This window comes from Pimephales promelas, chromosome 13 (genome assembly GCF_988280905.1).
Source record: "Pimephales promelas chromosome 13, fPimPro1.hap1.1, whole genome shotgun sequence".
NCBI classification, from domain to species: Eukaryota; Metazoa; Chordata; class Actinopteri; order Cypriniformes; family Leuciscidae; genus Pimephales; species Pimephales promelas.
Window position 1 is genome coordinate 35,334,372 of NC_142781.1, and position 72,089 is coordinate 35,406,460.

The 72,089-nt window shown below is 36.2% G+C and overlaps 2 protein-coding genes across 7 annotated transcripts in view; both read left to right on the plus strand.

Annotated features, from left to right (window-relative positions):
- The window catches only part of bub1ba (BUB1 mitotic checkpoint serine/threonine kinase Ba), a 16,665-nt gene extending 4,966 nt beyond the window's left edge, over positions 1 to 11,699 (plus strand). For 2 of the 3 annotated variants that reach the window (XM_039690069.2, XM_089118974.1), the window contains 12 exons: positions 81 to 118; positions 212 to 293; positions 517 to 604; positions 2,137 to 2,351; positions 3,957 to 4,087; positions 5,644 to 5,781; positions 5,856 to 5,935; positions 6,881 to 7,039; positions 8,324 to 8,460; positions 8,547 to 8,682; positions 9,792 to 9,907; positions 11,471 to 11,699. In XM_039690069.2, coding sequence (XP_039546003.2) covers positions 81 to 118; positions 212 to 293; positions 517 to 604; positions 2,137 to 2,351; positions 3,957 to 4,087; positions 5,644 to 5,781; positions 5,856 to 5,935; positions 6,881 to 7,039; positions 8,324 to 8,460; positions 8,547 to 8,682; positions 9,792 to 9,907; positions 11,471 to 11,585 — 1,435 coding nt within the window. In that variant the 3' untranslated portion in view covers positions 11,586 to 11,699. The remainder of the gene's footprint in view (positions 1 to 80; positions 119 to 211; positions 294 to 516; positions 605 to 2,136; positions 2,352 to 3,956; positions 4,088 to 5,643; positions 5,782 to 5,855; positions 5,936 to 6,880; positions 7,040 to 8,323; positions 8,461 to 8,546; positions 8,683 to 9,791; positions 9,908 to 11,470) is intronic. The other variant, XM_039690070.2, reaches the window with a different exon arrangement.
- Positions 11,700 to 16,613: 4,914 nt separating this feature from the next.
- On the plus strand, positions 16,614 to 45,816 carry pak6b (p21 protein (Cdc42/Rac)-activated kinase 6b). Of its 4 annotated transcripts, none has more exons than XM_089118976.1 (11): positions 16,614 to 16,870; positions 18,652 to 18,718; positions 26,026 to 26,085; positions 30,523 to 30,741; positions 33,155 to 33,724; positions 38,238 to 38,666; positions 39,759 to 39,892; positions 40,412 to 40,538; positions 41,597 to 41,722; positions 43,052 to 43,186; positions 44,557 to 45,816. In XM_089118976.1, the coding sequence occupies exons 4-11, from the start codon at positions 30,532 to 30,534 to the stop codon at positions 44,722 to 44,724; spliced, it is 1,899 nt and encodes a 632-aa protein (XP_088975102.1). In that variant the 5' UTR covers positions 16,614 to 16,870; positions 18,652 to 18,718; positions 26,026 to 26,085; positions 30,523 to 30,531; the 3' UTR covers positions 44,725 to 45,816. The 4 variants fall into 4 exon arrangements, with proteins under 4 accessions (XP_088975102.1, XP_088975103.1, XP_088975105.1 ...); XM_089118977.1 differs by having other exon boundaries at positions 18,652 to 18,713; XM_089118979.1 differs by lacking the exon at positions 16,614 to 16,870 and adding an exon at positions 17,354 to 17,404 and having other exon boundaries at positions 18,652 to 18,713.
- The last annotated feature ends 26,273 nt before the right edge of the window (positions 45,817 to 72,089 follow it).

Genomic DNA, 72,089 nt, shown 5'->3' on the forward strand with positions numbered 1-72,089 from the left:
CTCAGGCTGGGGTCAAGCAGAATGATTGGCTTGTACATGTTCCTCTGGTGTGTTGCTGACGGTGTTTTGTTGTGATGCAGGAAGAGTTCAGCGAGTCGAGAGGAGGACGTGAATCTGAGTGAGTGACTCCTGTCTCTGTGTGTGTGTGTGTTCAGGTAGAGTCCCAGTGCTAAACGTGTGTGTGTGTGTGTGTGTGTGTGTGTGTGTTCAGGTGGAAGTGACTCTCGCCAGCAGAAAACCGCCACAGTAAAACCCTTCAGTGCTTCTGATGAGAACAGACAGACAAACAAACCGTGAGGAAACCAGCTGTTCTATCTATCTATCTATCTATCTATCTATCTATCTATCTATCTATCTATCTATCTATCTATCTATCTATCTATCTATCTATCTATCTATCTATCTATCTATCTATCTATCTATCTATCTATCTATCTATCTATCTATCTATCTATCTATCTATCTATCTATCTATCTATTTAATCAATACTGTCCATGTTTTCTTTGCAATTTCAGATCATCTTCGGCCAACCGTGTGTCTCTGAAGCTGCCGACCTCGAGTCTGAAAGGGCCGAAGTCAAAAGCAGAGCTCTCCGCTGACAGAGTGAGATCAGCATCATTAGCCCCTGATTTACTCTCCCTCAAACCGTCCTAAGTGTGTGTGTGACCTTCTTCTTTCAGACGAATACAATCAGAGTTATATTAAACAAATCCTGCCTCTTCCAAGCTTTATAATGCAGTGGTTTGCAACCAACAGATCGAAGCTCAAAAACGTGCATCCATCGGTCATGAACGAACTTCACATGGCTCCCTCGAGTTAATAAAGGCCTTCTGAAGCACAACGAAGAGTTTGTGTAAGAAACATATTCATATGGCGTAGCGTAAATATCGCATAACTCGCATAAAAAAATGGTTTTCTTACTTGGTTATTTTTGTCTTGTTTCCTGTCCAAATATCAAAAAATTCTTAAAAATATTAATTTACGTGCATGTACCCACTGTGACAGAATGGACACATGAAACAGATAAACATATTTGAGAAGATGACTGCGGATTTGCACTTTAAATCTGACATTTTTCGACAGAAGTGGGCATTAATTAAAAGTTTGCTGGAAATAAATAGACTTGATAAATGTTAATTTATGAATAATGCAGATAGTGTACTGGTATGCGGTGTATTCTTTGAAGTGCTGTTTTTTTTAAAAGTTTTTAATGATTATTTTTATTTTCTTCTTTCTTTTTATTTTATTTTTTTCTCTGTATAAGAAAAGTTCAATTAAAAACATAGTTCAAAAAAATAAAATATTAATTTACTAGATGTGTAAAATGACATAAGATATTATGGGCTGTTTTCCGGGTGAAATAAATAAAAATGAAGTGAGTTTCTGCTTTTAAAAGCAAAATTATCTGCTAATGGGGTCAGAAAAATATTAATTCAAACTTCAAGCTTATTTTCCTGACCACACTGGCAGATAATTAAGCTTTTTTTAAGTAAAAACTCACTTTTTCCCCCCAGAAAACAAGACTTAATAAATTGTGTTATTTTACTACTTCAGTAAATGCATCTTGATTTAAGAAATGTTTGATATTTGGACTTGAAACAAGGCAAAAATACTAAGAAAGAACTTAATTTTTTTTTGTGATAAGTGGAATCCTTATTTTCCGGTTTTCGTTTGACCGTATTCTAATTATTTTATTTTATAAAGTTAAAAAATTAATATTTTTCTTACACAAACTCATCGTTTTGCTTCAGAAGTCCTTTATTAACCCGCTTTCCTGTAGCTCAACAGTAGGTACGAACGCCACGGTCATGGTTGGATTTCCAGGGAAAGTAAGAACTGATAAGAACGTAAAATGTCTGCCTTGAAATGCAATTTAAGTCGCTTTGGATAAAACTCTATCCATCGTGACAGATGCACGTTTTTGAGCTTCGATCTGTTGGTTGCAATCGGCTTGGAAGAGCCGGGATATTTTCTAATATAACTCTGATTGTATTCGTCTGAAAGAAGAAGGTCACACACACCTAGGACGGCTTGAGGATGAGTAAATCATGTGCTAATGTTCATGTGAAAGTGAATTGCTGTCAGTTTCTTCCCAGTGTTCCTGTCAGTGTCAGTACTCACGGTGCGTTCGTTAGCAGGACTCGTCCATCTCTCGCTGTGAGGAAGCCATCGTTAACGGCCACTGGAATAAGACTCTGTGCCGGAGTCCAGACGACACGTGTGAATTCGCCCGTGCCACTCATCTCGCTTCAACTCCCTTCAGTGGAGTCGAGAGGCAGAAACTCCCGGAGGATCCAGAGTCCACTAAAGCGCCGAGCTCTACCATGAGCCCTGAGGAGAAGAAGCTCAGGTACTCCAGGGTTTGCACAAGGGGTTTAAAGGGCTTGAATCAGCAGATTGCGGTAGAAATTAAGGTTTTTGATGAAAACATTCCAGGATTTTCTCCATATAATGGACTTCAATGGGGACCAAACAGTTCAAAGTCCAAATGAGAGTTTCAGTACAAACTGTTCAAATGTCTTTAAACGACACCAGACGATGAATAAGGGTCTTATCATGCGAAACGATCGCTTATTTCAAAAATGTAACTTTTCTAAGGACCAATGCTAGCCTTGCTCTATTCTGTGAGGCGCGTTTGTAACGTCACGTAATACGTAATTACGTTCAAAAGGTCACGGGCGACGTAGCCGGAAGTACAAAATCAAAATTGTCCGACATCGTTGTTTTACCTTTTAATTCCTTTTTTTGTAAACGCCGTTTGAGTTAGTTTGCACGTTCAACCTATGCGTTCAATTTGTAAACACCGACTCTGTACTTCCGGCTACGATTTGAACGTAATTACGTATTACGTGACGTTACAAACGCGCCTCACAGAATAGAGCAAGGCTAGCATTTGTCCTTAGAAAAGTTACATTTTTGGAATAAGTTTTGAAATAAGCGATTGTTTCGCATGATAAGACCCTTATTCATCGTCTGGTGTCGTTTAAAGACATTTGAACAGTTTGCACTGAAACTGTCTTTTGGACCTTGAACCGTTTGGTCCCCATTGAAGTCCATTATATGGAGAAAAATCCTGGAATGTTTTCATCAAAAACCTTCATTTCTTTTCGACTGAAGAAAAAAAGACATGGACATCTTGGATGACACGGGGGTGAGTAAATTATCAGAAAAAGTTTTTTTAAAAGTGAACTACTCCTTTAACGAGGAGCAGTGGGTCTGAAATTTTAGGATGAGATTTCTAAAATTTCTGAAATTAACATTTTTAGAAATTTTACAGTTTCTGTCAAACCCTGGCTACTCAAATATAACACATTACATCAGCGTGTTCGTTTACTGTGATAAAACTCTTGTGTTGAAAGAATTTCCACCAAAAATTACACAGAAACTTCAAGTAACACTGGAAAGACCAGAATAGTGTTTTCTCGTCATTCATACTCCAGTAATATATACACAGTTCCTATACTGTAATAAACATATTTTTGCATTCCAGAGGTGGATGAAGTTAAGAAATCCAATATAAGACAATACCATTTATAAAACACTGTAAGACAAGGGATTTTTTTTTTAAGTAAATAGTTATTTCACAATATGAGAAATTTGATTTCATGATAATGAGATGCTACAGCAATTGGATGATCATATGTAATTTGAATAATTAAATGCGGACAATATTTTCATGCTGTGATATAAACCATGTGGCACAATTTCTCATTTTTGTATAGTCACCACAATAAATATTAATTGTAAATATGTCTTACATTTATGCTTTTATCCTTGCATTGCATTGAAAGCACACATTTTTATCAGTTCATGAATTCTGCAAATCAGACCCGTGAGCTTGGTGTTGCTAATGCGCCACACGGTTACATTTGAGCTCATTTTTAATGGCTAATTATGACAAATCTTGATTAGAATCTCACTCAGACTTTGGTTTGTCCATGCTTTGTGTTTATAGTCCTATCCTAGAGATCAGCCAAGAGTTGGGCGGCACTTCCTTCCCTAACTTTTCCCAGGATCCCATGAAACGGTTGAATGACACGGAGATCAGCCGAGCTGTGGAGGGACTGGAGACTGTGCTGGAGAACGGTGGGAAATACAGAGTTTATATGGCCTCTTAGTGAAACTAGATCTGTTTTAGAGCAGGACAATTCATTAATAAAAGATCGCAATCGTAGTTAAATCACCTTTTAAATGTAACTTGACTGTTCAAAAGTGTGTTTGTAATTTAGTCATTCATTCAAGTGATTCATAAAAAGCACTGATTCATCCAGTAATGAAACAAGTGAAGTCTTTATGAGTGAGTCATTGAATCATTCATTCAAGAGATTTGTTTAAAAACACTGATTCATCGAGTAATGAAACAAGTGAAGTCTTAATGAGCGAGTCATTGAATCATTAATTCAAGGGATGCGTTTAAAAACACTGATTCATCCAGTAATGAAACAAGGAAAGTCTTTATGAGTGAGTCGTTAAATCATTCATTCAGGAGATTTGTTTAAAAACACTGATTCATCCAGTAATGAAACAAGTGAAGTCTTTATGAGTGAGTCGTTGAATCATTCATTCAAGTGATTCGTTTAAAAACACTGATTCATCCAGTAATGAAACAAGTGAAGTCTTTATGAGTGAGTCGTTGAATCATTCATTCAAGTGATTCGTTTAAAAACACTGATTCATCGAGTAATGAAACAAGTGAAGTCTTAATGAGCGAGTCATTGAATCATTAATTCAAGGGATGCGTTTAAAAACACTGATTCATCCAGTAATGAAACAAGGAAAGTCTTTATGAGTGAGTCGTTAAATCATTCATTCAGGAGATTCGTTTAAAACACTGATTCATCCAGTAATGAAACAAGTGAAGTCTTTATGAGTGAGTCATTGAACCATTCATTTAAGTGATTCGTTTAAAAACACTGATTCATCCAGTAATGAAACAAGGGAAGTCTTTATGAGTGAGTCATTGAATCATTCACTCAAACTGATTTTTACATTTTTTTCAAGTCAAATATACATTTTTAAGTAGACTGCAGCAAATAACATTAAGTCAGAACCCTTTAGTAGATTGCATGTTGTTTTGTTTAATTATCTGTTCAGAATCATGGGAGAATCGTGATCTCTGTTATTAACAAAAAATAAATAAATCATGATTCAATTTATCCAAAATCGTCCGTCTCTAATCTGTTGGGTTTTTCCTTTTTTTCTGCTTATATTTTATTTGTATGTTTTAAATATTTTAAACCTTATTTGTATATTTTAAACCTAAAATATACAAAAATATATTTTAGGTTTCTTTCGTGTGTGTGTGTGTGTGTACACAGCAGGGCTGCATCATTCTGGATAAATTGACAATAAATTAGTTAAAATGGAGATTACGATTCTCCCACAATTCTGAACAGAACAAAATAAAATAGAATTTAGCAAAAAGTTTCCAACAAAATTTTAATTTCTGCTGTCTGTTTTGAATAGTTTATTTGAAAAAAAAAAAAATCGGTTTGAGTGAATGACTCAATGACTCGTTCACTTGTTTCATTACTGGATCCCAGGCACACACATCTTACATTATCCGGCCATTTTCCCCCGCCCATATACAGTATGTTCTATGATCTTGCATGTTTTTAACGTGTTTGTGTTTGTGCACACAGCATCCGTCACTGAAGCAGAGGACGTGTGCAGTCCGGGCGTGAGGTCCAGGCTGTTCCAGCAAGCAGACGTGACCACGCTTTCCAACTTCCACCGTAAAGCTGAGCCTCTGCCTGACACCAGCGGGGACTTCAGTCTCGGTGTGTGGAGATCTCAGACCGTTGCAGGAATACTGACAAAATAATGTTTAATAGAATATTCCACACACTTCCAGATGGAGAGGCATTGGCTTACCACAGTTCGCTGAAAGACTTCACCGTTTACTCCTCCATCAGCGGGACTGTCCTTCTGAAGGTGCGACACACACAAGTATATTATTTTACTTTTATAGTAAATAATACAGTTTAATGATGGCAAATGAGATTTACAGAAATCTGCTAAACAATAAACAGACACTTATTTAATTATTATAATATATTTCAAGTGCATTTTTTGTATTATTTATATATTATTATAGTATTTGTTAAAGTCCCCCTGCAGTCAATAATTGTGTCCCTTAAAACTCATCTTTGATCATCAAATGTTTTTTTTTTTCCTTGAAAAAATATTTATGCCTTAAAATATCTTGAATGTAACTCAACACCCATGCCTCATTTAGTATGTGTGATTCTATGAATATGCAAATGAGCCCCGCCTCCACCGACTCAGCTCAGAGATCCACTCGTTGATGATAAATATATATATATATTAGGGCTGTGCAAAAGTTAATTGCGATTAATCGCATCCAAAATAAAAGTCTGTGTTTACATAATATATTTGTGTGTGCTGTATATAATTATTTTGTATATATAAATACCTATGCATGCATATATATATTTAAGAATTATTTGCGCTTAAATTCTGTATATATTTATAAATACATAATCTATATTATATAAATATAAATATTTTATATATGAATAACATATTTTCTTAAATATATACATGCATGTGTGTGTATTTATATATACAAAATAATTATATACTGCACACACAAATATATTATGTAAACACAGACTTTTATTTTGGATGCGATTAATCGCAATTAACTTTTGCACAGCCCTAAAATATATATATATATAATATAGATTTACACTCTTGTGTAAATAATTTGTTGATATATTATGATGTTCGTGATAATCTTTAACTTTTAGATATACACTATTCTCTCTATTTGTCATCATGTTTTTGTGATTTACCTCTGCTGTTTACATGTGTCCTCTTCCTGTACCGTACGCATCCCTGTGTTCCCTTGTTCAGCTGGACTCTTCCTCTGTGCCGTGGGATTTCTTCATCAGCTCGCAGCTCCGGGCTCGACTGTCACATGACCAGCAGGAGCGCCTCGCCCCGATCTCCTGCTACATGTTCCAGAACGGCTGCATGACTCTCTGGAGGACTCCTCATGGAGAGACCATCCAGGTTCTTCTCCTAGATTCGGTTTTATTTTCCTTGTAAACCTCCGCAAGTATGGAAGCTTGTTTCCGCCACAGAATAAAACGTTTTAAAAGATCATTTTGACCTTTGATCGAACAATTACGAGTTTATATCTCACAATTGCGACTTTATATCATACAATTCTAACTTTTTATTTCACAATTGAGCTATAAAGTCAGATTTGTGAGAAATAAAGTCAGAATTGTGCAATATAAAGTCAGAATTGCGCGATAAAGTCAGAATTGTGCAATATAGTCAGAATTGCGCGATATAGTCAGAATTACGTGATAAAGTCAGAATTGCGCGATATAGTCAGAATTACATGATAAAGTCAGAATTGTGCGATATAGTCAGAATTACGTGATATAGTCAGAATTGCGTTATATAGTCAGAATTACGTTATAAAGTCAGAATTTTAATATAGTCAGAATTACGTGATATAGTCAGAATTGCGTGATATAGTCAGAATTACGTGATAAAGTTAGAATTGCGCGATATAGTCAGAATTACGCGATAGTCAGAAATTAGAATTGCGTTATATAGTCAGAATTACGTTATAAAGTCAGAATTTTAATATAGTCAGAATTGCGTGATATAGTCAGAATTACGCGATATAGTCAGAATTGCGTTATATAGTCAGAATTACGTTATAAAGTCAGAATTTTAATATAGTCAGAATTACACGATATAGTCAGAATTGCGTTATATAGTCAGAATTACGTGATATAGTCAGAATTACACGATATAGTCAGAATTACACGATATAGTCAGAATTACGTTATAAAGTCAGAATTTTAATATAGTCAGAATTACACGATATAGTCAGAATTGCGTTATATAGTCAGAATTACGTGATATAGTCAGAATTATGTGATATAGTCAGAATTGCGCGATATAGTCAGAATTGCATGATATAGTCAGAATTACGTGATATAGTCAGAATTATGTGATATAGTCAGAATTACGCGATATAGTCAGAATTGCGCAATATAGTCAGAATTGCATGATATAGTCAGAATTACGCGATATAGTCAGAATTGCGCGATATAGTCAGAATTGCGCGATATAGTCAGAATTGCATGATAAAGTCAGAATTGCGAGATATAAAGTCAGATAATTCTGTATATCTCGAAATTCTGACTTTATATTGCGCAATTCTGAGCTGTTAACTCAGATTAATGAGAGAAAAATTTTATATTCTATGGCGGACACAATCTTTTTATTCGCAAGTCCTCAATCAAACATTTGTTTTCCTCTCTCCACCGTCAGGATCTCCTCGCTGAGCCCGTTACTAGAGTGGATGTGCCACAGTTAGTCCTCCAGCTACTCGAGATGGTGAAGCAGTTTCATTCCTGTCAGGTGGTCCTCGGAGGCCTGAAGCCGGAAACCTTGTACTCTCACCACAGGTACATGGATAACACACATGCACACGCAAGCACACGTTACTATCGAGACCCGTTTCCAAGCCGCTGTCCTGTGTTTGTGGCCGCAGTGGCATCACAGCTGTAGATTTCTCCAGCGCAGTGGATCTGCTGCTCCAGACTGACGTGAGAACGGCACAAGATCTTCCTTCTGCACAGCAATACATACAGCAGGGTCTCCTGTCAGCCTCTGCGTCTCCTTATCAGGTACAGTCATCCCCTCTCTCCTTCCATACAGGTCAAACTCCACACATTAGAATATGGTGCAAAAGTTCAGTAATTCAACTTAAAAGCTGAAACTAATATATTATATAGACTCATTACATGCAAAGTGAGATATTTCAAGCCTTTATGTGTTATAATTGTGATGATTATGGATTACAGATATGAAAACCCCAAAGTCAAAATTAGAATATTGTGAAAAGGTTTTCATATCTGTAATCCATAATCATCACAATTATAACACATAAAGGCTTGAAATATCTCACTTTGCATGTAATAAGTCTATATAATATATTAGTTTCAGCTTTTAAGTTGAATTATTGACTCTCAGTCAGGGCTGTCAAACGATTAATCGCATCCAAAATAAAAGTTTGTGTTTACATCATATATGTGGGTGAACTATGTATAATTATTTTATATACACACACATCACATGCATGTATATTTAGGAAAAAAATATTATTTATATATAAAATATTTATATTTATATATAATATAAACTATACATAAATCTATATACAGTAAATACATGAAAATATTTCTTAAATATATACAATCATGTCTGTGTATATATATATATATAATAATTATACACAGTGCACCCACATAAACTTTTATTTTGGATGCGATTAATCGTTTGACAGCCCTACTCTCAGTCTTTATTCACCTTTTTCTTATGGTTTCTCAATAGAATTCATAAAAGTATAGAATAGAATATGATAGTTCTAATAGGGGCTAGTGTGACAACATGCCCCGGTTTAAACCCAGCGAGTGTGTTCTGCTGTTACATTAGCGTTACAGAACCACATCAACTGTTAAATAACAGATATAGGATTAAAATCATATCAGATTTGTCTAATTTTATATAAACGCAATAAAACAGATTAAAAAATGAACTTATGGAATTTACTTTTGCTACTTTTGATATCTTCCAAAGATTTCTGAATTTTGCCGCAATTCTTTCTCAGTGGCATGTGTGTGAAGTTTTACCATGTGTGTAACTATGGCTCAAGCTGATTGGCAACCAATGAAGTGTGTAAAATGAATAATTGTTGTATTTAATTTTCGAGATTATCTCTGCTCTCTTGCAACAGGTTGATCTGATTGGCCTAGCAGAGATCGTGCACACTCTGCTGTTTAACCGACCAATGAGAGTAAGGCAGGAGAACTCGGTCTGGAGTTTGGAGGAGTGCTCTGGATCTGACCAGAGGTACAGTCAACACCAGATATTAATATAGTACAGACATATAGACCATTTCACAAGATGTAAACAACACTGGTCCAGAAGCACTTCCTGTTTCAGTTTTTTAACACTACATAAAAGCTGGGATAAAATACAACCAACAGAACATTTAAAACTGAATCAAAAAGTTAAACAAACATCTTTAATATGTTTTCTTTACATGTGAAATAAAGAAAACAGGAAACAGGAAGTGCTTCTGGACCATAAGCTCATATTTCACCAATAAGACAAAAGAAAGCAGACAGAGAGTGTGTGTGTGTGTGTGTTACGTTCGAAAATCGATTGCACAATCGATCGGACCATCGAACACAAGTTTCGAAAACAAAAATAGGGAATCAATTTTAACCGCTTTTATTTTTACCCAAAATGTGTGTCAGGTGGGCAGATCAGTACAGCACACAGAACATGAAGGATGCTGGGAAATAACAATGTCTTTTCTCTTCACCAAATGCTTTTTAAAATTTGCTTTTACTTCAATGCAGACATGGAAAATCAATTTTACAATCGATCCAATGAACACTAATGTGTCGGCGACAGCTCTAGTGTGTGTGTGTGTGTGTGTGATCATAATGCAAAAACACAAATCTCATAATCAAAAATATTTGGTAACGCTTTATAATTAGTTATTGCATTAATAATGAGCAGTACAATTAATGTTAGTTAATAAAAATACAACTTTTCATTGATAGTTTGTTCGCTCGGGTCCATTAAATAATAACAACAGTGATGTCAAATAATGTAACCGATACCAGTTTTTGTTTTAACAATGTATAATGTTGAAATTAACATTAACTAAGGGATTTTCTTTTAAGTATTTTGTTATTGTTGATTTATATTAACAAATTAAACCGTTCTGTGAAGTGTTTCCAAATATTCTGAATGAAGTATTTGCTTATCTTTATACAGATCTTTTAAGATTTGCAATTTAAACAGTTTTAAAAACTATTCCAGTATGGATGTTGAGTAGCCTGGATGGCATCATTTTTTGTTCGGAAAGTTCGGTCTGGACTCGATCCATTGAGGAGTAATTATGATCAGGCAAAAAATGTTCGGGCCAATCGTATATTGCCTTTATACGATGATGGACAGATGATCTGCAGGGACGTAATCATCACGTTATCAAGGCATTTGTCGATCGGAAAGATATTTTTGCCGTCCTTCCTACATGATTCGGCAAAAGTGTAACTTATCAGCTGGCTCTGACGGTCGTTAAGAAGATGGGACGTAATGAAAAGCCTGTGGTCGTTGGGGTTTCTCAAGTAAAAGAAGTTATTTAACTTGTAAAATAAGTAAGTTCTGTAGTTGACAACTGTATGCAAAGTAGTTGACTTACTGCGTTGCTCTGATTGGTTGTAGGTTTACCGACTATCCAATTGAGTGCAGAGTTTTTTTTTCCTGGTTCGGTTACGACACGCCTCATAATCAAAGCCCAACGGAGCAGATCAGACTCATCTTCCGACAAGATTATGAGTATGACGAAGTCAGGCTAGATGTTGAGCATAAATTTGTTTGATTTGTGTTGTGTTCCAGCGCTCCTGTGAGCTCCTTATGGAAGGACTTCTTCCTCATGATTCTGAATCCACAGCACAAGTCTTCCTCGCTGGTTTTGTCCGAGCTCATCAGTAACGTGAACGACAGCTTATGAATATCCAACGTCACACTATTTAATTGTTCTTTTCATTGCATGTGAAACTGTGTCTGTGGAATTTGTGCTATATATTGATCTTTATACACGTTAATAAACTATTTTCACAATGTAGGCTTGGGTGTTTTTTGAATTATTAATAATATCTCAGTTTAATCTCAGATAGAAGTGGTTTATGATGCGATAGGTTGTTTTATAGTAAATAAATGATATCTGACACTATATAACACAACTTAACCCTCACCTTCCCAGCCAGAAGTGACCGGAGGCCTAAAAATGAAACTTCTTCCATCCCAGTAAAACCAATGCAATTTATTTTTGTTCTATAATATTTATTCTTTTTAATTTAGTATTTTGAGACAATTTGATTGAATTTATCAATATTTATGCAATATTTATGGTCTATTTTTTCAATGGAAATAAATATATTTTTTGTATATATATATTTTAAAAAAATATATAAATGCAGTATTTTAGTTTAATATAGAGTGTAGGCCTTCAGAAAAAAATATTATTTGAAGAAAATTAGCACCATCCGGTTACAGTATAGAGAAAAGGCGTAGAATCAGGGTGTAACCACTAGATGGCATGTACAGCTATTCATGGAGAGGCATTGACTCTCCTGTGACGACTTGCCCCGGTGTGATTAGAATTTAAAACCTTGAGTAAAGTACAGATACGCAAAAAAAGCTACTTAAGTACAGAAACGAATAACATTTACTTCGTTGCTGTCCACCACTGCTTGCCCGTGTAGAGAAGTGTGTGTGTTTGTGTGTGTGTTACAGTATTTATTAATCTCTCCCAAATTAACAGATATAATTAATATTAGTTGAATGTCAAAATTAATATTAACTAAGATTATTAATTGCGTTAGTATGTCATTGTTAATGAATGTTAAAAAATGCAACCTTATTGTAAAATAAGGTTAATGTTATAAACCAACTAAGATTAAAACATGCTCTGGCAAAATTTGTCTTTGTTCGTTCAATAAACAGATCAGCCATATTCTAATCTTAAACAACGATGATTAGCACTTGGGTATGCTATTGTTCTGCTGCTAGTAACCTAGATTAGTTACAACTAGCTATAGTAACTATATATAGCTATAGTTATAAAGCTTCTGAAAAGCACACCGAATGCTGCAATTGTCCAATCAGAATCAATTATTCCAGAGAGATGGGCGATAATAACGTGATTATCGTTTATTATGCTGTTTTTATAAAGCAAAATCGATCATTGGATTGTACAGCTGTCTATACCCAGCTAACAGGGAACGTTCCCAGAACATTCACTAACGTTCTTTAAAAGTTGTGTAAATGTTAGGACAAAACGTTATTAAAATAATGTTTTCGGAACGTTCATATAACATTATTAACGTTCTTGTAACGTTGAGAGAAAACGTTCTTAGAACAACGTTCTTGGAACGTCTTTATCACGTTATTTGTATTTGATGAACGTTCTCATTACGTTGATAAAAAACGTTCTTAGAACAACGTTATCGGAACGTCTTTATCAGGTTATTTGTGTTTGATAAACGTTCTCATAACGTTCCAGCAACATTATGCTAACCTTAGGATAACGTTCTAACAACATTATGCTAACGTTCCAGCAACGTTCTGCAAACATTAAGACACCGTTCCAGCAACGTTAAGCAAACTGGACATTTCCACGTTTTTAGAACATTTTAAATTAACGTTCCCACAACCAAAATGGAACGTTAGAAAAACATTCTCAGAACCTAACTTTGTTAGCTGGGTAATAGTTTTATTATAGAAAAAAACGCATCGGATGTGTTACGCTCCGATGGATGAACACTCAGACGTTAATGATTGACGTCCAGAGCTCTTTTGCTAGTGAAATGACTTGTGGAGGAGTTCATCGCTGTCGACAGAGGAACACACACTCGATCGGCCGCTGGGTGAGTGTGTGACTGAATATTCACTCCTTACTGAAGTTAAACTGTAATGCATGGCTGCAATTAATCAACATTATTCTGTTGACATAATAATGTTCATCATTACATCGTGTTTGACGTTTTAATGGGTTTCTGTAAAGTTTTAGTTTTTTTTAGAATAGTGCTAATGAATGAGTGACTCAGTTCCCCTATCTTCAATACTTTAATCCCTTAAAACTCATCTTTGATCACCAAAATTACATATTTAAGTAAAAATAATAATTAATTATTCATGCCTTAAAATATCTTGAATGTAACTCGACACCCTCGCCTCATTCAGTATGCGCGGTTCTATGAATGATCACACGTTGATCTGATTGGTTACAAGGTGGTTTGTGACGTCAGAAACACCAGCGATTTCAAAGCGTGTTTTTGAGACTGTCTTTGGTTCACTGCAGTTTAAAGGAGGAAATACGACTTATTAATTTAGATATTTGCACAAGGGTGTTACATTTCAAGCTAATTTAACGCATAATACACGGAAAAAAAACATTTGTCATTTTGGTGATCAAAGATGAGTTTTAAGGGATACAATTAATGACTACAGGAGGAATTTAAGATTTATTTTTTTTTTTAGTTCTAAAGGCCATGTGATTGGTTACAATCGCTATTAAAGTTTCTTTTTTGCCACAGAATAAAAAAAAGAATTCAGTAAAAATAGTCCAAATTGTAAGTTTAAATCGTGCAATTCTGACTTTTTTTCTTACAATTTCAGAAGTTTATACAGTGCCTCACAATTCGGATAACACAATCATAAAACTTTAAATAGACGTTTTAGATGTTTGTTTAAACAGCTGCTTATTGTTAATTGTGAGAAAAAAAGCTTTTTTGACAGTTGTGCTCACCCACCAAACCTTGACCTCCCAGAATGCAATAAGCTGCAATTACTTTCATTTTCCAGTGTTTTGAACATTACACGTGTCTTGCTGCAAACCAACTATACAGATTTACTAGGTTAAGTTTCATGTCTGGTAATGAACCAGTGAATAAGCCATTCATTTAGTCGTGGTCGCTGTTGGACCTGCATCATCATCCTCATCATCATCTTCATCATCTGCGTGTCGGTGCAGATCTCCAGCTGACGGGTTTGCACATCAAGGGCGTGTCGTAAATTCTTCAGTGGTCCTGAAATTCTCCATGAGTCGACTTCTTTTAGTTTGGAAAAGGGATCCGGACTGATGAAATAATCCAAACCCTAAAGCTACTGTTTTACACATTTCTAAGGCCATTAACGATCTACTTTGCTGATAAACCTGTCGCACACATGCTTCTGTCGTCTGATTCATGGTTTAGGCTTTTGGGGGGGAAGGTTTATTTGTTCAACTCCCAGTCATTGTGTTGCATTGCACATACAGAGGTTTGATCATAGAACTAAGCATAAATTGCATATTTGAGTTCTTTTTGATCTGGATATTCTCATTATATCATATGATTTAAGTTGCATCTGACAATTTGCATTTAGATTATGTTAGGATTCAAATAACTTAGGGTTCGTTTCCACGATAACACGCTTAAAACGGAGAACAGTTTTCCGCGTACAGACAACGATCCCCGTTCACACGCGAAACCGCTGTGTTCTGCTGCCAGGCCACTAGATGGCGATGAAACACTATAGACTGAACACGTAATGCGCATGTGCATGACGGAATTATCTTCACAGATGCGCGTTTTTGCTGTTTAGTGTTTACACGAGGAGACCGTTTTCAAAAACGTGCATTTTGAAACCCGTTTTCCGTGTAAATGTAATTGTCGTGTAAACGAACGGTCAAAACGCTTAAAGTTTTACATTTTTTGTTAAAAACGGAGTCGTGTAAACAGCCCCTTCTTTTTTTTTTTTTTTTTTTTTTTTAAACAGCCCCTTCGTCTCACACGTCAATGGTTTTGATGACATCACTCTGCACTTCAGCGTCTAACCAGATTTTCTGTCCAATCAAATACTCTCTAGAATCTGAAGCTCCGCCCCTTACATTAATAACCGAGCCTGAAGCTGCGGCTGAAATCAGTCGCTTGTTCACACATTTACTGTTGTCTGCATGGTGCATGAATGGCACATAGTGCACTATATAGGGGATGGGGAACGATTCAGACAGTTTCCATTGAGCAAATGAAGTCTTGTTTCTTAGAGCGGATCACATGATCGAGTCGACACAGACCAGAAAAATTGGATCCATTTGAGTTCTACACAAAATACTGTATTTTACAGGAATATGGAGGAGATTATGAGGAAAAGCGATGAGAAATAAGCAGTGAACTATGGCTTTAGTGAGCTCAACAACAGCCCAGGCCAACCAAACGCTACTGGCCGTTTTAAAAAGGGGGAGGAGCTGTTTTATAGGCCCCGCCCGGTCATCTTGTTTCAGGTAAATTACATCAACACTCTGAATAAGTTTCAAGGCACTTCAGTGGGTCTGAGGATGGTTTCTGATTGGCTGTGAATCTTTATAATGGTCATTAGCTGAAGAAAAATCGTTTCCCCAAAAGCATCGTGAATGCAAGTTCCGTTGAATAGTATTCAATATTATTTATATTCACTGATTAAACTGATTTGGTTTAATGGATTGTGACGCCGCTACTTTCTTCTAGAAACAAACTTTGTTGCATTATTTTCCTGTTACACTCTAAAAAATGCTGGGTTGTTTTGACCCAACTTTGGGTCAAATATGGACTAACCCAGCCGTTGGGTTAAATTTTAACATTACATTTTTAACCCAACATTTCGGGTTTGTCCATATTTGACCCAAAATTGGGTTAAAACAACCCAGCATTTTTTAGAGTGTATCTCTGTAAAGCTGCTCTGAAACACTGTTGTGTAAATAAAGCTCACTTCACTTCAACTGTGTTGTTAATGACGGACTATATATAGTCCGTCATTAACACAGTTCAATATATATATATATATTGAACATTACATTATATATGGATGTTTAAGTCATTTCAACTTGAATTACATTAAAAAATGAGGTGACTTGTATGACTTATAAAAACAGTTGTAAATTGCAACTTGTTTTGCCAAGTTAAAGCAATGTAAGAACAAACACGATTTCGTTATCACTGCCTCGTTATCTTTATAGTTGTGCTTTTAGAGTTATATCTCTATTGTGTTTGGTGTGAGCGGGCTTTAGAGTGACTTTTACTCCAGAAGGAAGTGAGTAAACTGGTGTAGATCTGACCAAGAGTCTGTCGGTGACTCAGATCGGAGAGACGCTCCCAAACCTGCGAACATGCAGCGGCACGCAGACCTACATGCTGATGGGAGAAACTGTGTGTGTGTGTGTGTGTGTGTGTGTGTGTGAGAGATCTTCACGAGCGTTACGGCGATCCTCAGCTCCAGGTAAGACCGATTCAACGTCAATTCGTCTTGATTCTCTCTCCCTCTCTCTGACTGCTCTCTCAGTTAAGATCTCTGGATGGTGTTGGACTTTGTTGCATGCCAGAAGACAGTAATCTTGAGGTTATAGAGGAGAAGAGTTGTGGAGAACGAGCTCTGGAAGATCATGTGGTTGAGGAGCGGCTTCGTCCTCGTCTTATTCACTCCCACACTGCAAACGCGTGTTCTTCCTCAGCATTTAAGTCTTGTTTTCCATATGCAAATATCTACATATTCTTACATCGAGATGCATTCACTGGAGAAGCAAAAGGATTGTCTGAACAGATTGAAGTTTGATTTATTTTTGCTTTAAACACACTGGAGAAAAAGTAACCAATATTTACTTAGTTTTAATTTCGAGATTTTTTCAAGTAAATTACACATAGAATTAAGTAAACTCTGCTTAACTAAGTTGAGTAAATTTAACAAAGACAATAAGTAATCAACCTTATTAAATATGTAGGCCAGTGCATCATGGGAACAGCAGTATCAGAAAAGGTCAGTAGGTTTTACTTAATTTAATGATGTTGATAGTTAATTTATGCAAGCTTAAATGAGTGCTAACATAGAATTCACTTTTCTTTTTTTATTGTTGCCTTAACTATCTTTTTCATGTAGAAATTAATATGGAGAACAATATTATTTTTCTTACCTTAGGGGCAGATATTTGTTTGAAAAGTGCTTGAATTTTTCTTACTAAATTAGTCTGTCATATTTCACCTCAAAAACAAAATAAATACATAATTGGTCACATTTTTACAATAAATGGCCTGACTCATCTTAGTTAGCCACATATATATATATATATATATATATATATATATATATATATATATATATATATATATATATATATGGCTAACTTGTAAGACTATATACACTCTAAAAAATGCTGGGTTGTTTTAACCCAACTTTGGGTCAAATATGGACTAACCCAGCCGTTGGGTTAAATTTTTACATTACATTTTTAACCCAACATTTCGGGTTTGTCCATATTTGACCCAAAATTGGGTTAAAACAACCCAGCATTTTTTAGAGTGTATGTATATATTCAAAATTGATTTATTATTATTATTATTATTATTATTATTAAAAGTCAGAATTGTTAGAAAAAGTCAGAATTTTGATTAAAAAAAGTCATAATTGCAATTTAAAAACCTTAAATTTGGGGATTCTTCTCATTCTTTTCATAACTTGATAACTTGCATACAAGATTATTATCATGTGAAGGAGTTGTAAACTTGTGAGATAAAAAATCTGAATTGCAAATTTAAAAAAATTCAGAATTGCAATAAAAAAGTCTGAATTGTTATTCAGTGGCGGAAACAAGCGTCCGTACAATTGTGTAAGCATTATTTATTGAGGTATGCATTTGGAATACAAGACATGAATTGATTTTCCGTAATGAGAATTGTTATATTAGCCTACTATTATAGAAGGACAAAAATTTTAAGTAAAATAAAAATATTGAAATAATTGTATATGCAAAATGTAATTTATTTTTATTTTCTTTCGATCCCGAGGTGACCTGGATGTTTTAATGAGATTATAATGAATAAAGTTGAGCTGTAAGTGATGGTAAATAACAGTAAATGCAAGCCTTGAAACATTCGTCAGCAGTTTCTGTCGTTTGCTAGATCATCTCTGTGGTGTGTGTGTCTCAATCCGGTTGCACAAACCCAATGCGAATAATGCATAATGATGTAGTAGTTTTGTTAAGGCTGATCTTTTACTTGTCTAAACAGAGCATGACATTCCTGGACATGGATTTGGCATGAACATGATGGCCTGATGAGGAGAGCAAAACGTAAGGTGAATCTTAAACCTTCTGTTCATAACTGTTTAAAGTAACCATATTCCATGGAACTTGCACAAACCAAGATTATTTTACACATATGGAGTAATTGTAGTGCAACTGCATCTTAAAATCTTGGGTTTTTTTGACAATTAATTTCAACTATGAGAAATATGTGAAAAAAATGCATGTTATTGGAAATTCACATATTGTCATAGTCAAGTGATTTTCAAATTCAAATTCTGAAAAAGTCAGAATTGTGAGAAATAAAGTCAGAATTGCGAGATATTAAGCCAGAATTGCGAGATATAAAGTCAGAATTGCGAGATATAAAGTCAGAAGTGTGTGATATATATATCAGAATTGCGAGATATAAAGTCAGAATTATGAGAAATAAAGTCAGAATTGCAAGAAATAAAATCAGTATTGTGAGAAACAAAGTCAGAATTGCGAGATATAAATTCAGCAAGACATAAAGTCAGAATTGCGAGAAACAAAGTCAGAGTTTTGAGAAACAAAGTCAGAATTGCGAGAAAAAAAGTCAGAGTTTTGAGAAACAAAGTCAGAATTGCGAGATATAAATTCAGCGAGAAATAAACTCAGAATTGTGAGAAATACAGTCAGAATTGCGAGATATAAATTCAGCGAGAAATAAACTCAGAATTGTGAGAAATACAGTCAGAATTGCGAGATATAAATTCAGCAAGACATAAAGTCAGAATTGCGAGAAACAAAGTCAGAGTTTTGAGAAACAAAGTCAGAATTGCGAGAAAAAAAGTCAGAGTTTTGAGAAACAAAGTCAGAATTGCGAGATATAAATTCAGCGAGAAATAAACTCAGAATTGCGAGAAATAGTCAGAAATGTGAGAAACAAAGTCAGAATTGCGAGATATAAATTCAGCGAGAAATAAACTCAGAATTGCGAGAAATAGTCAGAATTGCGAGAAACAAAGTCAGAATTGTGAGAAACAAAGTCAGAATTGCGAGAAATAGTCAGAATTGCGAGAAACAAAGTCCGAATTGCGAGAAACAAAGTCAGAATTGCGAGATATAAATTCAGCAAGACAAAGTCCGAATTGCGAGAAATAGTCAGAATTGTGAGAAACAAAGTCAGAATTGCGAGAAACAAAGTCAGAATTGCGAGATATAAATTCAGCGAGAAATAAACTCAGAATTGTGAGAAAGTCAGAATTGTGAGAAACAAAGTCAGAATTGCGAGATATAAATTCAGCGAGACAAAGTCAGAATTGCGAGAAACAAAGTCAGAATTGCGAGATATAAATTCAGTGAGAAATAAACTCAGAATTGTGAGAAACAAAGTCAGAATTGTGAGAAACAAAGTCAGAATTGCGAGATATAAATTCAGCGAGAAATAAACTCAGAATTACGATAAACAAAGTCAGAATTGTGAGAAACAAAGTCAGAATTGCGAGAAATAGTCAGAATTGCGAGAAACAAAGTCAGAATTGTGAGAAACAAAGTCAGAATTGCGAGATATAAATTCAGAATTATGAGAAATAAAGTCAGAATTGCAAGAAATAAAATCAGTATTGTGAGAAACAAAGTCAGAATTGCGAGATATAAATTCAGCAAGACAAAGTCAGAATTGCGAGAAACAAAGTCAGAGTTTTGAGAAACAAAGTCAGAATTGCGATATAAAGTCAGAAGTGTGTGATATATATATCAGAATTGCGAGATATAAAGTCAGAATTATGAGAAATAAAGTCAGAATTGCAAGAAATAAAATCAGTATTGTGAGAAACAAAGTCAGAATTGCGAGATATAAATTCAGCAAGACATAAAGTCAGAATTGCGAGAAACAAAGTCAGAGTTTTGAGAAACAAAGTCAGAATTGCGAGAAAAAAAGTCAGAGTTTTGAGAAACAAAGTCAGAATTGCGAGATATAAATTCAGCGAGAAATAAACTCAGAATTGTGAGAAATACAGTCAGAATTGCGAGATATAAATTCAGCGAGAAATAAACTCAGAATTGTGAGAAATACAGTCAGAATTGCGAGATATAAATTCAGCAAGACATAAAGTCAGAATTGCGAGAAACAAAGTCAGAGTTTTCAGAAACAAAGTCAGAATTGCGAGAAAAAAAGTCAGAGTTTTGAGAAACAAAGTCAGAATTGCGAGATATAAATTCAGCGAGAAATAAACTCAGAATTGCGAGAAATAGTCAGAAATGTGAGAAACAAAGTCAGAATTGCGAGATATAAATTCAGCGAGAAATAAACTCAGAATTGCGAGAAATAGTCAGAATTGCGAGAAACAAAGTCAGAATTGTGAGAAACAAAGTCAGAATTGCGAGAAATAGTCAGAATTGCGAGAAACAAAGTCCGAATTGCGAGAAACAAAGTCAGAATTGCGAGATATAAATTCAGCAAGACAAAGTCTGAATTGCGAGAAATAGTCAGAATTGTGAGAAACAAAGTCAGAATTGCGAGAAACAAAGTCAGAATTGCGAGATATAAATTCAGCGAGAAATAAACTCAGAATTGTGAGAAAGTCAGAATTGTGAGAAACAAAGTCAGAATTGCGAGATATAAATTCAGCGAGACAAAGTCAGAATTGCGAGAAACAAAGTCAGAATTGCGAGATATAAATTCAGTGAGAAATAAACTCAGAATTGTGAGAAACAAAGTCAGAATTGTGAGAAACAAAGTCAGAATTGCGAGATATAAATTCAGCGAGAAATAAACTCAGAATTACGATAAACAAAGTCAGAATTGTGAGAAACAAAGTCAGAATTGCGAGAAATAGTCAGAATTGCGAGAAACAAAGTCAGAATTGTGAGAAACAAAGTCAGAATTGCGAGATATAAATTCAGCGAGACAAAGTCAGAATTGCGAGAAATAGTCAGAATTGCGAGAAACAAAGTCAGAATTGTGAGATATAAATTCAGCGAGAAATAAACTCAGAATTGTGAGAAACAAAGTCAGAATTGCGAGATATAAATTCAGCGAGACAAAGTCAGAATTGCGAGAAACAAAGTCAGAATTGCGAGATATAAATTCAGCGAGAAATAAACTCAGAATTGTGAGAAACAAAGTCAGAATTGCGAGATATAAATTCAGCGAGACAAAGTCAGAATTGCGAGAAACAAAGTCAGAATTGCGAGATATAAATTCAGCGAGAAATAAACTCAGAATTGTGAGAAAGTCAGAATTGTGAGAAACAAAGTCAGAATTGCGAGATATAAATTCAATGAGAAATAAACTCAGAATTGTGAGAAACAAAGTCAGAATTGCGAGATATAAATTCAGTGAGAAATAAACTCAGAATTGTGAGAAACAAAGTCAGAATTGCGAGATATAAATTCAGCGAGACAAAGTCAGAATTGCGAGAAACAAAGTCAGAATTGCGAGATATAAATTCAGCGAGAAATAAACTCAGAATTGTGAGAAAGTCAGAATTGTGAGAAACAAAGTCAGAATTGCGAGATATAAATTCAATGAGAAATAAACTCAGAATTGTGAGAAACAAAGTCAGAATTGCGAGATATAAATTCAGTGAGAAATAAACTCAGAATTGTGAGAAACAAAGTCAGAATTGCGAGATATAAATTCAGCGAGAAATAAAGTCAGAATTGCAAGAAGTAGTCAGAATTGTGAGATATAAATTCAGCGAGACATAAAGTCAGAATTGCAAGAAATAGTCAGAATTGCGAGAAACAAAGTCAGAATTGCGAGATATAAATTCAGCGAGACATAAAGTCAGAATTGCAAGAAATAGTCAGAATTGTGAGAAACAAAGTCAGAATTGTGAGAAACAAAGTCAGCATTGTGAGAAACAAAGTCAGAATTGTGAGATATAAATTCAGCGAGAAATAAACTCAGAATTGTGAGAAACAGTCAGAATTGTGAGATATAAATTCAGCGAGACATAAAGTCAGAATTGCAAGAAATAGTCAGAATTGCGAGAAACAAAGTCAGAATTGCGAGATATAAATTCAGCGAGACAAAGTCAGAATTGCGAGAAACAAAGTCAGAATTGCGAGATATAAATTCAGCGAGAAATAAAGTCAGAATTGTGAGAAATAAAGTCAGAATTGTGAGAAATAAATTCAGAATTGCGACAAATAAAGTCAGAATTGCGAGATATAGTCAGAATTGCGAGAAACAAAGTCAGAATTGTGAGAAACAAAGTCAGAATTGCGAGATATAAATTCAGCGAGAAATAAACTCAGAATTGTGAGATATAAAGTCAGAATTGCGAGAAACAAAGTCAGAATTGTGAGAAACAAAGTCAGAATTGCGAGAAACAAAGTCAGAATTGTGAGAAACAAAGTCAGAATTGCGAGAAACAAAGTCAGAATTGTGAGAAATAAAGTCAGAATTGTGAGAAACAAAGTCAGAATTGTGAGAAACAAAGTCAGAATTGCGAGAAACAAAGTCAGAATTGCGAGAAACAAAGTCAGAATTGTGAGATATAAAGTCAGAATTGCGAGATATAGTCAGAATTGCGAGAAACAAAGTCAGAATTGTGAGAAACAAAGTCAGAATTGCGAGATATAAATTCAGCGAGAAATAAACTCAGAATTGTGAGAAATAAAGTCAGAATTGCGAGAAACAAAGTCAGAATTGTGAGAAACAAAGTCAGAATTGCGAGAAACAAAGTCAGAATTGTGAGAAACAAAGTCAGAATTGTGAGAAATAAAGTCAGAATTGTGAGAAACAAAGTCAGAATTGTGAGAAACAAAGTCAGAATTGCGAGAAACAAAGTCAGAATTGCGAGAAACAAAGTCAGAATTGCGAGATATAAAGTCAGAATTGCGAGATATAAAGCTTGCTTAATTATTATGCTTAATAATGCTTCTTGTTATTGCAATAATGCAACATTGCAAGTTCAACTAGTCAAGTGATTTTCAATACTCAAATTCTGCAATTGATTGTCCATTTAAAAATCTTATTTATCCAATGTTGCGTCAATATTCTCGGGTTTGATAGAAAATCACCACCCATCTCATGTGTTGTTGGAATGGATAACAGTTCTAAAGCACATAATGAAATACTCAACCAGTTTGGTTAGTGTAAATACATCTGAGACGAGTTATGGCAGGGCGTATCTCTATGATGTGACGCATCACTATCTTCACTTGTTTTTATGATTTAGTTTCTGCAACTCTAAATTTACTAGATCAGGAACATTAGATGTGTCGTTCTTCAGCGAGAAAGAATCAGAAACGCACGTTTGTAGAGGAAAGCAGGATTGAGATTGCTAAATGCACAAATGTAAACGAGTTTTTACTACATGTTTCGGCTAATTTTCATTTTTAAGAATATGGTGAATAATATGACATAAAAATAGATTTTTTTTGTGTGTTGCATTTTTTTTAATTTTTTCCTCACAATTCTGACTTTATATCTCGGAATTTAGTTTTTCTTGCATTTCCAACTTTATTTCTCCCAATTCTGAGTTAATTTCTTGCAATTCTGTCTTTTTCTCGCAATTACGACTTTATATTTCACAATTCTGACTTTATATCTCGCAATTCTGAGTTTATATCTCGCAATTACGACTTTATATATCACAATTCTGACTTTATATCTCGCAATTCTGACTTTATATATCACAATTCTGAGTTTATATCTCGCAATTACGACTTTATATATCACAATTCTGACTTTATATCTCGCAATTACGACTTTATATATCACAATTCTGACTTTATAACTTGCAATTCTGACTTTATTTCTCGCAATTCTGACTTTTATATCTCGCAATTCTGACTTTATATCTCGCAATTCTGACTTTATATCTCGCAATTCTGACTTTTATATCTCGCAATTACGACTTTATATCTCGCAATTCTGACTTTATATCTCGCAATTCTGACTTTTATATCTCACAATTCTGACTTTATATCTCGCAATTACGACTTTAAATATCACAATTCTGACTTTATAACTTGCAATTCTGACTTTATTTCTCGCAATTCTGACTTTTATATCTCGCAATTCTGACTTTATATCTCGCAATTACGACTTTATATCTCGCAATTCTGACTTTATATCTCGCAATTACGACTTTAAATATCACAATAATACCTTTATAACTTGCAATTCTGACTTCATTTCTCGCAATTCTGACTTTTATATCTCGCAATTACGACTTTATATTTCGCAATTCTAACTTTATATCTCGCAATTCTGACTTTTATATCTCACAATTCTGACTTTATATCTCGCAATTACGACTTTAAATATCACAATTCTGACTTTATAACTTGCAATTCTGACTTTATTTCTCGCAATTCTGACTTTTATATCTCGCAATTCTGACTTTATATCTCGCAATTACGACTTTATATCTCGCAATTCTGACTTTATATCTCGCAATTACGACTTTAAATATCACAATAATACCTTTATAACTTGCAATTCTGACTTCATTTCTCGCAATTCTGACTTTTATATCTCGCAATTCTGACTTTATATCTCGCAATTCTGACTTTAAATATCACAATAATACCTTTATAACTTGCAATTATGACTTTTTTTCTTGCAATTATGATTTCATATCTTACAATTTAAATTGTTTTTATAACTTGCAATTTTATTTCGTGAGATTTTCGTTGATATCTCATGATTCAGACTTTTTTTTTCTCAGTTCCAAGTTTTTTCACACAGTTCTGAGGGGAAAAAAGTCGAAATAAGACACACAAACTCGCAGTTTAGACTTATGTCCCATAATTGCCAGAGATACACTCGCAATTTCTGGAAGAAAAGTAATTATGAGATAAAAAGTCGCACATTTTTTTAGTCCACGCCAAAAACAAGCTTCCATAATTGAATCTAAATGAGCGTTTCAACACAGAAATCTCAATGCTCAATAATTATGACCTCTTCTTTGCACATACAGTTTCTCAACCATGTTTTAAAGGATATGACTTGGTAAATAATATTGACTTCCTGATTTTTATTACACAATTTGAGTAAACATGGCGAAAATGGGTGTTCCCAATCCCAACCTGTCTAATGTTGTATATTGACATGCATTTTGGCCGAGTGTATAAAGTAAGTTCAACTATCTGCAAACCCCTTAAGTTATGTTTTAACAAATCAAAAGGCCCTGAGGTTTTCTGAAAGGCCAGGTATCTGATCCAGCGTGGCATGCTGGGATTGAGGGCTGGATCGTGTCCCGACGTGTTGCAGGAAAGCACGGGCCGAAGGATTTCTCCAGCGTGTGCAAACGCTCCTCATCTGTCATGTGTTTCTCTCCACACCCGCTGAATAAACAGCACAGAGACGCAGGACACCGACTCTGGACGGTTCTTCTTCTCACTCATGTGTGTGTGTGTGTGTTTCTGTCCTGCTCAGGGTCTGTGCACAGAGGAGACGAATGAACTGAACTGAGGGAAATCACACACAACTGCACAGGTAAGACCTATTCAATTCAAGTTGGTTCATATGATTCTAGTTGAGTTAATGAAATACTGTTTATATATATATAAGGACGGACAAAACCAGTTCTGCTCATGTTCATCACCACTAGAACCAATAAACTGATGATGATGTGTTGAAGGTGTCTGAAACTGTTTTGGTTTGGCTGTAGGTATATTGGTTTAGCCAGGTTTGACGTGTTGTGTGTTCGTCTTCTGCAGATTATATCTAGTGCTCTTATTTGAGTTACTGTTGCCTGTCCATCAGTCGAACCAGTCTGATCCTTCTGCTCTGATTGATCATTCTCCACTGGACCACTTGGTCTTGTTCAGATCATTCTCTGTATTTGATTTGAGATCTTTATTTTGAACATGTAAATAATAAATAAAAATACAGATATTAATCAATGAAACAAGGAACATCAATTAAAAGAAACAAAACAAAAAAACAAAAACAAAAAAACAACCCTCTATTTACATGTGCAAAAAGGAGTAGGAAGAAGTAAAACTTAAAACTCTGTAAACCCTAAAGAACGTTGTGTGTGAAAAAACTCACTAGATTAACCGTTTCTGAAATACTCAAAGTCACGTAAATCATCTTTCTTCTTCATTCTGATGCTCAGTTTGAACTCCAGCCAATCGTCTTCAACATTTCTACATGCATTGAGTTGCTGTCATGTGATTGGCCGATGAGATATTTGTGTTAACAAGCGGTTGAACGTGTGTGTGTGTGTGTGTATATTTGTAGATTCTGTGAAAATGTGCGTAATTTTGACAAAATAAGAGGAATTATCCAAAATGCATGTTTTTATTTAGTTTAGTACAAGATATTTTACATAATATATATAGTCCACAAGATAAAAATAGATATTTATTAAAATTCTTCTGTTCAAAAGTTTATGAACACTTGTTTCTTAAAGGGATGGTATAATGCCTTTTTCACAAGATGTAAAATAAGTCCCCAGAGTGTGTGTGTGTGTGAAGTTTTAACTCAAAATACCCCACAGATATTTATATATAGCGTGGTAAAATGGTAACTTTTTGAGTGTGAGCAAAAATGCACTGTTTTTGTGTCTGTCCCTTTAAATGCAAATGAGCTGGTTCTCCGGCGCAGGGGGCGGAGCTTCAAAGCTTCAAAAGCTCGTGTCCTTTTAGCTCTCTCTCTCACACACACACACACACTGAACATTTCAACAATCCATTTATCCATTTATATAACAATCCGAGACTCGAGAAGAAGTGACGACATGTAGAAGATATTAATATTTAAGTTGTACTTTGAAAGATATGAAAGATATTTCAGATCTCCAAATTCAAAAAATGTTCACCCCCGGCTCTTGAAGCATCGTGTTTCCTTCTGGAGCATCAGGGAACGTTGCTAAAAACGATATTCACGTACAGGCGACAATGTTGTGAAAACACACTGATCCGTGAGAAAGGTTAAAATGCACTGTATTATTCATGCCAGGCCAGTAGATGGCGATGTCACTTTGTAAAGAAACACTACGTGCCGATAGACTGAACACGTAACAAGCATAATGCAATTTTCGTGTTATTGTACGTTACACACAGATGATAGCGGTATTGTTTCCAAAAACGTGCACCTCTGTTGTTGTGTAAATTAACATCCAAATTGCGTACATTTTTCCGTTTTAGTTGAAAACAGTGTCTAATAAATGGCATTTTGTTTGATAACAGCGGCTGGAGAGATTTTAAAGCAATATTTACTTTTTTAAAACATACTTTATGGATAACATAATGGATAAAAAAAACTGAAATTCATTGTCATGTGTTCTGTACAGTCTTATCTGGTTATTTTGCGTGTTTATTGCTCTCAGTTTAATGTTCTCTAGTGGGCAAATATTGATTGACAGCTCATACAAGAGGAGTTTACAGACACACTCTGTCTTATATGGAAATCCACTGGCTTCTGTTTGTGCGGTTGTAGTTTACTGACTGCATATGTTTGCAAAACCCTTGAAGAACTGCAAAAAGTTGATCATTTTTAAGAAATGAGAGGGATCATAATAATGAGGTTAGTTTTTATTTAGGGTATGAAAGATAACTAACAGACTTGATCCTGAACCAAGAGGAAGCTTTTCATAATAATGCAGGTTGTAAAACACATGATGAAAACGTGTTATCAGAGTAACACAAATGACCCCTGATTAAAGCAATAAACATTAACAGAATGAACTATTTAAATAAAATATAATCATATGTTTCCAGTCATGCTGGGACTTCTGGTAATGTCCTTTTTTTTAACCATAAATTCATATTTTTTTCTTGCATTTTGCAAATTTGACAGAATTTTATTATAAAGTTAAATATATGACTTGACTTGACTTGACTTTATTGTCATTCATAATACAACAAGTGTATACAGAACGAAATTTCGTTTGCCTAGGCCACAGTTTTTTGCAGTTTCAATGCAGTATAAGTAAATGTTCAGACCCCAAAAATTTGGAAAAAAAAAAAAACAGATTATAATAAATAAATATATACCTAGCAAGGTGGAATAAATAATTATCCATAATATATATAATTATATATATATAATTATTAAAATAAAATGTTATTATTTTAATATATAAAATAATAATATATTTTATATAAAATAATAATGTATTTTATATATTTTAATAATATAGTTAAACACTGTATGCAGAATGTTAAGATAAATGTCTCTGGTGTTGAATTTAGGGCTGTCTATATGACAAAAATAGCAAAAGCAGGCTCTATTTAAACCTCTGAATCACCTGAAGTTCAAGCCAGGGTTTCCAGGTCCACAGTTTTCCCTACAACTAATATTATTTGTAGCCTCCCATCCGCTTTATTACTCCTGATAAGTCTCAGTTTTCAATTTCTGTCCAATTTATCATTAAATTCAAACTAAAATGGTATTTATGAAAACTACCGTATTCAACTGAGTGTTTCATTATTTTTATTTAATTTTTATTTTTTAAAATTTTTAATTATAAATTATCAGCTATCGTTATCGGCAGATATCATTCTGAATAATCGGCTATCAGTATCGAAAGATATCACTCTGAATTATCGGTTATTGCTATTGGCGAAAAATATAGTATCGGTGCAGCTCTAGTTTTTACTCTACCTTATTTATAGTATTTTTCTGTAAAAAATGACATATTTTTTTTACAGTGCATTGCTACACAAAAAAATGACATCGTTTATATCTCATGTTTTTATACATTTTGCATTGGGTTTATAAATTTGTTCCCATTCGGTTTAGGTCACAGGAGGACCTGAACTATTACGGAGGAGTAATAGTCGAACGGTGATCAGATAGTCAATATGTTCATCCGCGCCGGTGATGTGATTGATCGAGTTAATGCAGAAATGAGGCGCCTGACCCTTCCAGCAACACCACCATATAATCATGTCACCAGCAGCTCCTAGAGGACAAACAAAGTGGTCGATCAAACCTATCAAGCTTTATTAGCATATCATTACAAAACAACTCAAATGAGTCAATACAGTAAAAGTGTTGAGCTATAAAATGAATGTGGAGCTGATCTTGAGATAATTTTTAAACGTCTGGCTTTTAATGTGAAAAACGACTGAAATATTAACCCTGTAAAGCCTCTCATATGATATAATAGTCAAACATAAAATAATTTTATAGCTCATATGGTATAATATAGTGAGAATACGGAGGGAAAATAGGTATTCAGAGGCCCAAACTAAGCAAAAATGCAATTTGGCCTAGATACTGATATTCAGTTCTGATGCTTGTAAATCAATGATAACAGTATAGCAGATACTTGCATGAAATGCATATAAATCTGCCAATAATGTCTTAGTAAGATGATATTCAAATGCTTAGATTTATGATCAAAACATATGATGCAACGCAATACAATAATGATTGACAGATGAACACACAAACCTTCCCCAAACATCTCATGATCATAATTAACACTTTCTAATAAATGATGATGGATAATCAAGTAAACCAAAGCTGCTTCAGTGCTCATAAAATATTACTAACAATTTTTAAGTTATACTTGATGCAAATCAGCTCAGATTTAAAAATAATACAGGGTTAATTAGGGCTAAATATATTCATAGAGGCTTTGGAAATCCGATGTACCCAATGTGCTGAGGACATGTGGCGTTCATCATGACCTCAGTCTAACCTGCAGGAATATTGAGCCTGTCAGTAGTAGTTTGGTCCCCATGGTTCACTGAATATGCATTAGTAAAGACTCGATCCTCTGTGTAACACGACGCTCACGGTGTCAGGTTTGATGACATTAGAAAAGGGGCGTGTCCGATTGACCGCACGTGTCACACCTGTCCCCGCCCCCTTTTTGACGGACATTTCTTCAGTTGGGTCTTGTACATGTTGTGAATGCGACTGGAGAAACGGAGCGAGTCGTGTCACGATGGGACCAACTCTTGTTTCCCGCAGGCTGTCGGGATGTTCCTGAGGAAGAAGAAGAAGAAGAGGAGGCTGGAGATCTCCACGCCCAGGAACTTCGAGCACAGGGTGCACACGTCCTTCGACCCGGTCCAGGGGTGTTTCCTCGGTCTGCCGCCCCAATGGCAGAGCATCATCGAAACACTCAAGAGACCCAAACCTGTGGTGGACCCGTCCAGAATCACACACGTCCATCTCAAGCCCAAGAAGGTAAACGACAACAACACAAGACGTGTGCTTCTATATCAGAGCTATGATATTTATAATTTACATGTTTATAAGTTAGATAAACTATTCAGTAGTTTGAATTATATATATATATATAAATAATTAATGGTTAAATTACATTATATTTTTGCATTATTTGCCAAAATTAGTGACTTTTTATGACAATTCGGCTAAAATATCAGTAAAAAAAATCTACATTTGATATTACTGCGCTGCATAGATATTTCCATTTTTATTATCCAATTATTATAAATAGTTACTAGGTGAATATCACAAAATATTACAGAATATCACATGTGTGTGTGTGCGCGTTATATATTATATATGTATATATCACTTGTGTGTGTGTATATATATATAGTATATATTATATGTGTGTTATATGTGTATATATCACGTGTGTGTGTTTGCCATCCACAATTGATGCTTGAACTTTTTTTTGCATTAGTTATTTGCCATACTTAGTGACATTATTTTTATGACATTAAGGCAAAAATATCAGCCAAGAAATTATATAGATATTATTTTCCACGACATTTCACTGCATATGTATTTCATTAATACCGTATTTGTAACATTATTATGCAGTTATTATATACACACTGTAAAACATATTTTCAAGATTTGTTATCACAACATATTTTCCTTTGTCAAATCAACTTAAATAATTTATTTAGTTGAGATAACTTATTATTTTGAGTTTCTGATGGTTAAATTAATCTCCTTCATTGTATTAACTCACTTTTTCCAGTTCAATCAACTTAAAATTTTAAGGCAACCCAGGTTACTTACTTTTTTAAGTTAAACCAACAATATTTTTTTAGTAATCACAACATTTTTTCTTTTGTCAAATCAACTTAAATAATTTATTTAGTTCAGATAACATATCATTTTGAGTTTCCGATGATTAAATCATTTTCCTTCATTGTATTAACTCACTTTTTCCAGTTCAATCAACTTCAAATTTTAAGGCAACCAGGTTACTTACTTTTTTAAGTTAAACCAACAATATTTTTGCCCACATTTCACTCCAAAATCAAAAGAAAAAATAAATAAATTATTGCATAAAGAAAATTAAAACTTACCGACAATATTTTAAGACAATTAAGCAAAAATATCATGCAAAATATATAATGTCTCTTAATTTTCCTGTGAAATTAGATTGAGACACATATAATTCTTTCAAATCTTCCCGCTTAGTGTTTTTCAACAGAACGTCTTTTCCCTGAGGAGGTTTGTTTCACGTTAATGTTTGTGCTCTGGTTAATAATCACATGTCTGTTAAACAGGTTCTGTCTCCATGTTTATATCTACACCATCGTCTCGTTGTGTTTCCCCAGAGTTCTCACGTATCCGCTGCACCGCTCAAACTCTTTAAGAATGTGACATTAAGACTTTTTTATCCGGTAATTTTGACCTGATAAACCTGCTCGACGCTGCTGTTATATAATAGCTCTCGGAGGAGCTGCATCATCCCACCAAATGACTGTAGGCCAATGTCTGAGATCCAGTAAAATTCTGCTTAGAGATGCAAATGAGATGCAAATATCCCTGAATATTGTTCTTGTAGTGAAATAACTGGTTAACATGAGATTTTGGCATATTTGCATGAATGTAAACGTCAGTTAGAAGGGGGTGAAAATCAAATAATTTCACAGCATCAGTTTTTGAGGGGGAAAAACTCTACAATACTTTTAAAATATAGCTTTAATGAAGTCAATTTGAAGTCAGTTTGTCAATGAAGTCAATTGTCAGCTGTTTTCAATTGAAGTCTGGAGTTTATAGAATATAACTCTTTAAAATGATCCCTAAAAATGAAGAATTGCATGTATATAAGGATACTGTAACAACTGTAATCTTCAACGACATGACTTACATTTCTGCAGTGTTTATAATCCATTAATTGACTTTTTGAGTATAGACCTGAAAATTAAATTTCCAACTTAAACTGTCGTAAATCTGGAAAGTTTCGTCTCTTTTTAAAAACGCCACTTGGCAAATTATTGCTGAAGTGAAAAAAGTTTAAAAAGTTTATTGCTGTGAAAAAAAATATATATTTTCAGTTTTTATATGAAATATATATATTTTCTAAAATTTTACTCTAAAACTTTTTTTTTTACTCTAAAACTGTGTGAAAAGAAGAGAATAGATTATAATAGAAGCTATAAATCTAAAAACGATCCAAATTTGAGGTTGATATCTCAAAAATGTGAGTTTTCTGTAAGATTCATTTCGACACTTTTTTTCAGGACCTTTTCTAATCATGTCCATGATTCACACAGCAAGTGCCAAAACCTTTACCAAGTTTCGTACCATTACAAACAAATAAAAAATTCTTTAAAAAAAAGATTTTAGAGTACATCGTTTTGATGTTTTGTTTAACTCTCTCTTCCAGAGCATTGTGCGTGGCAGTTTCATCGGACACGAGGACTACATCTCTGCGGCGATCGCTGAGATGAGTCGACTCTCGGTCACCAGCTCAAACTCCTTAAGGAGAACCAGCCCGTCTTTACGGAAACGAGCTCAATCTCTGGGTCGCCTGGGAGAGGTAGCCGAAGGAGAGACGTACGAGTATCAGGAACTGAACGAGGCGAATCTGAGAAACGGTCAGTCGGTCTTGGACTGGCACTCCAGATCCCGACAGGTCCAGAGTGAGAGTGGAAGTCCTCAACCTGACCACAAGAAGAGCTTCACTTTAAACCCAAATGACTCACGGACAAGATCCAAATCAATTCACGAGGCGAAGATGTTCACGGAGCAACCGATGCTCATGCCTCGGGACATTTTACTCGCGCCTAGAACTGTTCACGAACGGCTCGGCATCGCTAAAATGGACGGTAAATTCCTCCAGAGACCCGTGTCGTGTCTTTACAGCACATACAGAGAAAACGATGGAGCAAAACTGATCTCAGAACAGCCGAAGATGGAAGCGCAGAAGAGGCCACAGTCCACCTACGACTTTAAGGTGTGTAAAGTCACGTTTATTTATATATATATAGTGCTTTTGCAATACAGATTGCTCAATGTGACGGACTAAAAAAAAACATTTAGTGTTTTGTAAGTAATCAGCAATATTTAGAAATTTACATGATGTTTAATAGGCAGCCAATACAGGGTTGACAGAACCGGGCTAATATGGTCATACATGGTTCTGCTGCGTTTTGGACTAGCTGGAGTTTGTTTATTAAGCGTGCAGGGCAACCACCCAGTAGAGCATTACTGTAATCTAGCTTTGATGTCATGAACGCATTAACTAACTGTTCCGCATTCATCGATGAGAGCTTATGGTGTAATTTAGATGTTTTTAAGATGGAAAAATGTGGGTTAGTTATGAAGTGAACTCAATTCAACTAAAACAGCTCTAAAAAGACAGAGTTGTAATTGAGTTCAATTCAGTTCAAAGCTGATTTAATTCAGTTCAGTAACATGTAAAATATCTTTAGTTATGAAGCAAACTCAATTCAACTAAAGCAGCTCTAAAAGACAATAGAGTTATAATTCAGTTCAATTCAGTTCAAAGTTGATTTAGTTCAGTAACATGTTGTAAAATATCATTAGATATGAATCAAATTTAATTTAACTAAAGCAGCTCTAAAAAGACAATAGAGTTATAATTCAGTTCAATTCAGTTCAAAGTTGATTTAGTTCAGTTCAGTAACATGTTGTAAAATATCATTAGATATGAATCAAATTTAATTTAACTAAAGCAGCTCTAAAAGACAATAGAGTTATAATTCAGTTCAATTCAGTTCAAAGTTGATTTTAGTTCAGTTCAGTAACATGTTGTAAAATATCATTAGATATGAATCAAATTTAATTTAACTAAAGCAGCTCTAAAAAGACAATAGAGTTATAATTAAGTTCAATTCAGTTCAAAGTTGATTTAGTTCAGTTCAGTAACATGTTGTAAAATATCATTAGATATGAATCGAATTTAATTTAACTAAAGCAGCTCTAAAAAGACAATAGAGTTATAATTCAGTTCAATTCAGTTCAAAGTTGATTTAGTTCAGTTCAGTAACATGTTGTAAAATATCATTAGATATGAATCAAATTTAATTTAACTAAAGCAGCTCTAAAAGACAATAGAGTTATAATTCAGTTCAATTCAGTTCAAAGTTGATTTTAGTTCAGTTCAGTAACATGTTGTAAAATATCATTAGATATGAATCAAATTTAATTTAACTAAAGCAGCTCTAAAAAGACAATAGAGTTATAATTAAGTTCAATTCAGTTCAAAGTTGATTTAGTTCAGTTCAGTAACATGTTGTAAAATATCATTAGATATGAATCAAATTTAATTTAACTAAAGCAGCTCTAAAAAGACAATAGAGTTATAATTCAGTTCAATTCAGTTCAAAGTTGATTTAGTTCAGTTAAGTAACATGTTGTAAAATATCATTAGATATGAATCAAATTTAATTGAACTAAAGCAGCTCTAAAAAGACAATAAAGTTATAATTCAGTTCAATTCAGTTCAAAGTTGATTTAGTTCAGTTAAGTAACATGTTGTAAAATATCATTAGATATGAATCAAATTTAATTTAACTAAAGCAGCTCTAAAAAGACAATAGAGTTATAATTCAGTTCAATTCAGTTCAAAGTTGATTTAGTTCAGTTCAGTAACATGTTGTAAAATATCATTAGATATGAATCAAATTTAATTTAACTAAAGCAGCTCTAAAAAGACAATAGAGTTATAATTTGAGTTCAATTCAGTTCAAAGCTGATTTAGTTCAGTTCAGTAACATGTAAAAAATATCTTTAGTTATGAAGCAAACTCAATTCAACAAAAGCAGCTCTAAAAGACAATAGAGTTATAATTCAGTTTAATTCAGTTCAAAGTTGATTTAGTTCAGTTCAGAAACAATGTGAATGTTGTAAAATATCATTAGTTATGAAGAGAACTCAATTTAACTAAAGCAGCTCTAAAAAGACAATAGAGTTATAATTCAGTTCAATTCAGTTCAAAGTTGATTTAGTTCAGTTCAATAACAGTGTGAATGTTGTGATAGTTTGTTAGTTATGAAGGGAACTCAGTTCAAATAAAGCAGCTCTAAAAAGACAAGAGTTATAATTCAGTTCAAAGTTGATTTAGTTGAGTTCAGTTACAATGCAAAGTTCAACGTTTTATGAAATGAACTTGATTCAGATAAAAGCAGCTCTTCAGAATTCATTATGCAGCTCATTTCTGATTCAATACTGATTCAGTTCAGTTCAATAGCAGCTCAATTTAGTTCAAGTTTTGCTCTCATCTGATACTGTCAGTGCTGTCAAATAGATAATATTTCTGAATATTTAGTGTCTTTTAAACCCAAACTTAGCAAATCAAAGGCGGTTACTCGGTCTGAGAAACTTGTTTGGGTGTTATTTCAAATTGCAACATTTACAATAGTGATGATGCCACTTTTATTCTAATGTGTTTGTAGCTTAGAGTCTGATTTCATTTCATACAGAACAGGTCCAACAGATTGCTCTGGGTCAAATACAAGTTGAGTCTTGCATGCAGGTTAACTACTCCAGCAAGGTCATGGGTTTGATTCCCAGAAAGCAAACCGATCAAATGTATCTTGAATGCAAACTGCTGTTAAGTTTCTTGGGATAAAAATGTCTGTCTAATGCATAAATGTAAAACAAGTACTGTACAGCCACACGATTTATAAATTCTTTTTTTAATTATTTATAAATTAAATGATCTAACCCTACTGAAGCTAACCGAAGCTAACTTTACTGAAGCTAACTTTACTGAAGCTAACCTTAATGAAGCTAACCTTAATGAAGCTAACTTTACTGAAGCTAACTTACTGAAGCTAACCTTATTGAAGCTAACCTTACTGAAGCTAACTTTACTGAAGCTAACCTTAATGAAGCTAACCCTACTGAAGCTAACTTTACTGAAGCTAACCCTACTGAAGCTAACTTTACTGAAGCTAACCCTACTGAAGCTAACCTTATTGAAGCTAACTCTACTGAAGCTAACCCTACTGAAGCTAACCTTACTGAAGCTAACCTTACTGAAGCTAACTCTACTGAAGCTAAACTTACTGAAGCTAACTTTACTGAAACTAACTTTACTGAAGCTAACCTTAATGAAGCTAACTCTACTGAAGCTAACTTTACTGAAGCTTACTTTACTGAAGCTAATCCTACTGAAGCTAACTCTACTGAAGCTAACCTTAATGAAGCTAACTCTACTGAAGCTAACTTTACTGAAGCTTACTTTACTGAAGCTAACCTTACTGAAGCTAACCTTAATGAAGCTAACCCTACTGAAGCTAACCTTAATGAAGCTAACCCTACTGAAGCTAACCTTAATGAAGCTAACCCTACTGAAGCTAACCTTACTGAAGCTAACTTTACTGAAACTAACCTTAATGAAGCTAACCTTAATGAAGCTAACTTTACTGAAGTTAACCCTACTTAAGCTAACCTTACTGAAGCTAACTTTACTGAAGCTAACCTTAATGAAGCTAACCTTAATGAAGCTAACTTTACTGAAGCTAACTTACTGAAGCTAACCTTATTGAAGCTAACCTTACTGAAGCTAACTTTACTGAAGCTAACCTTAATGAAGCTAACCCTACTGAAGCTAACTTTACTGAAGCTAACCCTACTGAAGCTAACTTTACTGAAGCTAACCCTACTGAAGCTAACCTTATTGAAGCTAACTCTACTGAAGCTAACCCTACTGAAGCTAACCTTACTGAAGCTAACCTTACTGAAGCTAACTCTACTGAAGCTAAACTTACTGAAGCTAACTTTACTGAAACTAACTTTACTGAAGCTAACCTTAATGAAGCTAACTCTACTGAAGCTAACTTTACTGAAGCTTACTTTACTGAAGCTAATCCTACTGAAGCTAACCTTACTGAAGCTAACCTTACTGAAGCTAACTCTACTGAAGCTAAACTTACTGAAGCTAACTTTACTGAAACTAACTTTACTGAAGCTAACCTTAATGAAGCTAACTCTACTGAAGCTAACTTTACTGAAGCTTACTTTACTGAAGCTAACCTTACTGAAGCTAACCTTAATGAAGCTAACCCTACTGAAGCTAACCTTAATGAAGCTAACCCTACTGAAGCTAACCTTAATGAAGCTAACCCTACTGAAGCTAACCTTACTGAAGCTAACTTTACTGAAACTAACCTTAATGAAGCTAACCTTAATGAAGCTAACTTTACTGAAGTTAACCCTACTTAAGCTAACCTTACTGAAGCTAACTTTACTGAAGCTAACCTTACTGAAGCTAACTTTACTGAAACTAACTCTACTGAAGCTAACCTTACTGAAGCTAACTTTACTGAAGGTAACTTTACTGAAGCTAACTGAAGGGCACAGTTCAGGCGAAATAAAAAGATAAGTTGTCTCTACCGTACATATTTTTTCCGAAATAAGATTTTTCCCAAAATGTAATAATCTGCTTCCTACTTTTGTCTGACAAACTCAACAGCCGTCGTATTTATCCCCGAACATAGGTGAACTCCCCGACCTACGCAGCCATTTCCAAACCCAACGGCACCAGTAGTCCAAAACCAGGCCATGGATTAATCCCCATCCAAACCACACGTCGTTCCTCCAATGACATCGTGGACGGCAACGAAACCTCAGGACCCCCGACCCAGGACAGCCCGTCCCAGCCCAGACCTCCCCCCACGGGCTCGTCGGAGAGTCCCACGCCCGCCAGTGCGCCGGAGCCCAAGGTCTCGCACGAGCAGTTCAAGGCCGCGCTGCAGATGGTGGTGGACCGAGGCGACCCTCGCTCGTATCTGGAGAACTTCGTGAAGATCGGAGAAGGCTCCACGGGTGTGGTCTGCATCGCGCGGGAGAAGCTCAGCGGACGGCAGGTCGCGGTGAAGATGATGGACCTGAGGAAGCAGCAGAGGAGAGAACTGCTCTTCAATGAGGTATGAGGACACTAGCATGACTTACGCTCGCTAATGTCACGAGTTCTGAGAACTGTTAATGAGGAGCTAAACAATTAAAGCTAACTTAGAGGGATCAAGCTATTCGGAAATGATGACTTGCTTAAAGATCCACATCAGTGTTGTTTTATGAATAAATACAATATATATTATAAAAGGATTGGTTACTCTAAATAAAAAATAGAAATAAAGGTATATTAAATATTTATAATATAATAATATATTAAAAAATTATGTTTTTACTTTATATATACATACATGATATAAAAATATATATGATATATTAAAAATTACAATACCATTAGATTTTTTGTATAAATAATAAAAAATATAACATAAAAATTATATTAACAATTTTTTAATATATGTATATATATATTATATAATATTTTCAAATATAACATATATACATACTTTCTACATATACATACTTAACACACACACACGCATATATATATATATATACAGTATATTGTATGTATGTATATACTGTGTATGTGTATATATATATATATATATATATATATACTGTATATATGTGTGTGTGTGTGTGTGTGTGTGTAAAACAATGATACATATAATATAATTAATATATTGAAATTATTTTTACTATATATATATATATATATACACACACATATATATATTAGGGCTGTGCAAAGATCAATTGTGATTAATCACATCCGAAATAAAAGTTTGTGTTTACATAATATATGTGTGTGTGTAGTGTGTATAATTATTTTGTATATATAAATACACACACATGCATGTATATATTTAAGAAAATGTGTTATTCATATATAAAATATTTATATTCATATAAAATATATAGATTATGTATTTATTTATATATATACAGTATCTATGATCAAATAATTCGTAAATATATATATATGCATGCATATGTATTTATATATACAAAATAATTATACACAGCACACACACATATGTTATGTAAACACAAACTTTTATTTTGGATGTGATTAATCGCGATTAATTTTTGCACAGCCCTACTATGTATATGTGTGTGTGTGTAATTGTTTAATATGTAACTGTAAATGTCATTACTCACAGGTGGTTATAATGCGAGACTACAGTCATAAGAACGTGGTGGAGATGTACAAGAGTGCGCTGGTGGGGGAGGAGCTCTGGGTGATCATGGAGTACCTGCAGGGCGGCGCTCTCACCAACATCGTCTCCGAAACCAGGTGATCATCCGCTAGTCCGACTCACCTGAGCGACGGACTCCTCAGATCACGCGTGCTGATGCTTCATATATTGCTTTCATAATTATAAACCATAATAATAGTGATGATTATGGCTTACAGATATGAAAACCTTTTCACAATTTTCTAATTTTGACTTTGAAGTTTTCATATCTGTAATCCATAATCATCACAATTATAACACATAAAGGCTTGAAATATCTTTGCATGTAATGAGTCTATATAATATATTAGTTTCAGCTTTTAAGTTGAATTACTGAACTTTTGCACCATATTCTGATTTTTCTAGTTTCACCTGTACTATACAGAGCCCTTAAAGGGACACGGTGATGGAAAAAATATATTTATATTATTTAAAAATATATTTCAGTGCTTTTACGTTCTCTTGCAAACTTTTACGATGCATACTGATATACAGTATATATAACTGATGTATTTCAGGAGTGAAAGAAGGCACAGCCCTTGTTTATTTAGTGTGTGTGTGTGTGTGTGTGTGTTTAGACTCACAGAGGAGCAGATCGCGACGGTGTGTGAGTCCGTCTTGCAGGCGCTCTGTTATCTTCACGCTCAGGGCGTCATTCACAGAGACATCAAGAGTGACTCCATTTTACTGACACTGGACGGCAGGGTAAGATGAGTCGACTCAAACACAATCCTTCTGAATGTTAATCGTGTTAATTGTAAACATGGGTAGCACTCTGGTCAGACAGGATTTAAAGGGGTCACGAACGGCATTTAAAAAAAAAAAAGTATTATGTTCTCCAGTTATAGGAAAACCAGGTCCAGTTTGGACCTGTGGACCTGTTTTTCCAGGTCCAGTTATCAAGAGTTTTAAAGTCTCCCTGTAGTCGATAATTTCATCCCTTAAAACTCACCAAAAATAACATATGTGAAAGTTTTTTCCTTGAAAATAATTTATTCATGCCTTAAAATATCTTGAATGTAACTCGACACCTCATTCAAGCTATTGAATATGCGGTTCTTTTAGTATGCGTGGCTCTATGAATATGCAAATGAGCCCCGCCCCCACTCCACTCACTCAGAGATCCTCTGGTTGTCGATCACACGTTGATCTGATTGGTTACAAGGTGGTTTGTGACGTCAGAAACACCAAAGCGTGTTTTTGAGACTGTCTTTGGTTCACTGCAGTTTTAAGGAGGAAATACTCAGCAATGCTGTCCACTCATCAACTTACACATGCTGTGTGTGTTAAAGCGGATTAAAAACACCACATACACACATAAACAACATTAAACGCTGGATTTCCACCACAGGGGGATGAAGTAACAAGCTATTTTCCATCCTGTTTTGACCTTCTCTTTCAAACACTCATTTAATAGTTGAAAGTAAACGCGATGATGTAGAAGTGGGGTGTATCAGTGGGCGGAGCTAAAGAGGCGATCACGTAGAAGTGGGCGTCGATCTTCATTGACCTCTGTTATGTCAAAATATCAAGAAACGATTTCAATTTCTTATTTCATGACACCGTTTAAACTTTGTTGATGTTGATCGACTGAAACGCATCTTAATACCAGCTCTCAGAAATCGCCCAAATTATAACAAAGAAACGGCAAGTGACGCATTGAATTAAATGTGGAATTTAGAAAGGCTGAAATTGCGTTTTCTTGTAAAACGAACTCCAGGAATATGTGGGAAACTCATTTAGTCTCTTTCTCTGTTTCACAGGTCAAACTGTCCGACTTTGGGTTCTGCGCTCAGATCAGCAAAGACATTCCCAAGAGGAAGTCGTTAGTGGGAACGCCGTATTGGATGGCTCCGGAAGTGGTTTCAAAGACGCCGTACGGCACTGAGGTCAACACACTCACTCCTGCATGAATATGCCGTAAATGTAGCTTTTCATTGAACCAGATCACATGAAGCCAACAGAGGGTTTGTAGCACTTTAGAATTAGCTCTCAGTTATAATAATGCATTCAATGACAAAGATCAATATAATCCATTATAAAAACATTGGATCATGTTGAAATGTCGCTCACTGGAGCTTTTATTCAGGATTACAGCGAATGGCTTCGATCATAACAATGCTTTCTTCAGGGGACATTTAATATTCAATAATATTATTGATCTGTGTTGCTATGGTTGTATTACTGTCATGTTATCACTGTGAAGCTGCTTTGATACAATCTGTATTGTAAAAAGCGCTATATAAAATAAATGTGAATTGAATTGAATTCAGCATTATCCGATAATAATCCAATGCATAAATGCTGAAGAAAAGGAAGGAACACACTATACAGTTTGACTGAGTAAAAATACTCAGGCGATCTTAATAAATAAGGTCTCATTTAATCATCTATGAAACATAACATAAACATCAATATATATATATATATATATATATATGCAATTTTGGATTTTTAAAATATTGAAATAAACATTAACTGAATAATAATAGTAATAACTATTTTTATATAAAGTTAAAATGAAGCAGCTGTAAAGCTTTGCTTTGCATAATAAAACAAACATATGGAAGCTTGTTTCTGCCAATGAATAAAAATAATAATAATAATTGCGACTTTTTATCTCACAATTGCGAGATATGAAGTCAGAATTATGAGAAATAAAGTCGCAATTGCGAGAAAAAAACTTTTTTATCTCACAATTCTGACTTTTTTCTCTCAATTGCGAGTTTATATCTTGAGATTCTGACATCTTTTCTCAGAGTTGTCAGATGTAAACTCGAAATCGTGAGTTATCAGGTCAGTAAGAGAAAAAAGACTCACTTTTCTCCCTCAGAATAGTTTATATCTCACAATTCTGACTGTACAACATGCAATTGCTGCTTGATATAAATCAATTCGTACTTTATAGCTCACAATTGTGAGCAACTTTTTTATTTTTCATTATGTGGCGGAAACAAGCTTCCATACTATGAAGTTTAATTACAACACACACACACACACAAACAAAAGTAAAGTAAAAGCTAACCTAAAAAAATGCGTTTTTAAATGAGATTTAAAAATACTCAAGTCTGTGCATCTCTGATATTAAGTTATGATGTGCATAAGTGAGATTAAAAAAGGCTGTGAGTGTTAATCAGTGATGTAATCCGGTTCAATGAATGCTGACGGTGAAGTGTGTGCTGAACAGAGGAGTGACGAGGCGTTGTCGGTGTGTGTAGGTGGACGTGTGGTCTCTGGGGATCATGGTGGTGGAGATGGTGGATGGAGAACCTCCATACTTCAGTGAGACGCCGATCGCAGCGATGAAGAGAGTCCGGGACGAGCCGGCGCCGTCTGCCAGGAACGCCAGCAAGGTACACACAACATCACCATCACGGCGTTTCCTGCGCAGAGCGGCTGGAAGTGTTGTATTATGCATACACTACCGGTCAAAAGTTTTAGATCAATAAGATTTTTTATGTTTTTAAATGAAGTCTCTTCTGCTCACCAAGGCTGCTTTATTTGATGAAAAAACTGTAATATTGTGAAATATTATGACACTGTTTTCTATTTTAATATATTTTAATTTTTTATTTGAAAGCTGAATTTTCAACATCATTACTGTTGCTGATTACACAGATCAGTTTTCAGTGTCACATGATCCTTCAGAAATCATTCTAATATGCTGATTTTATGCTCAAAAAACTTAAATTATTATTTTCAATGTTGAAAACAGTCGTGTGCCATTTTTTTCCCCAAAAAAATTCTTTGATGAATAGAAAGTTCAAAAGAACAGCATTTATTTAAAATATAATCTTCTCTAACATTATAAATGTCTTTACTGTAACTTTTGATCAATTTAACTCATCCTTGATGAATAAAAGTATTTTCTAATTTCTTTCCCCCAAAAATAAAAAATAAATTCTTACTGACCCCAAACTTACGGAGGCGTATTGCATTCACTTGAAGAAAAAAAATCTACTCTGTTTTTCTGAGTTAATTTTTTCATGAGAAAAAAAATTGCTCTGTTTTTCTGAATTAACGAGTTAATTTTTCATGAGAAAAAAAATATTTTGCTCTGTTTTTCTGAATTAACGAGTTAGTTTTTCATGGAATTTTTTTTTGCTCTGTTTTTCTGAATTAACTCGTTAATTCAGAAAAACAGAGCAAAAACTTTTTTTTCTCATGAAAAATTAACTCATTAATTCAGAAAAACAGAGCAATTTTTTTTTATCATGAAAAATTAACTCGTTAATTCAGAAAAACAGAGTAGATTTTTTTTTTCTTCAAGTGAATGCAATACGCCTCTGTACAAACCAGATCAATTCTGATCAAGTCTGTTCTTTTGAACTTTCTATTCATCAAAGAATCCTGAAATATAAATGTAAAAAACTGTTTTCAACATGGATAATAATCATAAATGTTTCTTGAGCATCATATTATAATAATTTCTGTAGGATCATGTGACACTGAAGACTGGAGTAATGATGATAAATTCAGCTTTGATCACAGGAATAAATTACACTTCACTAATATATTCACATAGACAACCACTGTTTTAAATTGTAATAATATTTCACAATATTACTGTTTTTTTTTTTTTTTTAATCAAATAATTGCAGCCTTGGTGAGCAGGAGAGACTTCTTTTAAAAACCTAAAAAATCGTACCGAACTAAAACTTTTGACCGGTAGTGCACATAACGTAACCAACACTATTTTCCTGTTGTTTAATTGTATACGCAGATCTCTCCAGTTCTGAGGGACTTTCTGGACTCGATGCTGACGCGCGACCCCGTGCAGAGAGCCAGCGCCGGTGATCTCCTGCAACACCCCTTCATGCTTCAGGTCTCGTCTCCGTGCTGTCTGGTCCCCCTGGTGGAGCAGTACCGCAAGCGCATGTCCCGATGCTGAGACGGCCCGTCTGACCCGCCACCACGCCGCTATCCCACGGCCTCGTCACGACCTGCCGAAGACATTGTTAGCCTTATCAGCAGTTCAACGAGTCGGCGAGGTGTGTGTGTGAGCGACAGTATCGCAGCATAGCATCGCTGAAACAATGACCTGAACTGTTTACATTCCCAGTGGAAACACCAGTTCAACTTAAACTGAACATTCAGCCAGCATTTATTTATCTTCATTACAAATGATTTCATTTTGCTGCGTTGTACTGGCGTACTTCAGACGAACCACTGTGACATCATTAGTCGCGTTTCCACTGTCGGGCCAAAAGTGTGTTTGCTACTGTGTGTCGCGTTTCCACTGTCACTGGGGCTCGATCGGGCCTCATCGGGGCCGACGCCGGGGTTTGGGGCCCGCCGGATACTTTGGTCCAACACTGACACTGTTTTTCATGTTTAACATGGTAAAGCTGCTTGATTTCGGCAATCTACTGCAATAAGTGCTATACAGGGGAAACTCGAAACATGAGAATATGGTGCCAAAGTTCAGTAATTCAACTTAAAAGCTGAATCTAATATATTATATAGACTCATTACATGCAAAGTGAGATATTTCAAGCCTTTATTTGTTATAATTGTGATGATTATGGATTACAGATATGCAACGCTTTTCATATCTGCAATCCATAATCGTCACAATTAGTTTCAGCTTTTAAGTTGAATTACTGAACTTTTGCAGGATATTCTCATGTTTCGACTCGAGTTTCACCTGTATATAGTGAGATGATCAGATGATCAGGTTTCTCACCGCTGTCATTGTTTGTTTATTGTGTTATTGAGAGGAAAGTGCTGCACATATTTATATATTCACCTAAACGTCGCTCTTAACTCCCTCAGACCTGAATTATGTTTCAAGTTTCTGAAAAATATAAAAGTACATTTTACCAGCTCATGAGGTTTCTGTAAATGAAAACAAATGAATTTTTTTTTGTATATAATTGCTTTCATTGTGATTTTTTTTTGTCCATTCCAATGGACATCAGGTCAAAACATGTGTACTTCCCAAAAATGTACCAACATGAAATAAATTAATAAACATAAAATTTGTTGGTCTATACTTTAAGCTTTTTCTCAAGGTAAAAAAATCCTAGCAGTATACCATTTCAATTATAATTTTGAGGTTTTTGTTTTACAGATTGCACCTTTTTTTTAACAAACTAAATATCTTCGAATCAATCAATCTGGTCATATTAGAGTCATTTTCTGTGTGCATCTTTCTTTTTTTAGAACAAAAACTTGAACATTATAACATTATGACACGCCCTGACCCCCCCGGGGGGGCCGACGGGAGGAGGCCGAACTTTCGGGACCCCCGAGGCAGTTCCGCAAAGGCCCCCTCGGTGGAGCCACCCTCGAAACGTCCCACGAACCCACTATTCGTCCGACCGACCACCGCTTCCACAGGGCGACCGGCCCCCCGCCCACTGACCGGTCCCTGGACACGCCCCCGTGCCACGAAGGCCCGAAACCACTATTTGTCCAATAACCCACTATATTTTTTAACGTTTTTCCGCAGTTCATTCAATATGCTACAGTTCCCATCGGCAATCTATTGAATGGGGATTCGGGTAGTGTTTTTGATAGACATTTTAATTAAAGTTCCTAAAAAAACAATCCCACAAACAAAATAAGTTTCTCCAATCTTCTTGAAACTCTGAATTCTGATAGAGGGCCACGAGACTTTGACCTGAGTGCAAAATGGAGGCTCTAGACCCTTCCAGAGCTGAGATATCGAAATTCAAAATTTCGACCCGAAAAAAAAAACGACAGTGTTACCCCTTTCGTTTTTTTTCGTTTTGGGGCAAAAAATTAAGTTTCTCCATTCTTCTCAAAACTCTGGATTATGAAAGAGGGCTGTGAGACTTTGACCTGAGTACAAAAATGGAGGCTCTAGACCCTTCCAGAGCTGAGATATCAAAATTCAAAATTTCGACCCGAAAAAAAAAACGACAGTGTTACCCCTTTCGTTTTTTTCGTTTTTGGGCAAAAAATTAAGTTTCTCCATTCTTCTCAAAACTCTGGATTATGAAAGAGGGCTGTGAGACTTTGACCTGAGTGCAAAAATGGAGGCTCTAGACCCTTCCAGAGCTGAGATATCAAAATTCAAAATTTCGACCCGAAAAAAAAACGACAGTGTTACCCCTTTCGTTTTTTTTCGTTTTTGGGCGAAAAATTAAGTTTCTCCAATCTTCTCAAAACTCTGGATTATGATAGAGGGCTGTGAGACTTTGACCTGCGTGCAAAAATGGAGGCTCTAGACCCTTCCAGAGCTGAGATATCGAAATTCAAAATTTCGACCCGAAGAAAAACCGACAAAGTTACCCCTTTCGTTTTTTTTTTCGTTTTTGGGCAAAAAATTAAGTTTCTCCAATCTTCTCAAAACTCTGGATTATGATAGAGGGCCACGAGACTTTGACCTGAGTGCAAAAATGGAGGCTCTAGACCCTTCCAGAGCTGAGATATCAAAATTCAAAATTTCGACCCGAAAAAAAAAACGACAGTGTTACCCCTTTCGTTTTTTTTCGTTTTTGGGCAAAAAATTAAGTTTCTCCAATCTTCTCAAAACTCTGGATTATGATAGAGGGCTGTGAGACTTTGACCTGAGTGCAAAAATGGAGGCTCTAGACCCTTTCAGAGCTGAGATATCGAAATTCAAAATTTCGACCCGAAAAAAAAACGACAGTGTTACCCCTTTCGTTTTTTTTCGTTTTTGGGCGAAAAATTAAGTTTCTCCAATCTTCTCAAAACTCTGGATTCTGATAGATGGCCACGAGACTTTGACCTGAGTGCAAAAATGGAGGCTCTAGACCCTTCCAGAGCTGAGATATCGAAATTCAAAATTTCGACCCGAAAAAAAAACGACAGTGTTACCCCTTTCGTTTTTTTTCGTTTTTGGGCGAAAAATTAAGTTTCTCCAATCTTCTCAAAACTCTGGATTATGATAGAGGGCTGTGAGACTTTGACCTGAGTGCAAAAATGGAGGCTCTAGACCCTTCCAGAGCTGAGATATCGAAATTCAAAATTTCGACCCGAAAAAAAAAACGACAGTGTTACCCCTTTCGTTTTTTTTCGTTTTTGGGCAAAAAATTAAGTTTCTCCAATCTTCTCAAAACTCTGGATTATGATAGAGGGCTGTGAGACTTTGACCTGAGTGCAAAAATGGAGGCTCTAGACCCTTCCAGAGCTGAGAAATCGAAATTCAAAATTTCGACCCGAAAAAAAAACGACAGTGTTACCCCTTTCGTTTTTTTCGTTTTTGGGCAAAAAATTAAGTTTCTCCAATCTTCTCAAAACTCTGGATTATGATAGAGGGCTGTGAGACTTTGACCTGAGTGCAAAAATGGAGGCTCTAGACCCTTCCAGAGCTGAGATATCGAAATTCAAAATTTCGACCCGAAAAAAAAACGACAGTGTTACCCCTTTCGTTTTTTTTCGTTTTTGGGCAAAAAATTAAGTTTCTCCAATCTTCTTAAAACTCTGGATTATGATAGAGGGCTGTGAGACTTTGACCTGAGTGCAAAAATGGAGGCTCTAGACCCTTCCAGAGCTGAGATATCAAAATTCAAAATTTCGACCTGAAAAAAAAACGACAGTGTTACCCCTTTCGTTTTTTTCGTTTTTGGGCAAAAAATTAAGTTTCTCCAATCTTCTCAAAACTCTGGATTCTGATAGATGGCCACGAGACTTTGACCTGAGTGCAAAAATGGAGGCTCTAGACCCTTCCAGAGCTGAGATATCGAAATTCAAAATTTCGACCCGAAAAAAAAACGACAGTGTTACCCCTTTCGTTTTTTTTCGTTTTTGGGCAAAAAATTAAGTTTCTCCAATCTTCTTAAAACTCTGGATTATGATAGAGGGCTGTGAGACTTTGACCTGAGTGCAAAAATGGAGGCTCTAGACCCTTCCAGAGCTGAGATATCAAAATTCAAAATTTCGACCTGAAAAAAAAAACGACAGTGTTACCCCTTTCGTTTTTTTCGTTTTTGGGCAAAAAATTAAGTTTCTCCAATCTTCTCAAAACTCTAGATTCTGATAGATGGCCACGAGACTTTGACCTGAGTACGAAAATGGAGGCTCTAGACCCTTCCAGAGCTGAGATATCAAAATTCAAAATTTCGACCCGAAAAAAAAACGACAGTGTTACCCCTTTCGTTTTTTTTCGTTTTTGGGCAAAAAATTAAGTTTCTCCAATCTTCTCAAAACTCTGGATTATGATAGAGGGCTGTGAGACTTTGACCTGAGTACGAAAATGGAGGCTCTAGACCCTTCCAGAGCTGAGATATCAAAATTCAAAATTTCGACCCGAAAAAAAAACGACAGTGTTACCCCTTTCGTTTTTTTTCGTTTTTGGGCAAAAAAATTAAGTTTCTCCAATCTTCTCAAAACTCTGGATTATGATAGAGGGCTGTGAGACTTTGACCTGAGTGCAAAAATGGAGGCTCTAGACCCTTCCATAGCTGAGATATCGAAATTCAAAATTTCGACCCGAAAAAAAAAACGACAGTGTTACCCCTTTCGTTTTTTTTCGTTTTTGGGCAAAAAATTAAGTTTCTCCAATCTTCTCAAAACTCTGGATTATGATAGAGGGCCGTGAGACTTTGACCTGAGTGCAAAAATGGAGGCGCTAGACCCTTTCAGAGCTGAGATATCAAAATTCAAAATTTCGACCTGAAAAAAAACGACAGTGTTACCCCTTTCGTTTTTTTCGTTTTTGGGCAAAAAATTAAGTTTCTCCAATCTTCTCCAAACTCTAGATTCTGATAGATGGCCACGAGACTTTGACCTGAGTGCAAAAATGGAGGCTCTAGACCCTTCCATAGCTGAGATATCGAAATTCAAAATTTCGACCCGAAAAAAAAACGACAGTGTTACCCCTTTCGTTTTTTTTCGTTTTTGGGCAAAAAATTAAGTTTCTCCAATCTTCTCAAAACTCTGGATTATGACAGAGGGCTGTGAGACTTTGACCTGAGTGCAAAAATGGAGGCTCTAGACCCTTCCAGAGCTGAGATATCGAAATTCAAAATTTCGACCCGAAAAAAAAACGACAGTGTTACCCCTTTCGTTTTTTTTCGTTTTTGGGCAAAAAATTAAGTTTCTCCAATCTTCTCAAAACTCTGGATTATGATAGAGGGCTGTGAGACTTTGACCTGAGTACAAAAATGGAGGCTCTAGACCATGGGTCACCAAACTAAGGCCCGCGGGCCGAATCAGGCCCGCCACACCCCTTTGACTGGCCCCCCAACCCCTCTGCCCCCCACTACTTGAACCGGCAATCCCCAAAAGTCGTCATGGCCTATTTTTTTAAATTGCTTTTTGGAAAATAATAACATGTCTGCATTTGGTATTTTGTTGTTTATGAGCATGCTCACCTGGATAGGCATAAGAGCTGACTAGTTCTATTACTCATGTTGTTGTTATAATTTCAATGTTTATTTATTTATTTTATAGGCCTATTTATTTGACCTTTATTAAGTGCTGTACACAATTATTATAAATAGTAACAGGCCTACCTATAATTTATAATTTTTCATTCATCCTTACCAGTGCCACTCACCTCAACTAGGCAGATGTTTCTTACCTTGACAGGTTTGATGTTATTTGTATTCGAAAATAAATAAATGGAAAATCTGTGGTATTTCAAATTAAAACAAAGTGTGAAGACTCGATTACTACTTTTGCAAACAACTATTAATGATAAACAAATATGGCTGTGCCAGGCTAGTAATCTCTACTATGAGGCCTGCTGGTGGTCAGTTTGGTCTTGGTCACACAATTCTATTTTATATAGCCCCGGCCCCCCATCACAGTCAGGAACGATAATGTGGCCCCCAGAGAAAAAAGTTTGGTGACCCCTGCTCTAGACCCTTCCAGAGCTGAGATATCAAAATTCAAAATTTCGACCCGAAAAAAAAACGACAGTGTTACCCCTTTCGTTTTTTTCGTTTTTGGGCAAAAAATTAAGTTTCTCCATTCTTCTCAAAACTCTGGATTATGAAAGAGGGCTGTGAGACTTTGACCTGAGTGCAAAAATGGAGGCTCTAGACCCTTCCAGAGCTGAGATATCGAAATTCAAAATTTCGACCCGAAAAAAAAACGACAGTGTTACCCCTTTAGTTTTTTTTCGTTTTTGGGCGAAAAATTAAGTTTCTCCAATCTTCTCAAAACTCTGGATTATGATAGAGGGCTGTGAGACTTTGACCTGCGTGCAAAAATGGAGGCTCTAGACCCTTCCAGAGCTGAGATATCGAAATTCAAAATTTCGACCCGAAGAAAAACCGACAGTGTTACCCCTTTCGTTTTTTTTTTCGTTTTTGGGCAAAAAATTAAGTTTCTCCAATCTTCTCAAAACTCTGGATTATGATAGAGGGCCACGAGACTTTGACCTGAGTGCAAAAATGGAGGCTCTAGACCCTTCCAGAGCTGAGATATCAAAATTCAAAATTTCGACCCGAAAAAAAAAACGACAGTGTTACCCCTTTCGTTTTTTTTTCGTTTTTGGGCAAAAAATTAAGTTTCTCCAATCTTCTCAAAACTCTGGATTATGATAGAGGGCTGTGAGACTTTGACCTGAGTGCAAAAATGGAGGCTCTAGACCCTTCTAGAGCTGAGAAATCGAAATTCAAAATTTCGACCCGAAAAAAAAACGACAGTGTTACCCCTTTCGTTTTTTTCGTTTTTGGGCAAAAAATTAAGTTTCTCCAATCTTCTCAAAACTCTGGATTATGATAGAGGGCTGTGAGACTTTGACCTGAGTGCAAAAATGGAGGCTCTAGACCCTTCCAGAGCTGAGATATCGAAATTCAAAATTTCGACCCGAAAAAAAAACGACAGTGTTACCCCTTTCGTTTTTTTTCGTTTTTGGGCAAAAAATTAAGTTTCTCCAATCTTCTCAAAACTCTGGATTCTGATAGATGGCCACGAGACTTTGACCTGAGTGCAAAAATGGAGGCTCTAGACCCTTCCAGAGCTGAGATATCGAAATTCAAAATTTCGACCCGAAAAAAAAACGACAGTGTTACCCCTTTCGTTTTTTTTCGTTTTTGGGCAAAAAATTAAGTTTCTCCAATCTTCTCAAAACTCTGGATTATGATAGAGGGCTGTGAGACTTTGACCTGAGTGCAAAAATGGAGGCTCTAGACCCTTCCAGAGCTGAGATATCGAAATTCAAAATTTCGACCCGAAAAAAAAACGACAGTGTTACCCCTTTCGTTTTTTTTCGTTTTTGGGCAAAAAATTAAGTTTCTCCAATCTTCTCCAAACTCTAGATTCTGATAGATGGCCACGAGACTTTGACCTGAGTGCAAAAATGGAGGCTCTAGACCCTTCCATAGCTGAGATATCGAAATTCAAAATTTCGACCCGGAAAAAAAACGACAGTGTTACCCCTTTCGTTTTTTTTCGTTTTTTGGCAAAAAATTAAGTTTCTCCAATCTTCTCAAAACTCTGGATTATGATAGAGGGCTGTGAGACTTTGACCTGAGTGCAAAAATGGAGGCTCTAGACCCTTCCAGAGCTGAGATATCGAAATTCAAAATTTCGACCCGAAAAAAAAAACGACAGTGTTACCCCTTTCGTTTTTTTTCGTTTTTGGGCAAAAAATTAAGTTTCTCCAATCTTCTCAAAACTCTGGATTATGATAGAGGGCTGTGAGACTTTGACCTGAGTGCAAAAATGGAGGCTCTAGACCCTTCCATAGCTGAGAAATCGAAATTCAAAATTTCGACCCGAAAAAAAAACGACAGTGTTACCCCTTTCGTTTTTTTTCGTTTTTGGGCAAAAAATTAAGTTTCTCCAATCTTCTCAAAACTCTGGATTATGATAGAGGGCTGTGAGACTTTGACCTGAGTGCAAAAATGGAGGCTCTAGACCCTTCCAGAGCTGAGATATCGAAATTCAAAATTTCGACCCGAAAAAAAAAACGACAGTGTTACCCCTTTCGTTTTTTTTCGTTTTTGGGCAAAAAATTAAGTTTCTCCAATCTTCTTAAAACTCTGGATTATGATAGAGGGCTGTGAGACTTTGACCTGAGTGCAAAAATGGAGGCTCTAGACCCTTCCAGAGCTGAGATATCAAAATTCAAAATTTCGACCTGAAAAAAAAAACGACAGTGTTACCCCTTTCGTTTTAATTTTTTCATTTTCGGGCGAAAAATTAAGTTTCTCCAATCTTCTCAAAACTCTGGATCATGATAGAGGGCCGTGAGACTTTGACCTGAGTGCAAAAATGGAGGCGCTAGACCCTTTCAGAGCTGAGATATCAAAATTCAAAATTTCGACCCGAAAAAAAAACGACAGTGTTACCCCTTTCGTTTTTTTTCGTTTTTGGGCAAAAAATTAAGTTTCTCCAATCTTCTCAAAACTCTGGATTATGATAGAGGGCCACGAGACTTTGACCTGAGTGCAAAAATGGAGGCTCTAGACCCTTCCAGAGCTGAGATATCAAAATTCAAAATTTCGACCCGAAAAAAAAAACGACAGTGTTACCCCTTTCGTTTTTTTTCGTTTTTGGGCAAAAAATTAAGTTTCTCCAATCTTCTCAAAACTCTGGATTATGATAGAGGGCTGTGAGACTTTGACCTGAGTGCAAAAATGGAGGCTCTAGACCCTTTCAGAGCTGAGATATCGAAATTCAAAATTTCGACCCGAAAAAAAAAAACGACAGTGTTACCCCTTTCGTTTTTTTTCGTTTTTGGGCGAAAAATTAAGTTTCTCCAATCTTCTCAAAACTCTGGATTCTGATAGATGGCCACGAGACTTTGACCTGAGTGCAAAAATGGAGGCTCTAGACCCTTCCAGAGCTGAGATATCGAAATTCAAAATTTCGACCCGAAAAAAAAACGACAGTGTTACCCCTTTCGTTTTTTTTCGTTTTTGGGCAAAAAATTAAGTTTCTCCAATCTTCTCAAAACTCTGGATTATGATAGAGGGCTGTGAGACTTTGACCTGAGTGCAAAAATGGAGACTCTAGACCCTTCCAGAGCTGAGATATCGAAATTCAAAATTTCGACCCGAAAAAAAAACGACAGTGTTACCCCTTTCGTTTTTTTTCGTTTTTGGGCAAAAAATTAAGTTTCTCCAATCTTCTCAAAACTCTGGATTATGATAGAGGGCTGTGAGACTTTGACCTGAGTGCAAAAATGGAGGCTCTAGACCCTTCTAGAGCTGAGAAATCGAAATTCAAAATTTCGACCCGAAAAAAAAACGACAGTGTTACCCCTTTCGTTTTTTTCGTTTTTGGGCAAAAAATTAAGTTTCTCCAATCTTCTCAAAACTCTGGATTATGATAGAGGGCTGTGAGACTTTGACCTGAGTGCAAAAATGGAGGCTCTAGACCCTTCCAGAGCTGAGATATCGAAATTCAAAATTTCGACCCGAAAAAAAAACGACAGTGTTACCCCTTTCGTTTTTTTTCGTTTTTGGGCGAAAAATTAAGTTTCTCCAATCTTCTCAAAACTCTGGATTCTGATAGATGGCCACGAGACTTTGACCTGAGTGCAAAAATGGAGGCTCTAGACCCTTCCAGAGCTGAGATATCGAAATTCAAAATTTCGACCCGAAAAAAAAACGACAGTGTTACCCCTTTCGTTTTTTTTCGTTTTTGGGCGAAAAATTAAGTTTCTCCAATCTTCTCAAAACTCTGGATTCTGATAGATGGCCACGAGACTTTGACCTGAGTGCAAAAATGGAGGCTCTAGACCCTTCCAGAGCTGAGATATCGAAATTCAAAATTTCGACCCGAAAAAAAAACGACAGTGTTACCCCTTTCGTTTTTTTTCGTTTTTGGGCAAAAAATTAAGTTTCTCCAATCTTCTCAAAACTCTGGATTATGATAGAGGGCTGTGAGACTTTGACCTGAGTGCAAAAATGGAGGCTCTAGACCCTTCCAGAGCTGAGATATCGAAATTCAAAATTTCGACCCGAAAAAAAAACGACAGTGTTACCCCTTTCGTTTTTTTTCGTTTTTGGGCAAAAAATTAAGTTTCTCCAATCTTCTCAAAACTCTGGATTATGATAGAGGGCTGTGAGACTTTGACCTGAGTGCAAAAATGGAGGCTCTAGACCCTTCCAGAGCTGAGAAATCGAAATTCAAAATTTCGACCCGAAAAAAAAACGACAGTGTTACCCCTTTCGTTTTTTTCGTTTTTGGGCAAAAAATTAAGTTTCTCCAATCTTCTCAAAACTCTGGATTATGATAGAGGGCTGTGAGACTTTGACCTGAGTGCAAAAATGGAGGCTCTAGACCCTTCCAGAGCTGAGATATCGAAATTCAAAATTTCGACCCGAAAAAAAAACGACAGTGTTACCCCTTTCGTTTTTTTTCGTTTTTGGGCGAAAAATTAAGTTTCTCCAATCTTCTCAAAACTCTGGATTCTGATAGATGGCCACGAGACTTTGACCTGAGTGCAAAAATGGAGGCTCTAGACCCTTCCAGAGCTGAGATATCGAAATTCAAAATTTCGACCCGAAAAAAAAACGACAGTGTTACCCCTTTCGTTTTTTTTCGTTTTTGGGCAAAAAATTAAGTTTCTCCAATCTTCTCAAAACTCTGGATTATGATAGAGGGCTGTGAGACTTTGACCTGAGTGCAAAAATGGAGGCTCTAGACCCTTCCAGAGCTGAGAAATCGAAATTCAAAATTTCGACCCGAAAAAAAACCGACAGTGTTACCCCTTTCGTTTTTTTCGTTTTTGGGCAAAAAATTAAGTTTCTCCAATCTTCTCAAAACTCTGGATTATGATAGAGGGCTGTGAGACTTTGACCTGAGTGCAAAAATGGAGGCTCTAGACCCTTCCAGAGCTGAGATATCGAAATTCAAAATTTCGACCCGAAAAAAAAACGACAGTGTTACCCCTTTCGTTTTTTTAGGTTTTTGGGCAAAAAATTAAGTTTCTCCAATCTTCTTAAAACTCTGGATTATGATAGAGGGCTGTGAGACTTTGACCTGAGTGCAAAAATGGAGGCTCTAGACCCTTCCAGAGCTGAGAAATCGAAATTCAAAATTTCGACCCGAAAAAAAACCGACAGTGTTACCCCTTTCGTTTTTTTCGTTTTTGGGCAAAAAATTAAGTTTCTCCAATCTTCTCAAAACTCTGGATTATGATAGAGGGCTGTGAGACTTTGACCTGAGTGCAAAAATGGAGGCTCTAGACCCTTCCAGAGCTGAGATATCGAAATTCAAAATTTCGACCCGAAAAAAAAACGACAGTGTTACCCCTTTCGTTTTTTTAGGTTTTTGGGCAAAAAATTAAGTTTCTCCAATCTTCTTAAAACTCTGGATTATGATAGAGGGCTGTGAGACTTTGACCTGAGTGCAAAAATGGAGGCTCTAGACCCTTCCAGAGCTGAGATATCAAAATTCAAAATTTCGACCTGAAAAAAAAAACGACAGTGTTACCCCTTTCGTTTTTTTTTCATTTTCGGGCGAAAAATTAAGTTTCTCCAATCTTCTCAAAACTCTGGATTATGATAGAGGGCCGTGAGACTTTGACCTGAGTGCAAAAATGGAGGCGCTAGACCCTTTCAGAGCTGAGATATAAAAAATTCAAAATTTCGACCCGAAAAAAAAAACGACAGTGTTACCCCTTTCGTTTTTTTTCGGTTTTGGGCAAAAAATTAAGTTTCTCCAATCTTCTCCAAACTCTAGATTCTGATAGATGGCCACGAGACTTTGACCTGAGTGCAAAAATGGAGGCTCTAGACCCTTCCATAGCTGAGATATCGAAATTCAAAATTTCGACCCGAAAAAAAAACGACAGTGTTACCCCTTTCGTTTTTTTCCGTTTTTTGGCAAAAAATTAAGTTTCTCCAATCTTCTCAAAACTCTGGATTATGATAGAGGGCTGTGAGACTTTGACCTGAGTGCAAAAATGGAGGCTCTAGACCCTTCCAGAGCTGAGATATCGAAATTCAAAATTTCGACCCGAAAAAAAAAACGACAGTGTTACCCCTTTCGTTTTTTTTTCGTTTTTGGGCAAAAAATTAAGTTTCTCCAATCTTCTCAAAACTCTGGATTATGATAGAGGGCTGTGAGACTTTGACCTGAGTGCAAAAATGGAGGCTCTAGACCCTTCCATAGCTGAGAAATCGAAATTCAAAATTTCGACCCGAAAAAAAAACGACAGTGTTACCCCTTTCGTTTTTTTTCGTTTTTGGGCAAAAAATTAAGTTTCTCCAATCTTCTCAAAACTCTGGATTATGATAGAGGGCTGTGAGACTTTGACCTGAGTGCAAAAATGGAGGCTCTAGACCCTTCCAGAGCTGAGATATCGAAATTCAAAATTTCGACCCGAAAAAAAAAACGACAGTGTTACCCCTTTCGTTTTTTTTCGTTTTTGGGCAAAAAATTAAGTTTCTCCAATCTTCTTAAAACTCTGGATTATGATAGAGGGCCACGAGACTTTGACCTGAGTGCAAAAATGGAGGCTCTAGACCCTTCCAGAGCTGAGATATCAAAATTCAAAATTTCGACCTGAAAAAAAAAACGACAGTGTTACCCCTTTCGTTTTTTTTTTTCATTTTCGGGCGAAAAATTAAGTTTCTCCAATCTTCTCAAAACTCTGGATTATGATAGAGGGCCGTGAGACTTTGACCTGAGTGCAAAAATGGAGGCGCTAGACCCTTTCAGAGCTGAGATATCAAAATTAAAAATTTCGACCCGAAAAAAAAACGACAGTGTTACCCCTTTCGTTTTTTTTCGTTTTTGGGCAAAAAATTAAGTTTCTCCAATCTTCTCAAAACTCTGGATTATGATAGAGGGCCACGAGACTTTGACCTGAGTGCAAAAATGGAGGCTCTAGACCCTTCCAGAGCTGAGATATCAAAATTCAAAATTTCGACCCGAAAAAAAAAAACGACAGTGTTACCCCTTTCGTTTTTTTTCGTTTTTGGGCAAAAAATTAAGTTTCTCCAATCTTCTCAAAACTCTGGATTATGATAGAGGGCTGTGAGACTTTGACCTGAGTGCAAAAATGGAGGCTCTAGACCCTTTCAGAGCTGAGATATCGAAATTCAAAATTTCGACCCGAAAAAAAAAACGACAGTGTTACCCCTTTCGTTTTTTTTCGTTTTTGGGCGAAAAATTAAGTTTCTCCAATCTTCTCAAAACTCTGGATTCTGATAGATGGCCACGAGACTTTGACCTGAGTGCAAAAATGGAGGCTCTAGACCCTTCCAGAGCTGAGATATCGAAATTCAAAATTTCGACCCGAAAAAAAAACGACAGTGTTACCCCTTTCGTTTTTTTCGTTTTTGGGCAAAAAATTAAGTTTCTCCAATCTTCTCAAAACTCTGGATTATGATAGAGGGCTGTGAGACTTTGACCTGAGTGCAAAAATGGAGGCTCTAGACCCTTCCATAGCTGAGAAATCGAAATTCAAAATTTCGACCCGAAAAAAAAACGACAGTGTTACCCCTTTCGTTTTTTTCGTTTTTGGGCAAAAAATTAAGTTTCTCCAATCTTCTCAAAACTCTGGATTATGATAGAGGGCCGTGAGACTTTGACCTGAGTGCAAAAATGGAGGCGCTAGACCCTTTCAGAGCTGAGATATCAAAATTCAAAATTTCGACCCGAAAAAAAAACGACAGTGTTACCCCTTTCGTTTTTTTTCGTTTTTGGGCAAAAAATTAAGTTTCTCCAATCTTCTCAAAACTCTGGATTATGATAGAGGGCCACGAGACTTTGACCTGAGTGCAAAAATGGAGGCTCTAGACCCTTCCAGAGCTGAGATATCAAAATTCAAAATTTCGACCCGAAAAAAAAAACGACAGTGTTACCCCTTTCGTTTTTTTTCGTTTTTGGGCAAAAAATTAAGTTTCTCCAATCTTCTCAAAACTCTGGATTATGATAGAGGGCTGTGAGACTTTGACCTGAGTGCAAAAATGGAGGCTCTAGACCCTTTCAGAGCTGAGATATCGAAATTCAAAATTTCGACCCGAAAAAAAAAACGACAGTGTTACCCCTTTCGTTTTTTTTCGTTTTTGGGCGAAAAATTAAGTTTCTCCAATCTTCTCAAAACTCTGGATTCTGATAGATGGCCACGAGACTTTGACCTGAGTGCAAAAATGGAGGCTCTAGACCCTTCCAGAGCTGAGATATCGAAATTCAAAATTTCGACCCGAAAAAAAAACGACAGTGTTACCCCTTTCGTTTTTTTTCGTTTTTGGGCAAAAAATTAAGTTTCTCCAATCTTCTCAAAACTCTGGATTATGATAGAGGGCTGTGAGACTTTGACCTGAGTGCAAAAATGGAGGCTCTAGACCCTTCCAGAGCTGAGATATCGAAATTCAAAATTTCGACCCGAAAAAAAAACGACAGTGTTACCCCTTTCGTTTTTTTCGTTTTTGGGCAAAAAATTAAGTTTCTCCAATCTTCTTAAAACTCTGGATTATGATAGAGGGCTGTGAGACTTTGACCTGAGTGCAAAAATGGAGGCTCTAGACCCTTCCAGAGCTGAGATATCGAAATTCAAAATTTCGACCCGAAAAAAAAACGACAGTGTTACCCCTTTCGTTTTTTTTCGTTTTTGGGCAAAAAATTAAGTTTCTCCAATCTTCTCAAAACTCTGGATTATGATAGAGGGCTGTGAGACTTTGACCTGAGTGCAAAAATGGAGGCTCTAGACCCTTCCAGAGCTGAGATATCGAAATTCAAAATTTCGACCCGAAAAAAAAACGACAGTGTTACCCCTTTCGTTTTTTTCGTTTTTGGGCAAAAAATTAAGTTTCTCCAATCTTCTCAAAACTCTGGATTATGATAGAGGGCTGTGAGACTTTGACCTGAGTGCAAAAATGGAGGCTCTAGACCCTTCTAGAGCTGAGAAATCGAAATTCAAAATTTCGACCCGAAAAAAAAACGACAGTGTTACCCCTTTCGTTTTTTTCGTTTTTGGGCAAAAAAGTAAGTTTCTCCAATCTTCTCAAAACTCTGGATTATGATAGAGGGCTGTGAGACTTTGACCTGAGTGCAAAAATGGAGGCTCTAGACCCTTTCAGAGCTGAGATATCGAAATTCAAAATTTCGACCCGAAAAAAAAAACGACAGTGTTACCCCTTTCGTTTTTTTTTCGTTTTTGGGCAAAAAATTAAGTTTCTCCAATCTTCTCAAAACTCTGGATTATGATAGAGGGCTGTGAGACTTTGACCTGAGTGCAAAAATGGAGGCTCTAGACCCTTCCAGAGCTGAGAAATCGAAATTCAAAATTTCGACCCGAAAAAAAAAACGACAGTGTTACCCTTTTCGTTTTTTTTCGTTTTTGGGCAAAAAATTAAGTTTCTCCAATCTTCTCCAAACTCTAGATTCTGATAGATGGCCACGAGACTTTGACCTGAGTGCAAAAATGGAGGCTCTAGACCCTTCCATAGCTGAGATATCGAAATTCAAAATTTCGACCCGAAAAAAAAAACGACAGTGTTACCCCTTTCGTTTTTTTTCGTTTTTTGGCAAAAAATTAAGTTTCTCCAATCTTCTCAAAACTCTGGATTATGATAGAGGGCTGTGAGACTTTGACCTGAGTGCAAAAATGGAGGCTCTAGACCCTTCCAGAGCTGAGATATCGAAATTCAAAATTTCGACCCGAAAAAAAAACGACAGTGTTACCCCTTTCGTTTTTTTTCGTTTTTGGGCAAAAAATTAAGTTTCTCCAATCTTCTCCAAACTCTAGATTCTGATAGATGGCCACGAGACTTTGACCTGAGTGCAAAAATGGAGGCTCTAGACCCTTCCATAGCTGAGATATCGAAATTCAAAATTTCGACCCGAAAAAAAAACGACAATGTTACCCCTTTCGTTTTTTTTCGTTTTTTGGCAAAAAATTAAGTTTCTCCAATCTTCGCCAAACTCTAGATTCTGATAGATGGCCACGAGACTTTGACCTGAGTGCAAAAATGGAGGCTCTAGACCCTTCCAGAGCTGAGATATCAAAATTCAAAATTTCGACCTGAAAAAAAAAACGACAGTGTTACCCCTTTCGTTTTTTTTTTCATTTTCGGGTGAAAAATTAAGTTTCTCCAATCTTCTCAAAACTCTGGATTATGATAGAGGGCCGTGAGACTTTGACCTGAGTGCAAAAATGGAGGCGCTAGACCCTTTCAGAGCTGAGATATCAAAATTCAAAATTTCGACCCGAAAAAAAAACGACAGTGTTACCCCTTTCGTTTTTTTTCGTTTTTGGGCAAAAAATTAAGTTTCTCCAATCTTCTCAAAACTCTGGATTATGATAGAGGGCTGTGAGACTTTGACCTGAGTGCAAAAATGGAGGCTCTAGACCCTTCCAGAGCTGAGAAATCGAAATTCAAAATTTCGACCCGAAAAAAAAAACGACAGTGTTACCCCTTTCGTTTTTTTTCGTTTTTGGGCAAAAAATTAAGTTTCTCCAATCTTCTCAAAACTCTGGATTATGATAGAGGGCTGTGAGACTTTGACCTGAGTGCAAAAATGGAGGCTCTAGACCCTTCCAGAGCTGAGATATCGAAATTCAAAATTTCGACCCGAAAAAAAAAACGACAGTGTTACCCCTTTCGTTTTTTTTTCGTTTTTGGGCAAAAAATTAAGTTTCTCCAATCTTCTTAAAACTCTGGATTATGATAGAGGGCTGTGAGACTTTGACCTGAGTGCAAAAATGGAGGCTCTAGACCCTTCCAGAGCTGAGATATCAAAATTCAAAATTTCGACCTGAAAAAAAAAACGACAGTGTTACCCCTTTCGTTTTTTTTTTTCATTTTCGGGCGAAAAATTAAGTTTCTCCAATCTTCTCAAAACTCTGGATTATGATAGAGGGCCGTGAGACTTTGACCTGAGTGCAAAAATGGAGGCGCTAGACCCTTTCAGAGCTGAGATATCAAAATTCAAAATTTCGACCCGAAAAAAAAACGACAGTGTTACCCCTTTCGTTTTTTTTCGTTTTTGGGCAAAAAATTAAGTTTCTCCAATCTTCTCAAAACTCTAGATTCTGATAGATGGCCACGAGACTTTGACCTGAGTGCAAAAATGGAGGCTCTAGACCCTTCCAGAGCTGAGATATCGAAATTCAAAATTTCGACCCGAAAAAAAAACGACAGTGTTACCCCTTTCGTTTTTTTTCGTTTTTGGGCAAAAAATTAAGTTTCTCCAATCTTCTCAAAACTCTAGATTCTGATAGATGGCCACGAGACTTTGACCTGAGTGCAAAAATGGAGGCTCTAGACCCTTCCAGAGCTGAGATATCGAAATTCAAAATTTCGACCCGAAAAAAAAACGACAGTGTTACCCCTTTCGTTTTTTTTCGTTTTTGGGCAAAAAATTAAGTTTCTCCAATCTTCTCAAAACTCTGGATTATGATAGAGGGCTGTGAGACTTTGACCTGAGTGCAAAAATGGAGGCTCTAGACCCTTCCAGAGCTGAGAAATCGAAATTCAAAATTTCGACCCGAAAAAAAAACGACAGTGTTACCCCTTTCGTTTTTTTTCGTTTTTGGGCAAAAAATTAAGTTTCTCCAATCTTCTCAAAACTCTGGATTATGATAGAGGGCTGTGAAACTTTGACCTGAGTGCAAAAATGGAGGCTCTAGACCCTTTCAGAGCTGAGATATCGAAATTCAAAATTTCGACCCGAAAAAAAAAACGACAGTGTTACCCCTTTCGTTTTTTTTTCGTTTTTGGGCAAAAAATTAAGTTTCTCCAATCTTCTCAAAACTCTAGATTCTGATAGATGGCCACGAGACTTTGACCTGAGTGCAAAAATGGAGGCTCTAGACCCTTCCAGAGCTGAGATATCGAAATTCAAAATTTCGACCCGAAAAAAAAAACGACAGTGTTACCCCTTTCGTTTTTTTTCGTTTTTGGGCAAAAAATTAAGTTTCTCCAATCTTCTCAAAACTCTGGATTATGATAGAGGGCTGTGAGACTTTGACCTGAGTGCAAAAATGGAGGCTCTAGACCCTTCCAGAGCTGAGATATCAAAATTCAAAATTTCGACCTGAAAAAAAAAACGACAGTGTTACCCCTTTCGTTTTTTTTTTTCATTTTCGGGCGAAAAATTAAGTTTCTCCAATCTTCTCAAAACTCTGGATTATGATAGAGGGCCGTGAGACTTTGACCTGAGTGCAAAAATGGAGGCGCTAGACCCTTTCAGAGCTGAGATATCAAAATTCAAAATTTCGACCCGAAAAAAAAACGACAGTGTTACCCCTTTCGTTTTTTTTCGTTTTTGGGCAAAAAATTAAGTTTCTCCAATCTTCTCAAAACTCTGGATTATGATAGAGGGCTGTGAGACTTTGACCTGAGTGCAAAAATGGAGGCTCTAGACCCTTCCAGAGCTGAGAAATCGAAATTCAAAATTTCGACCCGAAAAAAAAACGACAGTGTTACCCCTTTCGTTTTTTTTTCGTTTTTGGGCAAAAAATTAAGTTTCTCCAATCTTCTCAAAACTCTGGATTATGATAGAGGGCTGTGAAACTTTGACCTGAGTGCAAAAATGGAGGCTCTAGACCCTTTCAGAGCTGAGATATCGAAATTCAAAATTTCGACCCGAAAAAAAAAACGACAGTGTTACCCCTTTCGTTTTTTTTCGTTTTTGGGCAAAAAATTAAGTTTCTCCAATCTTCTCAAAACTCTGGATTATGATAGAGGGCTGTGAGACTTTGACCTGAGTGCAAAAATGGAGGCTCTAGACCCTTCCAGAGCTGAGATATCAAAATTCAAAATTTCGACCTGAAAAAAAAAACGACAGTGTTACCCCTTTCGTTTTTTTTTTTCATTTTCGGGCGAAAAATTAAGTTTCTCCAATCTTCTCAAAACTCTGGATTATGATAGAGGGCCGTGAGACTTTGACCTGAGTGCAAAAATGGAGGCGCTAGACCCTTTCAGAGCTGAGATATCAAAATTCAAAATTTCGACCCGAAAAAAAAACGACAGTGTTACCCCTTTCGTTTTTTTTCGTTTTTGGGCAAAAAATTAAGTTTCTCCAATCTTCTCAAAACTCTGGATTATGATAGAGGGCTGTGAGACTTTGACCTGAGTGCAAAAATGGAGGCTCTAGACCCTTCCAGAGCTGAGAAATCGAAATTCAAAATTTCGACCCGAAAAAAAAACGACAGTGTTACCCCTTTCGTTTTTTTTCGTTTTTGGGCAAAAAATTAAGTTTCTCCAATCTTCTCAAAACTCTGGATTATGATAGAGGGCTGTGAAACTTTGACCTGAGTGCAAAAATGGAGGCTCTAGACCCTTTCAGAGCTGAGATATCGAAATTCAAAATTTCGACCCGAAAAAAAAAACGACAGTGTTACCCCTTTCGTTTTTTTTCGTTTTTGGGCAAAAAATTAAGTTTCTCCAATCTTCTCAAAACTCTAGATTCTGATAGATGGCCACGAGACTTTGACCTGAGTGCAAAAATGGAGGCTCTAGACCCTTCCAGAGCTGAGATATCGAAATTCAAAATTTCGACCCGAAAAAAAAACGACAGTGTTACCCCTTTCGTTTTTTTTCGTTTTTGGGCAAAAAATTAAGTTTCTCCAATCTTCTCAAAACTCTAGATTCTGATAGATGGCCACGAGACTTTGACCTGAGTGCAAAAATGGAGGCTCTAGACCCTTCCAGAGCTGAGATATCGAAATTCAAAATTTCGACCCGAAAAAAAAACGACAGTGTTACCCCTTTCGTTTTTTTTCGTTTTTGGGCAAAAAATTAAGTTTCTCCAATCTTCTCAAAACTCTAGATTCTGATAGATGGCCACGAGACTTTGACCTGAGTGCAAAAATGGAGGCTCTAGACCCTTCCAGAGCTGAGATATCGAAATTCAAAATTTCGACCCGAAAAAAAAAACGACAGTGTTACCCCTTTCGTTTTTTTTCGTTTTTGGGCAAAAAATTAAGTTTCTCCAATCTTCTCAAAACTCTAGATTCTGATAGATGGCCACGAGACTTTGACCTGAGTGCAAAAATGGAGGCTCTAGACCCTTCCAGAGCTGAGATATCGAAATTCAAAATTTCGACCCGAAAAAAAAACGACAGTGTTACCCCTTTCGTTTTTTTTCGTTTTTGGGCAAAAAATTAAGTTTCTCCAATCTTCTCAAAACTCTGGATTATGATAGAGGGCTGTGAGACTTTGACCTGAGTGCAAAAATGGAGGCTCTAGACCCTTCCAGAGCTGAGAAATCGAAATTCAAAATTTCGACCCGAAAAAAAAACGACAGTGTTACCCCTTTCGTTTTTTTTCGTTTTTGGGCAAAAAATTAAGTTTCTCCAATCTTCTCAAAACTCTGGATTATGATAGAGGGCTGTGAAACTTTGACCTGAGTGCAAAAATGGAGGCTCTAGACCCTTTCAGAGCTGAGATATCGAAATTCAAAATTTCGACCCGAAAAAAAAAACGACAGTGTTACCCCTTTCGTTTTTTTTTCGTTTTTGGGCAAAAAATTAAGTTTCTCCAATCTTCTCAAAACTCTAGATTCTGATAGATGGCCACGAGACTTTGACCTGAGTGCAAAAATGGAGGCTCTAGACCCTTCCAGAGCTGAGATATCGAAATTCAAAATTTCGACCCGAAAAAAAAAACGACAGTGTTACCCCTTTCGTTTTTTTTCGTTTTTGGGCAAAAAATTAAGTTTCTCCAATCTTCTCAAAACTCTGGATTATGATAGAGGGCTGTGAGACTTTGACCTGAGTGCAAAAATGGAGGCTCTAGACCCTTCCAGAGCTGAGATATCAAAATTCAAAATTTCGACCTGAAAAAAAAACGACAGTGTTACCCCTTTCGTTTTTTTTTTTCATTTTCGGGCGAAAAATTAAGTTTCTCCAATCTTCTCAAAACTCTGGATTATGATAGAGGGCCGTGAGACTTTGACCTGAGTGCAAAAATGGAGGCGCTAGACCCTTTCAGAGCTGAGATATCAAAATTCAAAATTTCGACCCGAAAAAAAAACGACAGTGTTACCCCTTTCGTTTTTTTTCGTTTTTGGGCAAAAAATTAAGTTTCTCCAATCTTCTCAAAACTCTGGATTATGATAGAGGGCTGTGAGACTTTGACCTGAGTGCAAAAATGGAGGCTCTAGACCCTTCCAGAGCTGAGAAATCGAAATTCAAAATTTCGACCCGAAAAAAAAACGACAGTGTTACCCCTTTCGTTTTTTTTTCGTTTTTGGGCAAAAAATTAAGTTTCTCCAATCTTCTCAAAACTCTGGATTATGATAGAGGGCTGTGAAACTTTGACCTGAGTGCAAAAATGGAGGCTCTAGACCCTTTCAGAGCTGAGATATCGAAATTCAAAATTTCGACCCGAAAAAAAAAACGACAGTGTTACCCCTTTCGTTTTTTTTCGTTTTTGGGCAAAAAATTAAGTTTCTCCAATCTTCTCAAAACTCTGGATTATGATAGAGGGCTGTGAGACTTTGACCTGAGTGCAAAAATGGAGGCTCTAGACCCTTCCAGAGCTGAGATATCAAAATTCAAAATTTCGACCTGAAAAAAAAAACGACAGTGTTACCCCTTTCGTTTTTTTTTTCATTTTCGGGCGAAAAATTAAGTTTCTCCAATCTTCTCAAAACTCTGGATTATGATAGAGGGCCGTGAGACTTTGACCTGAGTGCAAAAATGGAGGCGCTAGACCCTTTCAGAGCTGAGATATCAAAATTCAAAATTTCGACCCGAAAAAAAAACGACAGTGTTACCCCTTTCGTTTTTTTTCGTTTTTGGGCAAAAAATTAAGTTTCTCCAATCTTCTCAAAACTCTGGATTATGATAGAGGGCTGTGAGACTTTGACCTGAGTGCAAAAATGGAGGCTCTAGACCCTTCCAGAGCTGAGAAATCGAAATTCAAAATTTCGACCCGAAAAAAAAACGACAGTGTTACCCCTTTCGTTTTTTTTCGTTTTTGGGCAAAAAATTAAGTTTCTCCAATCTTCTCAAAACTCTGGATTATGATAGAGGGCTGTGAAACTTTGACCTGAGTGCAAAAATGGAGGCTCTAGACCCTTTCAGAGCTGAGATATCGAAATTCAAAATTTCGACCCGAAAAAAAAAACGACAGTGTTACCCCTTTCGTTTTTTTTTCGTTTTTGGGCAAAAAATTAAGTTTCTCCAATCTTCTCAAAACTCTAGATTCTGATAGATGGCCACGAGACTTTGACCTGAGTGCAAAAATGGAGGCTCTAGACCCTTCCAGAGCTGAGATATCGAAATTCAAAATTTCGACCCGAAAAAAAAAACGACAGTGTTACCCCTTTCGTTTTTTTTCGTTTTTGGGCAAAAAATTAAGTTTCTCCAATCTTCTCAAAACTCTGGATTATGATAGAGGGCTGTGAGACTTTGACCTGAGTGCAAAAATGGAGGCTCTAGACCCTTCCAGAGCTGAGATATCAAAATTCAAAATTTCGACCTGAAAAAAAAAACGACAGTGTTACCCCTTTCGTTTTTTTTTTTCATTTTCGGGCGAAAAATTAAGTTTCTCCAATCTTCTCAAAACTCTGGATTATGATAGAGGGCCGTGAGACTTTGACCTGAGTGCAAAAATGGAGGCGCTAGACCCTTTCAGAGCTGAGATATCAAAATTCAAAATTTCGACCCGAAAAAAAAACGACAGTGTTACCCCTTTCGTTTTTTTTCGTTTTTGGGCAAAAAATTAAGTTTCTCCAATCTTCTCAAAACTCTGGATTATGATAGAGGGCTGTGAGACTTTGACCTGAGTGCAAAAATGGAGGCTCTAGACCCTTCCAGAGCTGAGAAATCGAAATTCAAAATTTCGACCCGAAAAAAAAACGACAGTGTTACCCCTTTCGTTTTTTTTTCGTTTTTGGGCAAAAAATTAAGTTTCTCCAATCTTCTCAAAACTCTGGATTATGATAGAGGGCTGTGAAACTTTGACCTGAGTGCAAAAATGGAGGCTCTAGACCCTTTCAGAGCTGAGATATCGAAATTCAAAATTTCGACCCGAAAAAAAAAACGACAGTGTTACCCCTTTCGTTTTTTTTCGTTTTTGGGCAAAAAATTAAGTTTTTCCAATCTTCTCAAAACTCTGGATTATGATAGAGGGCTGTGAGACTTTGACCTGAGTGCAAAAATGGAGGCTCTAGACCCTTCCAGAGCTGAGATATCAAAATTCAAAATTTCGACCTGAAAAAAAAAACGACAGTGTTACCCCTTTCGTTTTTTTTTTCATTTTCGGGCGAAAAATTAAGTTTCTCCAATCTTCTCAAAACTCTGGATTATGATAGAGGGCCGTGAGACTTTGACCTGAGTGCAAAAATGGAGGCGCTAGACCCTTTCAGAGCTGAGATATCAAAATTCAAAATTTCGACCCGAAAAAAAAACGACAGTGTTACCCCTTTCGTTTTTTTTCGTTTTTGGGCAAAAAATTAAGTTTCTCCAATCTTCTCAAAACTCTGGATTATGATAGAGGGCTGTGAGACTTTGACCTGAGTGCAAAAATGGAGGCTCTAGACCCTTCCAGAGCTGAGAAATCGAAATTCAAAATTTCGACCCGAAAAAAAAACGACAGTGTTACCCCTTTCGTTTTTTTTTCGTTTTTGGGCAAAAAATTAAGTTTCTCCAATCTTCTCAAAACTCTGGATTATGATAGAGGGCTGTGAAACTTTGACCTGAGTGCAAAAATGGAGGCTCTAGACCCTTTCAGAGCTGAGATATCGAAATTCAAAATTTCGACCCGAAAAAAAAAACGACAGTGTTACCCCTTTCGTTTTTTTTCGTTTTTGGGCAAAAAATTAAGTTTCTCCAATCTTCTCAAAACTCTAGATTCTGATAGATGGCCACGAGACTTTGACCTGAGTGCAAAAATGGAGGCTCTAGACCCTTCCAGAGCTGAGATATCGAAATTCAAAATTTCGACCCGAAAAAAAAACGACAGTGTTACCCCTTTCGTTTTTTTTCGTTTTTGGGCAAAAAATTAAGTTTCTCCAATCTTCTCAAAACTCTAGATTCTGATAGATGGCCACGAGACTTTGACCTGAGTGCAAAAATGGAGGCTCTAGACCCTTCCAGAGCTGAGATATCGAAATTCAAAATTTCGACCCGAAAAAAAAAACGACAGTGTTACCCCTTTCGTTTTTTTTCGTTTTTGGGCAAAAAATTAAGTTTCTCCAATCTTCTCAAAACTCTGGATTATGATAGAGGGCTGTGAGACTTTGACCTGAGTGCAAAAATGGAGGCTCTAGACCCTTCCAGAGCTGAGATATCGAAATTCAAAATTTCGACCCGAAAAAAAAACGACAGTGTTACCCCTTTCGTTTTTTTTCGTTTTTGGGCAAAAAATTAAGTTTCTCCAATCTTCTCAAAACTCTGGATTATGATAGAGGGCTGTGAGACTTTGACCTGAGTGCAAAAATGGAGGCTCTAGACCCTTTCAGAGCTGAGAAATCGAAATTCAAAATTTCGACCCGAAAAAAAAACGACAGTGTTACCCCTTTCGTTTTTTTTCGTTTTTGGGCAAAAAATTAAGTTTCTCCAATCTTCTCAAAACTCTGGATTATGATAGAGGGCTGTGAGACTTTGACCTGAGTGCAAAAATGGAGGCTCTAGACCCTTCCAGAGCTGAGATATCGAAATTCAAAATTTCGACCCGAAAAAAAAAACGACAGTGTTACCCCTTTCGTTTTTTTTCGTTTTTGGGCAAAAAATTAAGTTTCTCCAATCTTCTTAAAACTCTGGATTATGATAGAGGGCCACGAGACTTTGACCTGAGTGCAAAAATGGAGGCTCTAGACCCTTCCAGAGCTGAGATATCAAAATTCAAAATTTCGACCTGAAAAAAAAAACGACAGTGTTACCCCTTTCGTTTTTTTTTTTCATTTTCGGGCGAAAAATTACGTTTCTCCAATCTTCTCAAAACTCTGGATTATGATAGAGGGCCGTGAGACTTTGACCTGAGTGCAAAAATGGAGGCGCTAGACCCTTTCAGAGCTGAGATATCAAAATTAAAAATTTCGACCCGAAAAAAAAACGACAGTGTTACCCCTTTCGTTTTTTTTCGTTTTTGGGCAAAAAATTAAGTTTCTCCAATCTTCTCAAAACTCTGGATTATGATAGAGGGCCACGAGACTTTGACCTGAGTGCAAAAATGGAGGCTCTAGACCCTTCCAGAGCTGAGATATCAAAATTCAAAATTTCGACCCGAAAAAAAAAACGACAGTGTTACCCCTTTCGTTTTTTTTTCGTTTTTGGGCAAAAAAATAAGTTTCTCCAATCTTCTCAAAACTCTGGATTATGATAGAGGGCTGTGAGACTTTGACCTGAGTGCAAAAATGGAGGCTCTAGACCCTTTCAGAGCTGAGATATCGAAATTCAAAATTTCGACCCGAAAAAAAAAACGACAGTGTTACCCCTTTCGTTTTTTTTCGTTTTTGGGCGAAAAATTAAGTTTCTCCAATCTTCTCAAAACTCTGGATTCTGATAGATGGCCATGAGACTTTGACCTGAGTGCAAAAATGGAGGCTCTAGACCCTTCCAGAGCTGAGATATCGAAATTCAAAATTTCGACCCGAAAAAAAAACGACAGTGTTACCCCTTTCGTTTTTTTTCGTTTTTGGGCAAAAAATTACGTTTCTCCAATCTTCTCAAAACTCTGGATTATGATAGAGGGCTGTGAGACTTTGACCTGAGTGCAAAAATGGAGGCTCTAGACCCTTCCAGAGCTGAGATATCGAAATTCAAAATTTCGACCCGAAAAAAAACGACAGTGTTACCCCTTTCGTTTTTTTCGTTTTTGGGCAAAAAATTAAGTTTCTCCAATCTTCTCAAAACTCTGGATTATGATAGAGGGCCACGAGACTTTGACCTGAGTGCAAAAATGGAGGCTCTAGACCCTTCCAGAGCTGAGATATCGAAATTCAAAATTTCGACCCGAAAAAAAAAAACGACAGTGTTACCCCTTTCGTTTTTTTTTCGTTTTTGGGCAAAAAATTAAGTTTCTCCAATCTTCTCAAAACTCTGGATTATGATAGAGGGCCACGAGACTTTGACCTGAGTGCAAAAATGGAGGCTCTAGACCCTTCCAGAGCTGAGATATCGAAATTCAAAATTTCGACCCGAAAAAAAAAACGACAGTGTTACCCCTTTCGTTTTTTTTTCGTTTTTGGGCAAAAAATTAAGTTTCTCCAATCTTCTTAAAACTCTGGATTATGATAGAGGGCTGTGAGACTTTGACCTGAGTGCAAAAATGGAGGCTCTAGACCCTTCCAGAGCTGAGATATCGAAATTCAAAATTTCGACCCGAAAAAAAAAACGACAGTGTTACCCCTTTCGTTTTTTTTCGTTTTTGGGCAAAAAATTAAGTTTCTCCAATCTTCTTAAAACTCTGGATTATGATAGAGGGCTGTGAGACTTTGACCTGAGTGCAAAAATGGAGGCTCTAGACCCTTCCATAGCTGAGAAATCGAAATTCAAAATTTCGACCCGAAAAAAAAACGACAGTGTTACCCCTTTCGTTTTTTTTCGTTTTTGGGCAAAAAATTAAGTTTCTCCAATCTTCTCAAAACTCTAGATTCTGATAGATGGCCACGAGACTTTGACCTGAGTGCAAAAATGGAGGCTCTAGACCCTTCCAGAGCTGAGATATCGAAATTCAAAATTTCGACCCGAAAAAAAAAACGACAGTGTTACCCCTTTCGTTTTTTTTCGTTTTTGGGCAAAAAATTAAGTTTCTCCAATCTTCTCAAAACTCTGGATTATGATAGAGGGCTGTGAGACTTTGACCTGAGTGCAAAAATGGAGGCTCTAGACCCTTCCAGAGCTGAGATATCGAAATTCAAAATTTCGACCCGAAAAAAAAACGACAGTGTTACCCCTTTCGTTTTTTTTCGTTTTTGGGCAAAAAATTAAGTTTCTCCAATCTTCTCAAAACTCTGGATTATGATAGAGGGCTGTGAGACTTTGACCTGAGTGCAAAAATGGAGGCTCTAGACCCTTTCAGAGCTGAGAAATCGAAATTCAAAATTTCGACCCGAAAAAAAAACGACAGTGTTACCCCTTTCGTTTTTTTTCGTTTTTGGGCAAAAAATTAAGTTTCTCCAATCTTCTCAAAACTCTGGATTATGATAGAGGGCTGTGAGACTTTGACCTGAGTGCAAAAATGGAGGCTCTAGACCCTTCCAGAGCTGAGATATCGAAATTCAAAATTTCGACCCGAAAAAAAAAACGACAGTGTTACCCCTTTCGTTTTTTTTCGTTTTTGGGCAAAAAATTAAGTTTCTCCAATCTTCTTAAAACTCTGGATTATGATAGAGGGCCACGAGACTTTGACCTGAGTGCAAAAATGGAGGCTCTAGACCCTTCCAGAGCTGAGATATCAAAATTCAAAATTTCGACCTGAAAAAAAAAACGACAGTGTTACCCCTTTCGTT

Excerpts from the sequence above, each read along its gene's own strand:
- pak6b (XM_089118976.1), top strand. The coding sequence starts at position 30,532 with ATGTTCCTGAGGAAGAAGAAGAAGAAGAGGAGGCTGGAGATCTCCACG. Across the intron at positions 30,742-33,154 it reads TCCATCTCAAGCCCAAGAAG|AGCATTGTGCGTGGCAGTTT; the intron begins GTAAACGACAAC and ends TCTCTCTTCCAG. Across the intron at positions 43,187-44,556 it reads CTGCCAGGAACGCCAGCAAG|ATCTCTCCAGTTCTGAGGGA; the intron begins GTACACACAACA and ends TTGTATACGCAG.